We start from the raw sequence: 72,089 nt of genomic DNA on the forward strand, positions 1-72,089 counted from the left end.
AGCTGTCCGGTTTACCAAGTCCCCTCCTCCACTTCAGTCACCGTCAATGATCCTTTTCACCCAGTGTCTGAAACCCGGATATGTACTTGACAAGTAAATGGCATTTGCAAACCACTGGCTTGCAACTGAAAGCCCAAGGTTGCTTGTCCTCCTGTCAAAGGGCATCTGTTTTCCTAGTGGAATTCAAGGAGCTTTTTCTAGCAGTTGGCTCCAATTACTTGTTTGTGAGGAAAAGAAAATATTCTCTCATGCAACAGAAATGCATTTATGGTAGAAGATGGCAAAGGACCCAAACCTGTTATTAGATGACATATTTTCTCTTCACTGTTACAGATTATTAAAGGATATTAGAAAGGTATGATCACAAAGTGATTCAGCTAGTTATTACATAAACATTAGGAAAGCCTTGTTAGAGATCCGAAAATAAACTATTGTGCTCTTTACGCAATCCAATGTAGGTCACAGGGAGTATAAATGACTTTCTGAAATGCAGTGTTTTGTATTTGGGCCTCCCTGTAGCTGTGAAAGCAAATTCACTGTTCAGGCAATTATAAAAGGCAAGGCCATACTGATAGCAAGCAATTCAGAATAGAAAACTATTTTTACACTGTGATACATTCACTGAGACATGTGGAAGGGGGAAGGATTTGAATTTGATTGACAATGGATATGAGGTAAAAATTCTTGATTCTCCAGTCAAGATTGCTTTCTCAAAACTTCATCTTTAAGAAAATGGTGATGTGAGAAATTGCCTTTCAGAGGCCTTTCTAACTCTGCTAAAAACACCCCTGTTTTTCCATTTCCAAAAGAAGGAGCTGCAGATTGCTTTTTATTTCCAAGGTGTTTCCCTCTGCATCTGTGAGCAGTACTACCTGTGCCAGTCCACCTTTTCATATCTCTCTTCATCTACAATAGGCCTGTGAGCAAGCAATGGGTCTAAAATTCAGTCAAAAAATGCACTGCATTAAAGAAGAGCTACTGTTATATTGTTTAAGGGATGCATGTTTAAATGGGAAATGTATGAAATGGAGGCTGAATGCTGCTGAGAGGTACATTGGAATGAAGAGTGATATGATGGGGAAACACCTAACAAGATTAAATGAAAAGAGGAGGAAGAGATAAAAGCACAGACTCTTCTTAAGTCACCAAATAAATGTACCTTTGTTGACCTGGTAGACTGGTAATACTTCCATGTCACATCTACCTTGCGATACCTACTACTCACTTTGTCAAAGCTCTTCAACTTTTCCTTCACAATGAGAGCAGCACACTTTTTCCATTGCTCAGGAAAACAATTCTATTTCTTCCGGAGGCAATTCTGGCTGCTGAGTTAGTTCAATGCACACCGTCTATTATGAAGACCTACAATTTACATGTAGACTTTGCCTTTAAGTACAGCTGTGTCACATGAGAGCACATTGTGTTCCTTCACAACCTGAAGATGTGAAAACAGATGGAAAACTAGAAATTTTAAAAAACTGCTGATGATGGAAAACTGAATCAAAACATAAAATGCTGGGAAAACTCAGGAGATCAGGCAACATCTGTGGAAGAAGAAACAGTCGTCATTTCAGAGATGAACACCATCAAGGAAATTCAGTTGGTTTAATTCAGTTTCAACTGCAGATTTTGATCTACTCAATTGACTTCCAGAAACTTGTTACTCAGTTCCTTACCCCAATATATTTAAAACCCCATATTGCATCAGCACCATCATCTCACTATATGAAATCTGGCTGCTGATTATTATTTGGAACAAAATTATTTTCAAGTATTAGTATGGAAATTGTAAACCCAAGATATTTTAATTATTACAGAAATGTTTTTTTTTTAAATCTGATTTTACTGTACATATTACATCTAAACAATTACAATATTAAAAATAACTTACTCTGATAATTACAGCTTTTACATCATGTTTATTTGGCTGTTGTCATTAAGAAAATCAGGTTTGAGACAATTAAAAGAAATCATGAAACTCAGCCACACAATTCTGCCTTCTAATTTATTGTGGCCAACACAATCTATTCATTATCAGTATTTCCAGATCATGTAATTAGTAATGGCACAGTTCTGTGAATGGAAATTTGAGAAATGTTGTATTGTTGGTTTTTAAATATGTGATGAAATAACTTAAAACTACTATTGTGTCAATTATCTCAAACATTATTGTGATAAAAATAACAACTGGCTACTCTCCTTTCCAAAGAAAATAAATTTGCCATGTAGCTTCATCAAGACAATGGGAATAATTTTAATCCGGCTCTCAAGGCAGGGTACTGATGACACTGAGTACAATGCTGGCACTTCACTCCTCTCTGTTTTGGGGTGTATGGGGTGTCAGGGAGGGGTAGCAACTCTGGTGGGGGAACATGTCGCATCCTTTTCAAGGCGGTTAGTCCACCTTTGGTCCCCACCTGGCACTCAGCTCTCACCTGTGGCACCCCGTAGCTGTTTGCACGTGACGGTGGCCACATCCCGGGCAACGGCTTCAACAAGCCGGCTAAACCAGGTGAGGGTAGCCGACGAGTCTCAAACCCTCGGTGAGATAGGGAGTTGTCTATCCCAGCATGTGAAGACAGACTCCGGTGGATTGAGCGGACGAGACCAATGGAAGGTCCAAAGGTCAAGAAGGCGATCTCTGCAAGTGACGTGCAACGTGTAGAGCAGGACAAGACATAGAAGACGTCCTGGTCATCCACTGCGCCTAGTCCCATCTCCAGCCGTCTCGACTCTGTCTTGCCACTGGATCCAGATGGGAATTGGGAAGGGAGAGTGAGGCTGACGCTGCGCAACTCTTCCTCACTTAAATCTAAATCACGCGCTAGTCTCGACACCATCATAACAGTGTTGAGGTCCTCATCGACGTTGACGACGGACGAACACCACATCTCTCTGTTTCACTTCTTAGAATCAGAATCAGGTGTATTATCACTGATGTCTGTCATGAAATTTGTTGTTTTGCTTTTATTTACAGTGCAATGCATAAAAACTATGTGACGGTAAGAAATTTAAAAATAATTAAGTAGTGCAAACAGAGAGCAGAATAGTGAGGTAGTATTCAGGGGTTCATAGACGATTCAGAAATCTCATAGCAGAAGTGAAGAAGCTTTTTCTAAGATATTGAGTGTATGTCTTCAGGCTTATGCCTTCCTGAGGCACTACCTTTCAGAGATGTTCTCAATGCTGGGGCGGCTAGTGCCCATGGTGGAGCTGGCAGAGTCTACAACTCTCAGTAGCTTTTCTCACTTCTGTGCTTTGGAGTCTCCACACCAGATAGTGATGCAACCAATCAGAATGTTCTCCACGGTACATTTGCAGAAATTTACCGGAGTCTTTTGTAACATACCAAATTTCCTCAAACTCCTAATGATATATTGCCTTCTTCATAATTGCATCAATATGGTAGGCCCAGGATAGATCCTCTGAGATATTGATACCCAGGAACTTGAAGCTGCTCACCTTTCCCACTGCTGACCTCTCGCTAAGGTCTAATGTGTGTTCTCTTGACTCCCCCTTACTGAAATCCACAATCAATTCACTCAACCAGCTCATCCACCTCACTATTGCATGCCTCCTCATCACCATCTGAGAATCTGGCAACAACAGTCACTGGAGAATAAAGCCAGGAGGATTTGATCTTGATCCATGCTAAGTTTCTCCATGTTTTCTTTACTGGCCACCCTTGACTGTTGAGGGAAAGAGCTGCTTGGGTATTCTTGATGCTCACCAGTGACTCCATTTGCAGTACATACAATTGGGCATAGGAATGAGTTTGCACAATAGTCTAAGGTGAATCCATACATAGGGTACCGAGGGTTGTTTGCTGCCCTTGGAATCACATTTTGACATGAGTCAATAACTCCAGGAATGGAAGATGAATACTGGGGAACCAAATTAAAGTAAACCAACTAACTTATGAGCGGTAATGTTACTGACAATGCAAAGGGGGATATTGACACTCAATATGTTTTGCCTGCATTATACAGTTCCATAAAATTTATTGTATCAGGATTATATTCAAATATTTACAGTATAACTTAACTGAACACTAAGAATATTGAGGGTAACTGAGGATGGAATGTGGTTAATAGCCTTGCAAGCGATTTTTCTGATCCCAGTGAAGACAAATTCTCTGGGATCCATGCCAGCAGTGCAGGCACTGACTAGTAAAACATCTGACTAGTGAGCTCCGCAACGCCCTGCTTCTGACCTTTTGACTACATGTTTATGGTTATTCTTTTTCAACCATCCCAGCTGATTAATGAGGTCGCATGAGGAGTGGAAGGAAGCCTCGTGGTGCTGTTTATACAAAACTGTTCCGAGAGACTTTGCAGTAATTGACGGAGGGAAAGGAAAAAACAAAAAAAAAGCATTTATAAACACACTCAAACACTTCATAAGCTTCTTAATTTGCAAAGTAAAGGCAGTATTGGACAGGTTTTCATCATCTTATGTGTTTTTCACTTTTTCAGTGAAGATCCTAAAATAAAGTGAGGCCAAAGACATTAACCTAGAAATTCAGCAAAACATCTGTAATGTCTGTGGGTTTCTTTAGTGTTGTTGTATGTACTATCATACAGATTAGACTGAACTAACAACAAAACATCCTTTATTGAAGTAATTCTCAAAATCGTACAACAGTGCTCAGAACAATAGAGTATATCAAGGTCATACCACTCGACATATTAAGTTCTTAAAGGCACATTCACACACATTCCATTTGCACATACTACAGCATTGTGCAAATGGAAACATAGTTTATGAGCTTATCTTGACATAATGATGGAAAAGGAGACTATTCTGTCCATCAGGTAATTTACAATTGCTGTTCTTAATAACAACAATTTGGGATGTTGCTTCAGAAAAAGTGGGTGCCACAATAGTGTCATAGTTAGTAAGACATCGGAATTTCGAATTCAATTCTGGCACCATCTGTAAGGAGTTTGTACGTTCTCCTTGTATGATATGGGTTTTCTCCAGGTGCTCCAGTTTCCTCCCACTGTGCCGGTGAGAAGGTTAATTGGTCATTGGAAATGGTCCTGTGATTAGGCTAGAGTTAAATGGATGCATTGCTGGGCTGCGTAGATTGCTTGGCCGAAAGGATTTGTTTCACGCCGTATCTCTAAATAAATAGACAGAGGTGCATAATGGATCATCTTTTTTATTTACTCTTTAGATGAGACCTTTCTTAATTGGTGGAAGAACCCAAGACCTCCAACCATCTCTGTGAGTAGCCACCTCGAACATCCTGATCTCCAAGCCATCAATGGGAAAATGCAATCCTGAATCTTAGCACTAAGTAACGCAGTAAGTTACAAAAATGTAACACTATGTTAAGGGGTCAGGGTACAATGACAAACTAAGCAGGTTCCTTCACACTCATGCATGTGACCCTTGGAAATATCGTGTAACTGTGCACACTCTTGGGAAAATTCCTTTGTCACACTGCTTTCACTTCAGAGACCTTGTAGAATGAAAATCTAGTAGTATTGGAACACTTGGCAAGGCTTTCCAAGTCCAGTGACCTTCTATCAGATAGCTTCAAGCCAAAAATAACTTACAGGTCATCACCTTTGCTGCAAAGATTATACTAAAGCCTCAACAAAATTCTCTGCCTTTTTAAGATTCACATCCTCCTCTCATTGAAGCAGATTGGACTTTGATTGCTCACAAGTTGATTTTCTGACTCTATTATCACTCCATCACCACTAAACATCAAGTTAACTTCTATAACATTGTCTGATTCCAAGGATACAGCAGTACAGCTAACTGAACTTCTGTGACCTGGATTCAATCCTGACCTTTTTTTTTGTTTGTGTGGAGTTTGCACATTCTCTCTGTGACTGGGCAGATTCTTCTGCATGCTCAAGGTTCCTTACACATCTCAAAGACCTCTGACTTGGTATGTTAATAGACCAATGTAATTTACCACTATGTTTATGATAGAATCCAGGAACGACGATGGGAACATTGATGTGGCACAGTAATGCAGTGTTTAACACAATGCCTTACAGTACAGGTGACCCAGGTTCATTTCCTGCCGCTGTCTGTAAGAAGTTTGTACCTTCTCCCTGTGACTACCTGGGTTTCTGCTGGGTGCTCTGGTTTCCTCCCACAGTCCAAAGATGTACTGGTTGGTAAGTTAATTCGCCATTGTAAATGGTCCTGAGATTAGGCTAGGATAAATTGGAGGCTTGCTGGGCAGTTTGGCTCAAAGGGCCAGAAGGCCCAATTCTGCACTAGATCTCAATAAATGAATGAATGAATGAATATGGGGAGAACAAAATAAGAATAGTGTAAGTGGATGCTTAATGGTTGTCATAAACTTGGGTGGCCAAAGGGCCTTTTTAGCTGTTTGCGATTCTATAATTTCTATGAGAATAGAGGATTGTGGGCCTGGAGAAGAGTACTGATTTTGTATGAGTCAGGCGACAGGATTTGAAAACAGTGCAGAATACTTTTAAATCAAAACATTATCAAGACAGGAGTTAATGTGGGTCAACACAAGAAAATCTGCAGATGCTGGAATAAAAGTTACTGGTGAACACAGCAGGCCAGGCAACATCTCTAGGAAGAGGTACATTTGACTCTTCAGGCCGAGATGCTTCGTCAGGACGTGAGTCAACAGCAGAATGATGCAAGTCAATACATAAGGATATCGGCGGGAGGATTTTTCTGGATGACCATGGACACTCTGGTGTATTGGATACATCTGTGGTTCTACAATTGTTCATTGGAGGACATTTAATATAATATAGGGATGGGTTATAGATGGGTTATGGAATATCAACACACTTCTTCACACCTATCCTGAAAGAAGATGGCCAGGGATGCTGTTATCCATTGTTGTTCCTTTTGCCGCATCAGGCAACACTTTTGTCGTATCTGTAGCATTTTGACTTTACAAGGCCGAGTTTCTAGCTTGACACTCAACCCAGCACAGACGGAAAACATGCAAGGAGCTGGCTGGATTTGAACTCGGGACCATTCGCCTTGAAGTCTGATTCCACTACACCACCAGCCAGCACAATTATTTATCCCTGTCCACTCACATAGTTTATGCATTACTCCCCAACACATCATCTCCCCACTGCCCCAACTTGTTAACAATCATAGTTTAGCAATCTGACAAAGAGAAATATAGTATCTTGCTCTGATTTTGGAAGGGTTTTGTGAGAGCCAAAATGGATATTGTCAACCATGATGCAATTAAACTGGAAAGTTTACTTATTTGATGGCTTTCCAGCTGAAGCCAGTGAAGAACCAGGGAAAAAACAGAATGTTATATTCTACTCCTTCCTAACCTGGTGAAGCTAAATTAGTATAACTTGGTGTAGAATGAAAAATAAATCTGACGTCAGTAGCTTCTGCTAGTGCCTTTATTTGTTATATTATTGGGAATTCACCCTGATGAAGGAATTCCATGAAATAAGACTAAAGTCACATCTCAGCAACACACTTTAATAAACTGGATACATATCACCATAGCTTAGTTGTCACTTTGTCACTTTCCTGGAATTCATTATTCATTGTTGTATGGATAAACCTTCATCAGAAGAAATTCAATAGTTAAGGAAAGAGGCTCATCATGACCTTAAAGTTGGTTAGAGGTTGATCTTGCCATTGACGTCTACATTGCTTAAGTCTTAGATAATCTAGTCAATTTGCTCTGGAATAACTGCCAGCCATTGAGTTAGCAGTCAAAGGTCTTGGATTTACTCTGAGCCCAATACGATGAAATCTATACCCGTACATCGTAGGCAGCAGGGTTATTGGGTAGTACTCAAGAGCTGATTTAACCCACACCCTAGCCTAAAGGTGCTACGGTGCTAGGTGTCATCCCAATTGTCATTGGTAGTAGTCATTTAGTTTGGGGCAGTTAGGGAACATCTGCTTTGCAACTTTGCTAATGTAATGATAATGAAGGTTTATCCCGCAAATAATCATAAATCACCTCCTCTATGCTAAAACTTAGAAATGACATGGCAAAAATAAGGTCACCATTTTTTAATTTGTTATCAAGGGTTCACCTTTGATCCAGAAATGGGAAGAAGTGTTTTCTAAAACTCCTTGACATTTAATCAATCATGTTAGATACCAATAGTTTTATAAAGGATCTGATCAAAACTATTGAAAGTCTCAGATGGGTTTTGAAGTTCGCTTTTGTTGAGTGGCTACACCTGCACTTGAATCAAAATGTGTCATTTTTAACCTGACCCCACGTCTGTTTTGTTTACTATCATGTCAGAGATTGCTTCACTGATATGAAAGAATGCGCTTAATGTAGCGTTAACATGCAGGTCAGCAGGGCAACTCACCATATACTTTCCCACAATCTTTGCTCATTAACATTGAGCTTTCCATTGTGCAAATGTTGGAACCTTTCCATAAATGTGGGTAAAGGAACGATTACAAAATACAGACGGCAGACAACAGTTTTGAAATGATAGTCTTTTGAACAGAGGAAATTGAATCAAAGGTTAATATTTGCTCCCAGTTCAGAAACACCTGTCCCGATCAGCATACTTTCTTGCATAAATTTGGACTTCAGTAAAGTTTTTACAGATAGTAAGAAATGCATTGGATTGCAATCATCTGTAGTTGGGATATGGGGTGAGGGAGAAGGACGGTAATACAGCAACTATTTAGACAGCTCAGTCAAATATCCATAAGTTTGGTTAAGCACTGACAAGCTGTCGAAATGTAGAACTGGATGTAAAAGACCTCAGAACTTTATTCACAATAGCCAGTGCTATTGCTCAACAAACATACTGTACATCAAGAGGGACAGATGGCCCTATCATTTATTTGGTTCCTGATCATGGGAGCCTGCTAATGTCATTCTCAATGTACTACATTGATTGCAAATAAATCTGGGTTTACTTAGCCTCCTAACATATAAATCTATGAATTCCTTGATTCTCCAAGAAGTCAGAGCACTTTAGTGCCTCTCAGCCTCATGTATATACCTCAGAACTGAGGATGACAAATGAGTGTCAAGTAGAAGGGAAGTGGCCATTAGAAAGGGGACAGGGAAGTGCATTGATCAGGTGTTCAAAAGAAGTATCATTGGGGTGGGGATACTTTAACAAAATCATGGCTGATTATTTACTTTGGTTGTACTTTCCTGCTCAAACTCTGTTGACCTTGATTCCATTAGCAGCTAAACTCAGTCAACTTTCATCTTGAATTAAAACTGAAAATCCCGGGAACACTCAGCAGGTCATGCAGCATCTGTGAAAAGAAAAACACTTCAACATTTCAGGTTGAACAGCCTTCATCTTGAATATAAACAGTGACAAAGCCTCTACAGTTCTGTTGGGTGGAGAATTCCAAAAATTCACTAACACTTGGGCGATATGATCTCTTCTTTGGCTAACCTCTTGTTTTGAGAGTGTGGTTCTAGACACCCCAGCCAGGGGAAACATCAATTCCACATCCACTCTTTCAATCCCAGTTAAGACATTTTTAACTTCAATCATTTCTTCTAAACATAAGAAAGTTTTGGCTCACTCTGCTTGAAATAAACCAACTATCCCAGGAATCGTCTGATGACTGTGCATTACCTTTCATCTATCACACATTTACCCTTCCTTGTGTGAGGATATAAGATTTTTGCAATAAAACCTGGTTTATTGCTTTAGCTTTCCAAATTGCTGCAACTGCATATTAACTTCTAGTCATTCATGTACAAGGATACCCACCTCCCTCTGAACTCCAAATCTTTCAATCCCTCACCATTAAAAAAAAACACCTTTTTACATTTTCTGACAATGTGAATGAACTCAGATATTTTTCTAGACCGCTCTACTTATCATGTCTTTACCCCTTCACTTAAAGTCTAGCTATGTATGGCATCCTGAAACCACTCTACATGCCTTCATAACCCACCCTGCCACCCAGTTTAGTACCATCAGCACACTTGGGTATATTGATCTCCTGATCCAAAATACTGATATGGATTGTTAGCTTCTGGGGCTCCAGCACCCATCTTTTAGGCAACACAAGCGTACTCTCTCTTTTTGTCATTAGCCAATCGTTAACTGACGCCAAGATAGTATCACTAATAACATGCACTTTATTCTGCTTAATTTTGAGGTACTTTATTAAAGGCTTTCTGAAAGTCCAAATGGTTCACCCCTGTTAACGTTTGCTAGTTATATTTTCAAAATAAGCTAACAGATTTGTCAAACATGATTTTCCTTTCATAAATCCTGTTGACTTTGTCCAGTTGTATTATTGTTTACTAACAGCTCTGTTACCACTTCCTTAAAGCTAGCAATACTTAGGGAATGAAAATTTTGCCAGAAGCTAAACTCCCCCAAACTGTGGGTGGCTAGTGCAAATGTCAGTTCCTATTGGCTGGCTGTCCATTACATTCCAAAAATAGCCTGAGTTTGAAATGTTACACCACAAACACTCATCCATCCTATGTGCCAAAACATCTCACATTCGATATTCTAGGTCTTCTATTTAGGGATGTAAAAGGAAAGAGGAGGCATTCGTTTAGCAACAATCAAGGTAATGCCAAAAAATTTCAAAGGAATGAGTTACTTTCGATGTATGAAGTGACCAGCGGTGTTGTTGATTACAGAATGTTCACCACTACACACATCTTTGAAAAGTGTCAATAGTCTATCAAATGGTGAAAGGCCTTGAAAGAGTGGATGTGGAGAAGATCTTTCCTATGGTGGGGGAGTCTAAGACCAGAGGACAGAGCCTCAAATTAAAGGGGCATTCTTTTAGAATGGAGATGAGGAAGAATTTATTTAGTGGTAAATCTGTGGAACTCGCTGCCACAGGCAACTGTGGAGGCCAAGTCTTTATGTATATTTAAGGTAGAGATTGATAGATTCTTCATTGGTCAGGGCATGAAGGGTTACAGGGGGGAGGCAGGAGACTGGGGCTGAGAGGAAAATAGGATCGGCCATGATGAAATGGCAGAGCAGACTCAATGGGCCAAATGGCCTATTTCTGCTCCTATATCTTAAGGTCTTATGGGATGGTAGGGTGGATGTCTTTAACAAGCAATTTAAGGGATACAAATAGGCAGTCTCCAGCTGCTGAACATTTGAACTGAGTAGCAACTAACTTCATGAACTACAAGAGTGGCAGCAGGAAGATTGCTGAGTCATTCACTGAGATACATAACTCTAAGCAATTCAAGAACAAGGCCACACTCACCAATTTTCACCTCAGCATTACTAACAGACTCTGGTCTGACTGAAGGCAAGATGGCTGCAAAGATTTGCAATGAAACTTACTTCAAGGATCTTCTGCAGACTCTTTTAACAAAGCTTTGAGCCCTGCTGAAAATGTCTGATGCTGTTGTGGGAAGTGAACACAGAACTATGATGCTTAGCTTCTGCATGTAGATCAGGCCTGTGTCAAAGAAAATGTAGCATTTGTAACTTATGACCTTTGACAAAGTAGGCAATCTGAAGGGTAAAAACAAGGGGGGGGGTAATTTTTATGCATTTATTTGCAGATAAGATTTTATAGTTTTTCATATGAAGAAAGGTGACCCTTATGATCACTGTTCTGAAGATATTTTATTTGGTTTGCAGGAGAGATTGGTATCAGTAATGAATGTGTTGTGTACTTGTGGTGGTGAACTCCCTCACCTCTCTGCTCCTAAATTGCTCCAATCATAAGCCCAAGGACAAGAGCAAGAGCCAAGTGCCATAAACACTAAGTACACACATTCTGCTTTGCTGATAGCAGTTCCCGACTTTTCACAATAAATGATGTGAGAAATGTACTTTCCCAAGTAAGATTATCTCAGCCCCTATCCACTTCTAATCAGTAGCCCTTTCATATTTCTAATGGTATATAGATACATTCCATTGAAAAACCAATACTATTTGATTGGTAGGGTACAATTCTACAAGAACTCACAAGCTGCACATTCAGTAGTAAATCTATTCAGTTTTGATGTATGTAGTTTTGTTACTGGTCAGCCAAACAGAGATGAAATACAAAACGAGAGAGAGAAAAAAAAACAAGCTGCTGGAAGAACTCTGTGGAGGCAAAAGGAGTCGATTTTTTTTGGGTCGAGATCCAACACAGTTCACTGTGAAATGTCAGCGTTCTTGGTGCAGTCATGGTCCAACAGTGCACATAAGTTCCTGATATGCCAAGCAAGCATAGCTATGGCTCCCAGAAAAATAAAGTGAGAGGGTGGTAATCTTAAAGCAGGAGGGATGCTGTGCTGCTGTCTCTCTGCTTGTGAGAGCTAACACCCGCATTCTGAGATCCATCAGATGTTTGTAGTGCATGTGATTACGTTCAGGAGCCTAAGGCTCAATCCACACCCAATGTTCTTGAAGCTTTTTAGAGTGCTTGTGAAACATTAAGCTTTTTCAGTGCCTGTTCAAAAATGGTTTGCCTTATTGGCTGCAAACTTGCTTCATTGATCTTCATAAAGTCACTGGTGTGTCTGAGAACTAGGATAGGCACTCAACATTTAACAAAAAAAGAGCAATTTGTATCTATATAGTGTCTTTAATGTTGCAAAACCACCCAAATAGCTTTAAAATAGTGATTTATTTCCAAAATACATTCCAGTGAAGGACTTTGTGAAAACGTTTCATCAGGGAGTCACTCTCCATCCAGAAATACCTTCCAACTTTCAAAGTTGTTGGGATTTCTGGTACATTCTAGGTCCACGTAGCTTTGTGAATAATGTCTCTGTTTTTATTTTACGTGAATGTCTTCTTGGGTGTAAAATTTGTTGTTTAAACTGAGTTGACCTCACATAGACATAGTTACCTTGTTTTTTGAGCCTCTTGTGTCAGACACTAAGATCATGGCTGATCTGTAACCTAACAATATACCATATAACCTTTTCCCCATATTACTGAATTTTTTTATTTAGTAGATATCAACCATTTTTACTTTTAACACTTCATCCAGCAACAACTCCTATTTGCAGGAGTGAATTCCAAACCTTACAATTCATATTCTCTTTGACCACATTTTAAGTTTTGTTCTGGATATGCTGAACAGCTGCAAATAGTCTCTCCCCATCTATCCTACAAAGGACAACTCCATATCTTGAATATGTAGATCACATTGGCTCTTAATCTTTTAAATTTTAAACCATAGTTTGTGTACTCCTTCATTTTAATTTAACCATTGTTATTTTGGTATGTTTGTGCTACTTCAGCACATGTATATTTTCCGAAGAGAGGAGTGCAGATTAAACACAATATTCCAGTTGTGGATGAACAATTCACTTTTTGACATATGGAACATGACTTCTAACTGAGGTTAAGCTCATCAATATTGTTTGTCGTTTTTATTTAATTAGCCTTTGGAAATTTTATTCTAATCCCATCCAAAGAGTCCAAAACTCTTTGAAGACCTGTTGCTTCTAACTCTTTCATTATTTGGAAAATACTTCTTAACATCAAGGTATCAAGGTGGATGATCTCATAGTTGGCTTTATTGAAATCCATTTGCTTTAGTTTTGTCCATTCTTTTAATAGCATAGTGATTTTTGTGTTTTCAGCTATACTGCTTTTAGGGACATCTATTTGTGTCAGTGACAAATCTGAGTATGTGGTTCTCGATCCATCGTTGGATTTATTAGTATATGCATTGCAAACCTCATAATCAGGTCAATAATCTGCCCTCATTTCCATTCTTTTCAACAGATTTTGCTTGGGATTTCATTGTCACTTTAAGCCCACTATATAACTGGAACAATGCTCCAGATTTACCAGCACTGCTTTCAATTTTACAGATATTTCCAACAATAATTGCTTCAAGTATCTCAACATTCATAAGGCTGATTGTCAATTGTTTGTCAGTGATTATGCAACAGCATGGTAATTGCAAATAACACCTGATATTTTAGAAGAAATGGGTTATTGCTTATCGTGACAAAACCTGCAATTACCAATCCTTCAGGCAAGTCACATATGACTTCCTATTATTGCACCCTCTACATGCTTTGTTCCTCACTATCACAGTAGTTATTCTGAAAATGCCAGAGGACAACTATGGATAAACAATATGTGCCAGAAATTTTCTACCTGCACTGTACTTTCTCTCCAACAGTAGCACTATGTGCTCTATAACAACAGGAATTCTGCAGATGCAGGAAATTCAAGCAACACACATAAAAGTTGCTGGTGAACACAGCAGGCCAGACAGCATCTCTAGGAAGAGGTACAGTCGACGTTTCAGGCCGAGACCCTTCATCAGGACTAACTGAAGGAAGAGTGAGTAAGGGATTTGAAAGTAGGAGGGGGAGGGGGAGATCCAAAATGGTAGGAGAAGACAGGAGGGGGAGGGATGGAGCCAAGAGCTGGACAGGTGATAGGCAAAAGGGATATGAGAGGATCATGGGACAGGAGGTCTAGGAAGAAAGACGGGGGGGGGGGAAGACCCAGAGGATGGGCAAGGGGTATAGTCATAGGGACAGAGGGAGAAAAAGGAGAGTGAGAGAAAGAATGTGTGTATAAAAATAAGTAACAGATGGGGTACGAGGGGGAGGTGGGGCATTAGCGGAATTTAGAGAAGTCGATGTTCATGCCATCAGGTTGGCAGCTCCCCAGACGGAATATAAGGTGTTGTTCCTCCAACCTGAGTGTGGCTTCATCTTTACAGTAGAGGAGGCCGTGGATAGACATGTCAGAATGGGAATGGGATGTGGAATTAAAATGTGTGGCCACTGGGAGATCCCGATGTGGCCTTTTATATATTGGCGAGACCCGACGCAGACTGGGAGACCGCTTTGCTGAACACCTACGCTCTGTCCGCCAGAGAAAGCAGGATCTCCCAGTGGCCACACGTTTCCCCCTGCCCCCATCTTTCTTCCCGGACCTCCTGTCCCATGATCCTCTGGTATCCCTTTTGCCTATCACCTGTCCAGCTCTTGGCTCCATCCCTCCCCCTCCTGTCTTCTCCTATCATTTTAGATCTCCCCCTCCCCCTCCCACTTTCAAATCCCTTACTCACTCTTCCTTCAGTTAGTCCTGACGAAGGGTCTCGGCCTGAAACGTCGACTGTACCTCTTCCTAGAGATGCTGCCTGGCCTGCTGCCTTCACCAGCAACTTTTATGTGTGTTACTATGTGCTATTATGTTTTCTTTTGAGTTCCTCAATGTAACTGTGTATGACATGATCTGTCTGGATGGCAAGCTAAACAAAAACTTTCCACTGTATCTTGTTACATATGACAATAAAAAAAACATACAAATATTCATTGAAATAGCACTTAAATAATGCTGCATTGGCTTCTGCATCTGCTTGCCCAGGTGTTACATGTGAATATTTTGTTTTAATATATACTTTTCTTGTGGATTTGATGATACTTTGTGAATTACATACTGTTGTGAATCGCATTCATTTCCCCACGTTCAACACGTAGCACACATCAACTGAAACTACTGGCACTAACTAATTTCATGCTTCCACTTCTAAAGAAGTCAACATGTTGTTTGTCAGCCATTGCTCAGAGGAATGGCAGCTAGTCAACAGAAATGTTCCCCATGATTCTTCAATAATGCCTGGCTGAAGAGGAGAATAATTCAATGAGTGAATTGTCATCTTATTAATTTGACACAGAAAATGCAGAATGGGAATTTGAGAGGTCAGCAACAAAGGAAAGATATAAAGGGTTTGAGTCAGTGTAGGGAATTTTACTTCCTTATATTCCTTTGCCCTGCAGAGCTTTGGCATGTCATGTGGATGTGAATGCAATTTTGCCATTTACCAGATTCAAAGATTCAAAAATACATTTATTATCAAAGTATGTATGCAGTATACAACCCTGAGATTTTTCTTCCCCACAGACAGCCACAAAGCAAAGAAAACCATGGAATTCCTCAAAGGAAAACACCAACCACCATCCCACGCACAAACAAAAAACAAATTGTGAATCTGTAGCTTTACTTGTGCTGTTGAACATTGCATATTGATGTGAAATGGCAACTTCCAACAAAAGAAATAAGCAAACAAACAGGAAGTAACTATGTTTTCCTAAGTGTGGAATTTGTAGACTTGGAGTCCTCAATGTTAGCGCACAAGAACACAATCTTATCTTTTGCACAGGCTGTTGGGATTGCAGATGACTGGCTTCCATTCCAGTTCTTTGCATTCTGAGGTGGCAGGTGAAGCCATTGTGGGACTGACAGTCATAATCACAGAGATTTCAGAGAAAACCTTTATTAAGATAGATTTTTTTTCTTTCATGACTTTTATCCAGATGCTCTCCACTGATTAAAAACTGGAGCTAGGCCAAGAGGCACAAAGGAGTACAATTCAACATTGACCACTAGGGCTGAAATATTGACTGAGTTGAATTGAATTGAATTGACTGTATTACTTACATCCTTCATATACCTGAGGAGTAAAAATCTTTACATTATGTCTCTGTCTAAATGTGCAATGCGCAATTTATAGTAATTTATAATAAATAGCTTGTACTACAATATAACATAGAAATACAGTTGTGTTAGCATGAATTAGTCAGTCTGATGGCCTGGTGGCAGAAGCTGTCCTGGAGCCTGTTGGTCCTGGCTCTTATGCTGCAGTACCGCTTCCCAGATGGGAAGCAGCTGGAACAGTTTATGGTTGGGGTGGCTTGGGTCCCCAATGATCCTTTGGGCCTTTTTTTACTTGTCTTTGTAAATGTCTTGAATAATGGGAAGTTCATATCTACAGATGCGCTGGGCTGTCCACACCACTCTCTGCAGAGTCCTGCAATTAAGGGAGGTACACTTCGCATACTAGGCAGTGATGCAGCCAGTCAGAATGCTCTCAATTGTGCCCCAGTAGAAAGTTCTTTGAATTTGGGAGCCCATACCAAACTTCTTCAAATGTCTGAGGTGAAAGAGGCGCTGTTGTGCTTTTTTCACCGCAGAGCCAGTATGTACAAACCACATGAGATCCTTGGTGATGTGTATGCCAAGGAACTTAAAGCTGTTCACCCTCTCAACCCCAGATCCATTGATGTCAATAGAGGTTAGCCTGTCTCCACCAGCTCCCTTGTTTTTGTGACATTGAGAGAGAGGATATTTTTTTACACCACTGTGTCCGGGTGATGACTTCTTCTCTGTAGGCTGTCTTGTTATTGTTTGAGATTAGGCCAATCAGTGTAGTGTCATCAGCAAATTTAATTAACAAATTGGAGCTGTGGGTGCAATGGTGAGTACACAGAGAGTAAAAGAGGGGGCTTAGGACACAGCCCTGAAGGGCACCTGTGTTGAGGGTCAGAGGGACGAAGGTGGGAGAGCCCATACTTACCACCTGCTGGCGATCTGACAGGAAGTCCAGGATCCAGCTACTCAAGGCAAGGTGAAGGCAGAGGTCTCTGAGCTTCTTGTTGAGCCTGGAGGGAATTATGTTGAACGCTGAACTGTAGTCTAAGAACAGCATTCTCACATAAGCATCCCTCTTCTCCAGATGTGCAAGGACGGTGTGAAGAGCTGTGGCTATTGCATTATCCGTTGATCGGTTGTGTCAGTAGCTGAATTGAAGGGGGTTCAGTGTGGGTAGTAGCATGCTGCAGAACATTTCTTGCAGAACCGGTATGACTGAGTAACTGTATAACCTATAATAGTTAACAAGATATTACAGGTTGAGTACCCCTTATCTGAAGTGCTTCGGGCCGCCAGCGTTTAGGAATTTTTTTTGGATTTTGGAACATATAATGCGAGGCCATGGAAGAAAGAAAAGGGGGAAGAGCAACAGAGGGAGGCAATGGGCAGGCAAAGGGATAAGGTGAGAGAGGAAGAAGGGTATGGGGACTAGTGGAGAAGAGGGTGGGGGGACCATTGCTGGAAGTTTGAGAAATCAATGATCATGTCATCAGATTGGAGGTGACCCAGATGGAATACAAAGTATTGTTCCTCCAATCTGAGCATGGCCTCTTTGTGACAGTAGACAAGGCCATGGATAGACGTAATCGGAATTGGAATGGGACGTGGAATTAAAATGGGTGGTTACTGGGAGATCCTGCTTTTCTGGCAGACAGAGCGTAGGTGCTTAGCAAAGTGGTCTCCCAATCTACATCGGATCTCACCGTTTTACATGAGGCCACAGCAAGAGCACCAGACATTGTATATGACCCCAACAGATTCAAAGGCGAAGTGTCATCTCACCTGGAAGGATTGTTTGGGGCCCTGAATGGTAGTGAGGGAGGAGGTGTCGGGGTAGATGCAGCACTTGTTCCACTTCCTGCACTCATGCGGAGCTTGTTAACTTTTTCCACTCTGCCTCCATCTTCCATCTTGCCCTCAAATTTACCTGGTCTATTTCCAACCCCTCCCTCCTCTTTCTTGATCTCAGTATCTGTCTCTGGAGACAGCTTATCTAATGATGTCTATTATAAACCCACAGACCCTCGCAGCTCTCTGGACTACCTTGGCATTTCTTCCCACTCTGTTACTTGTAAAAACAACATCTCCTTCTCTCAACTCCTCCATCTCTGCTGCATCTGCTCTCAGGCTGAGGCTTTTCATTCCAGAATAAAGGAGGTGTCCCCCTTCTTCAAAGAAAGCGGCTTCCACCATCAACACTGCCCTCAATTGCATCTCTTCCATTTCACATGCATCTGCTCTCACCCCATCCTCCTGCCACCCTACCAGGGATAGAGTTCCTCTTGTCCTCACCTACCACCCCACCAGCCTCTGCGTCCAGTACATAATTCTCCCCCACTTCTGCCACCTCCAATGGGATCCCATCACCAAGCACATCATCCCCCCACTGACTTTGTTTTCTGCAGGGATCGCTCCCAAAATGACTCCATTGTCCATTCATCACTCCCCACTGCCTCCTAGCACTTATCCTTGCAAGTGGAAGATGTGCTACACTGTGAACTTCTGGCAATGCTCCACCCACCCCTCTCTTTCACCAGTCCCCATACCCTTTTCCCTCTCTCACCTTACCTCCTTGACTGACCATTGCCTCATTTGGTGTTCTTCCCCCTTTTCTTTCTTCCATGACCTTCTGTTCTCTCCTATTGGATTCCCTCTTCTCCAGCCCTGTATCTCCTTCACCAATCAACTTCTCAGCTCTTTACTTCACCCCCTTCCCCTCCCAGTTTCCCCAATCACCTTGTGTTTCTCCATCTTCTCTCCTCATCCTTCAACTCTACTCCTAGTCTTTTCTTCAGTTCTACTGAAGGGTTACGGCCTAAAATATTGATGTACTCTTTTACCTAGATTCTGCCTGGCCTGCTGAGTCCCTCCAGAATTCTGTGTGTGTTGCTTGGATTTCTGGCACCTGCAGATTTTCTCTTGCTCGTGCCTTTCTACAAAATGATTTTGGTTTTTGCTTAAAAAGTAAAAAGCGTTTGAATGATGAGAAAGAGTAAACTTCAATAACAGGCAAGCTGCTGCAATCATGATCGAGCCATTTGAGTGACTGCAGTAACCATATTAGTGTACATACAATCATTTCATAATTGCTAAAGTCTCAGTTATGTCAATTCCTTCCTTTGCAATGTATTAAACAGAATCATGGTCTATCAAGTCAGACACAGAAGGCCTAAAGCACTGAGGTATATATCAACAATCACAGACATTACTGGGAAAAATCTATCTAAATTAGTAGGTCTGCAGATAGGCTGATTTGTTAAGATACATGTGAGGCGCAGCGTTGGTCAGTCTTACTAACTGCCAATCTTCACGATAACTTTGACCTCAACCATTTGAATTAAGCAGCCGGTCCATCTAGCTGCATGAAAAGTTCTACTTTGCAAAACTCCTCCACTTTGACACAAACTGCTGGTAATGCAGGATCAAAATAAGGAGACAATATTCCGATCACAACTGTCTATAAAATCAATTTAATAGATGTGAAGTCAAGAATATGCCCAAAAGAGGAAAAACAGATATATTCTCTCCAGGAATAAAAGTTACATTGATGAGTAACCTCTTGCTGACAATCACTTTTCCTTTCATTTGTTAACAATCAACAGATTTCATTTCCACCAACGATGCACAAACAGATTGTAACAGACATCCTTTTATCTTTTTGATGGCATTGACTTCATAAAGAAACACTTATTTGGAAACTAGAACTTTTTCTTCTTCAAACAGTGTCCTGAGATTGCTGAAATTCAGGAAGCTGACAGCTTAATTTCTCATCTCAAGAATAGCAACAGTGACCCGTACAGCACTTTTTCCAGTACTGTAATAACCTGTGAACCAAGAATGTCTCTCAAGTCTGGAGCAGAACCTGAATGCCCAGCATCTTAGAACAAACTGGCACCAAACCTTTTCGCTATTCATTGTAATTCACACCACTGTGATTTTTTTCAAGGTATATAGACATACCAATGGTCCTGTCAAGCAAGCAAATAAATAAAATAGTTTTGAAGTAAAATAAATTTAAGATATAAAATAATTAAATAATTAAACAGATTTGCAAAGGCACTCCGATCCTCTCTACTCCAACTTCTCATCGCCTGAATAACATTACTACAACCTTCTGATGAGTTTTTACTTATTAATTGGTGAATGACTTGTTGCATGCCATGTCATATTATTAACACTCCAATGTACCTCATTCTACTCCCACAAATATAAGACTCATTTCTGTTTCACATCCTTTTTTTAAGATTGACCCCTCAGTAGGTCACCCGTCCCGCTGAGAGGCCAGCAAGTTCACATTGGTCGAAACCATTTATCTACTCCATGTGTGGAAGGGAAATTGCTTGGTCATGCACCCTCAGAGGCACCAGCCATACCCTTCAACAACCTATGGCCCTCAAAGAAATCTGTTCTCCTCCAATTCTACCCTTCTTCAGATTTACTCACTCTGTCATTGACAACTGTGTCATATTGTTCTGGAGTTCCTCCCCAAACACTCTCACCTATCCTTCCAACTTGCTCTTTTAAATTGTATTATTTCCCCAAGCTCAAGATAAAACCTGTATCTGTGAGTCAGTGTTTTTTTATTATTTGTTGCCACTGCCATGAGGTATCTTAAAAAGATTTTTGCCACATTAAAAGAGCTACAATAATGGAGTTTGTTATTGCTGTGTTTTGGTTTTAGGCCATATGCTTGGCCTGATGCTATGGTCTGAGTCTGCTTGGGAAATAGACAGTTGTATTACTCATTATTGGTAGAAAATGAATGGTGCAACTGTGAAAGATTCTGCAGAATGCAAATCTTTGGGTACATCAGTGCCATTGTTAGAGACAACCTTAGTCCTGCTAATATTGAGGAAGAGATTATTTGCTTGTTGCCAGGCCTCGAGCTCTTCCAGCTCCTCACTGTAGGCTGCCTCATCATTCTTGGTGATGAGCCCCACCACTTTCTTGACATCGGCAAACTTGACAATGTGATTGCTTGGGTGTTTGGCTATGCATTCATGGCTGAGCAGTGTGCGCAGCAACGGGATCAGCACACATCCCCTGGGGAGCACCCGTGTTGAGAATGATGGGGTGTGAGGGGCAGTTGTGCATCCTGACTATCTGAGGTCTAATATTTAGGAAGTCCAACACCCAGTTGTACAGTGGAGCACTTAGGCCCCAAGCAAAAGGTTGCTCAATGCCTTCACCCACTAAGCCAGCTCTCCACACCCCCATTACTTTATCATTTCCTGTCAGAGCCACCTTATGTACAGACACACCTGTATCTCCTGTCACTTTATGTACAAAAAAATCAAATCTATGTCTATAAGCTGTCTTATGTATTTATATTTATTGTGTTTTTATTACTGTGTTCTTTATTTTATTGTGTTTTGTTTTGGGCTACATCTGATCCAGAGTAAAAATTATTTAGTTCTCCTTTACACTTGTGTACTGGAAATGACATTAAACAATCTTGATCTTTTTAGAAATTAGCAACGTAACCATAGATTAATGATTGAATTTGGAATTTTCTTGGACACTAGGATACAAATTATGAACAAGCTTTTATACTTCCAGTCAAGATAGTGCCAGGGAACAACGATGCATTGGGCGACATCTTCTATTATTGAAATTATTTCACTTTTTCTGTGTATTTTACTTATTTTTATCATAATTGTGTTTCAGAAACTGTTGATGACCGGCTTACAGTTTGGAGTTCAATTGAGTGATTTAGTGCTCTGTTATCTCTGAGAAAATTCCAGGAGAGGACCACGAGCATGAGCTGCCTTGAGCAGAAGTCTGGAGACAGGGCACAGTGCCATGATCGATTCCAAATTTCTCACTGATCGAAGTGCCAAGTAAGATTGAAACATTGAGGCAAATATGGAGGAGGCCGGGTCGGTGGTAGCTTTCAGCGAAGGCCACCTTAAGCCAGTGGTTGCTCCCCACAGAAGGACTGAGCTCGTGCATTCACTCTCCTCAAAGCTGACAGAGGATGTTTGAGATTTTGATATATGATTATTGGTGTGGACTGTAGTTTAACATGGTCTCCTTCAGTGTCTGTATTTTCTTTTCTTTCTTGTTGCCATTTTCCAAGTGGGCGATACGTTAGTTTTTGTGTGAGGGAAGGGTTGGGGATTTGGGATCTGATGTTCTTGTCACTGTTTTCCATGTGGACGATCTGTTAATTTTTTGTGTAACAGAGTGGGGGTTCTGGGGGTTTGATGTTATTGTCGCTGTTACTTTTGAGGTGGGAGGAGCTGGTGGGTTAGGGGTTTGATGTTCTAGCTACTGTTTTCCGGGTGGGCTATCTGTTTTTGTGCGAAGGAGGGGTTGGAATGGGAAGGTTGGGACATATGAGTTTCTGTTTCTTTTTTTATGTGGGGTGGTGGTGTTGATGTCTTTTTCTCTCAAAAACTTTCATGGTTGTCTGGAGAAGATGACTCTCAGCTGTATTCTGTGTACGTACTTTGGTAATAAAATGAACCTTTGAACAGTTCAGTTGGTGGAAACTTGCTGAGATTTTGGCCAAGCAAAATAGTCCTTTACTCTGTTCCCCTAGGGAACACTACTCCTGCCAGATCTGATGCCTTCCTATCACCCTCTGGGGACATTACATCACCAAGTTACTTGTCAGAGCTGTTTGATCCATTTCTCCACCCAAGGATTGCCAAATAACAACCCTAGTCACACTTACTCATGACACTCTAACTCGCCCAGCTCCAAGACCGAGTTGAAATTAAGACTATAACGTTATTACTAACATTTCATGGAAATTGAGTGACTGTTACAGGCCAGAAAATTATGAAGGGGCTGGAAAGATAAAAGAACAGAGAGACCATCACCAGTTGTTGCAAATTTATGGGTTTGTGTTGCTGACATAGAACCCAAAATGCAGGAGGAAAATACAACTTAGGAAGTGACTGCAGATCAAAGCAAGTTTCGTCATGCTTCAATCAAATGGATCTTTATACTTACATGAGGGGAAATGAAAGAAAAGTGCACCTGTTTACTTTGCATGTGGAGTAAGAACATAGGCCATAGTATCCTGGAGCGTACACCACCTGCTCTGTGAATGTAGTCAATCATTTTATTACTTAAAGATGCACATTACAATTTACTTCAGATGGAGTTCATTTGCACAGCTTATCGAGTTCACATACAGCCATCGTTTTGCAGAATATGGTTTTGCATCTTAATTACTGAGTCATTTAAAAGAATCAAATCATTGTTATTTGAAAATAATTTAAGTGCATTTTCACCATCTATGTTAGTCTTTTCTTCACTTTTAGTTCCACACAAAGCCTCTTGAAATTGCCATGTTACCCTGGCATGGTCTTATCCCACAAGCACAGAATTCATGGTATCAAATCTGAGAAACCTCATTGGGAAAAAACGATTTCCATCATCAAGAAGCACAAGCCTACTTTGTGCATGCAAATGTCAACCCACATACATTTCCAGCACTAGATTTCCCATCAATCACAATATTTAAACTTCTTCATAGCAGGAGTACCTTAACCACCAAACAAGTTCAGTCATCTTCTCAAAAACATATTGGCTGAGGTTAAAAATTTAATAACAGCTCATTTTGGTAGCATGATCCAGAGAGAAGTTCTTAAAGAAACAAAAAAATTGTGGTTTGTCCTTTCTCTTCCCATATCATGCCTCTATTCTGTACTTTATCTAGTGTGAAAGATGTGTCTATGTTCTCTATGTGTCCAGCTCATTTTCAGAAGGCAACTCCTTGGCAATAATTTTGAAGGATCTCTGTGAAAATGTTATCATTTCTAAATTTTTGGTGAGTATATATTTCTCTTCATGGCATGCTTCAGATATGTCTGTTAACTTACAAAGTTTCTTCAGCTACTTCTCCTTTGCTGCCTGCTTGACATTAGAATATTTAAATATGAAATGTTTAAATTAATATTCAATTAAGAATTTTTTCTGTCAGCCCACTCAGTTTAATAAGTGCAGATGTATGCTAGTAAAGCTGTATAATATCTGCCCATTTCTACTCTGGAGCCATTCAACCCCATACATGGATGGTAATATGTCATAACAGTTTCATCTTTAAAATTTCAGTTCTCTATTTTACACCACCTATAGCACCATTGATCTAAAAATGCCTTTTCCAAATAGAATTAAAAAGACTATTGTCTCAATAAGCATCTCCTTCAGAAGGCAACAATCTGTTGACTCTCTTCTACATGAAGTTATATCAAAAGTCTTTTTTTTTTTAAATATTACATGGAGTGACCATTTGTAAAATTCCTCTGTTTGCTTGTCTGAGGAAGAAATGCTCTGGTGTCATTTCAGATATCAAGGTGATAGACAATTGTTGTCATATGCTAAAACAAGTTTATTGCCACATGTAAAAACATCGGGGGTCCTGGCCTAGCAACAAATAAAATCCTCCGGTTGGATATTTGTGGCATAGATTGATACATCTTCTGTTTTATTACACTAGAGTACATTTTCCCTTCTAAAATAATTTAGTCATATTCTCTGTTGCTACTGAATATTTTATGGGTAGTCAAACTAAGGAACTCCTGAACATGTGACATCCATATTTCACGTCAACACTGTCCTTGCGGAATATAGTGAAAAGTCTTGTCAGAATATGAAACTATTAGGAACTGAGGGAAAATATAATTCTTAGCAGACTACTTGATACTTGTTCAAATGATTTCATTTCAATATGCTGCATATGAAGAAAGAGTAATTTATGGTGCCTTCTTACCATATACTGGGAGGAAGAAAAAAAATAGAAATTTTATGCATTTTCCAGCACACAATTTATTGGAATTGAATTAACACACAAAAGGGGTGCTTATTATTCTTTTCAGATTGACAGGTGGGAGATATTATCAGACAACCTAGTCCATCAGACAGAATGTAAATGTTTAATACGGCTTTCTTATATTCACAACCTTTCTCTGTTACTATAATCATTTACTAATCCAGCTGCCATTATTATTATTTGATTTTCTGTTCAAGCCAATAATTCCATGATTCCACCTACTCTCCAATACCAAGGAAGCTATTCCCTTTCCTCTTTTGTGGCCCTTTCTACAACTTATGACTTTGCCCAGGCTTTTGAACAACATCCTGTAGGTCTTCCTATGTCTGTCATTTCTTACAATTCTAAGGAACAATATGGGACAATATTCTACACGTGCTTTGACATTATTTATATGTCAAATAAATTATTATATTTATATTAAATTATATTTGACATTATTAATATGGGACAATATTCTACACGTGCTTTGACAACAGTGAATTTTGGTAATACGCTTGATAGAGGAAGGTGGCATGCTTAAGTATGATAATATCTACTCAACGATGTACAGGACTACTATGTATTGAAAAGTTAAGAATTCTAGCTCTTATCCCCTGCTAACCAGTCTGTACTGCTCCGGCCATTGAGTCTACCGACTTAACTCAGCACAGAACACAGATCAAGTTGGGAACTTGCTGCCTTTTATAACACAGATCCACTCAGTGTATCAGTCATATTGGTAGTGATTTAAAGACAATGTCCACATTTCTGTAGTGGATTTATGATAGAGTTTGTATTTTGAGACTTTTCTTAAGAGAATAGTAATGATAGATTTTCCCCCCAAAAATTACAGCAAATTAATTAGTAAGGATATAGTGCACGCTACCTTGTCAAAAATGCCTTGTCCTTTCATCACTTTGATTCCAAACAGGGATTTAGAGAGATTGCCAGTCTGAAGTGGTCTTTGTATTTGGACTGATGTCCACAGGGAACAAAGAATGCCAGCAAATCATTTCACATGTACTGAAAGAATCATTTCTGTTTGTACTGGAAACAAAAATAGATGTTTCATGGGATGGTGCCAACCCTCTGGAAGTTATTATGCATAGCCTGTAACAGCAACTTAGTCGCACTGGAAGAGCAGGCACATGTAATTACTTAAATTACTCCTTGATAATGTTTACATGGGCATTTCTGCTTCAGTCATTGCCCATGTAAACACGCCTTCTTGACCCCCATCCAAAATGCAATACTTCCATTTAAATATTAAGCACTTGTACATTTTACTCAAACTATATTTCTTAGCAAAAGAAAGCAAACACTGTCAGTGTGCTGCTTACCTTTGAACTTCACTTACTGATGTGGTTAGGAACGTGCTATTCCAGAGTCAGACACACTGTGGCTTGATGTTGCATTGTTATTTATAAGGGTGTTTAGTCAGTACCAACTGTGCAATGAAGTTTTGGTGGCTTTGGTAATCAATAGAAGGGCAAAGTATGACATTTTGGCTTTTCAGGTCCTTACATCCTTCTGGGTGCTGTTCTCCAGAGGCTGGAGAGATGTGGCTGGCCAGGACTAAACAGACTTGCTAGTTATTTCCACTCATTTATGTTTTGATTTCAGATGTTCAACAGCTGCTTTTCAATTGGTTTGAGGAAGACTGTGTTTGTTTTTAAAATGTTGAACATTTTTAACTGCCGACAACTGATCATTTTTATTCTTCAATCCAAATCCTTCCATTTTGAGCACATTAAAATCTCAACCAAAGAGACTTAATCATAAGATAGTTCTATTCTCCAGGGCCATTCATAATCATAAAATGTTAACTCTATTTTTAAGAAGTAATCAGACCTTCTGCAAATACTTCAGTTCATGAGAAGAGGGCACGCAAATAGAATGACAGTTGCCTTCCAGAGCAATTCCATTAATCCCATTTCTCCACGAATTTCTCTGTAACTTGTTCTCTCTCATCTTCCCACTAACTCCTCCATGATTCTCCTACCACTGACTCCCGCCAAGAATATCTTACAGCAGCCAAATAAATGACCAACTGCATTCCTTTGGGTGTGGGGAAGAATCAGAACACCTAGTGGAAACCCAAAAATTCACAGGGAGAACATGCAGACTCTATACAGACAGGAGTGGTTAGCATTGAATTTGAGTTGCACAAGCTAGGGAAGATGGACCTGGTATGATTACAGGAACAACATCTGAAATCTAATGGGCAGTAAGGAGCTGATTTAGTTTATCTCACCCAGGTAGTGGTGTTTATCCAACAATTAGCTTCCATATTCTGCCCCTAGGTGAAGAAGGGATGGATGCCTAGTCCAAATCACTGCTCCTGAATGGTTGAAAGAAAGTGTACAGATGCAGCGAGGGGATTTTATTTCCCCATCTTAGTAATCCATTTTATCTCCTTTTTATTTTCAGGATGCATGCAGAAGTAAAGAAAGCTATTGGATCTTTCTTGGTTTGTCTTAGGATAAGATGGCCTGCCTTATAAGGATATTGGAACTTGTGAAATGGTGTTTCACCTCCGTAAAGCAGAAGTCTTGAATGCAAGGATAGTCATGTAAGAGTCAGTAACTCAACCAAATATTCAAAATGGAATGAGAAGTATATATGCACTAGTGGGGTAGAGTACGTAAGCCATTCAAATGTGTACGTGTGCCCAAAATTAGACCAAGTAGAAATCACACAACAATGTGCTAATAATCACGTTGAGACTGCAGGGAAATAATGGAATAGCTTAACAGATTTTAGTGAAGTGGAGGTTACATAATATGTCAGAAATTGAAAAATGGGAGTCTGTTCTTGCTTTCATTTTCAAATCCTTCCATTAGCTACGTTCTCTTATGCTTGTGATCACTCACAATCCTCAGCTTCTCCGATACTGATTTCCAGTACATCTCAGAGGGTCAGGCAGCTGTGCCTTTAACGCCAGGGCACTCAACTCTGGCTCTCCCTTGACAAGCTTGTCTACTTCCTCCAAGAAGATATTTCTTTAAGTCGAACTTTTAAGCAAAGTTTTCTTTAATGATACTTTTCAATATCTTTCCATTTGAGTGTAGAAACTTTGAATGCGAATTATCCTATAATAGGTGGGAAAGATTGTTAAAAATTCAGTTCAAACAGGTATAAGTCAAGATCAACAATCACACAAGCAATAATCCAAATTTGCTGCCCTGTTCTCATATTCCTTCACATTCATTCATTTAAAGTTTATTCTTAAATGGTTGTGCAGTGTTCCATCTTCACTCCCAGAATTCACCATTTGGGACTATGCTGAAGTGATCTGGGTGAAGGAGAGGTTTCTGTTCAGCACCTATTCTTGCTCTGGTTGTTTCAATTGATTGGTTAGATCTGTTAGATAAACTACTGCTAAAGCCTATAATAAAATCGCAGTCCTGCTGAGATGATATCATTTGAGCCCATCTTGCAAATTTGGAAAACTTACTAGTTTAGGACAAGCATCTTTGCTGTCTGCAAATTTAAAATGTCATTAAGAAGATCATGGTCAATAGAAATGGATACATTGCCCAACGTATTAAGATTTTCATTACGTACAGAAAGTTAAAATTAACCTTGTTTTCTCTGGTAGTGTTTCCTCAGCCTTACTACCCTCCATATAAAGATGTTTTCCAGTATCTTGTATAAAGTGTAAATTTTCCTTTTAATTCTCATTTACAGTTGCAATCACAAGGAAAAGGCACCAGTGTCTTTACTTTCTTTGGAGGTTAGGAGTGTTAGGCTTGTCACTACACAACTCTTCTACAGATGTACTGTTGAAAGTATAGTGACTGATTGTATCAAGGTCTGAAAAGATGATCAAAATGTGCAGGAATGTGAGAAGATACAGAGAATAATGGACTCTTTCCAATCTATCCTGGACACATTCATCTCCACTATTGGTAGTACCTATAGGACCTACTCCCTCAAGAAGGTACCAACCATTAAAGTTTTCCATCATTCAACTCATGCCCTCTTTTCACAGCTACTATTCAGCAGGAGATACAGAAGTCTAATGTCCCACGCCACCGGGTTCAAGAACAGCTACCTCCCTCCAATCATCTAGTTCTTGAACCCACTGACAAAACTCTAACGCCAACTCAGATTACTTTGTACTAAAATGGAATTTGTGGGTTTTTGTACTCTAATTATGTATTGTTTCTTGTAAAAATTGTGTACAAGTTTTTTGTTGTGATTGTACATGCCTGTGATGCAGCAGCAAATAAGTTTCATTGCAGCTGTGCATCCATACACCATATTCATGTAAGTTAATCAATAGTTATATTGAAATATACTAATTTATCATAAAAAAACAAATCTAACCCCTACCAAGACTGAAGCTGTTTATTAAGGAGAAAAAAGGTAAAATGCTCATATATTAAAAAAATAATAATAGCCAACATCTGAATTTAAACAACGAATTGAAGGTTTTCAAAATAATTCAGAAAACATCCCCACAATGTTTGAAAGCCTTGACGAGATTTAGAAATTGAACAGCGAATCTTCTCTAAATCTAAGCATGACATAATGTCGTATAACCATTGAGCATGAGTAGGAGGAAAAACATCTTTCCATTTAAACAAAAGTGCCCTCCTAGCTATGAGAGAGCTAAAGGCAAAAAAATATGTAAATCAGATGTCTTCAGCTTGATATCTTGTCCAGCAACAATACCAAATAGGGCCGACAGAGGATTAGGCTTAAAATTGACTTTGAAAAGTAAAGAAAAAGTTTGAAAAACTTCCTTCCAATATTTTTCAAGACTTGGACAAGTCCGAAACATATGAATTAAGCTTCTCCATTATTACATCTGTCACAGTAGGGAGATATATCCGAATAAAAACAAGATAACTTATCCTTAGTCGTATGAGCTTTATGCACCACCTTAAATTGTATGTTTGAATGGTGAGCACATAACAATGAAGTATTAACCAGTTTAAAAATTTCATTTCAAGTTTCCTCAGATAGAACATAAATTCTACCTAAATTTATATATCTTTTTCAGGTTTTACCCATTTTTATTTCTAAATCTTTTTTTAAACTCTTGATTCTATTTTGTCCTCTTGTATATGAAAAAATAAATGTCCTCAATTAAGTAAAGTTCATCTTCAAAATTCTAAAAAAATCTGGAGGTTTAACCTTACTAATTTTAGGTTTTATTACCGGGAAGTTAATATACGATCTTATGTTTTGGTTATATTATATTAATCATGTAGACTGTCCAGCATGGGTTTCTTTAGAAGCTAACTCTTAATAAATTTTCTATTATTTCTCTTCATGGATCCTCACTTGCTTTATCTGTAAGTAAACTAATCGATATTCTTATAGTTAAACGTACTCTGAGGATCTGGATACACTTTAGAAAACACTGGTTCATTGAGATTTTCCCTTACAAGTCCCACTTATTCTAACTTTCTTTTTAAACCCTCCATGACTGATTTCGTTTTTAAAAGAATGGGACAGGTTGAGTATTAAATGTTTTTGGGATCTGTTTGTTGGAGGAAATCTTTTTTCATTTGAGCAATTGTCAGCTAAATATAGCTTACCCAAAACTCACTTTAAAAAAAAACTTACAAATCAGAGACTTTCTAAGATCTCAATTATGCACATTTCCTATAAGCTCAGGTAAGAACTTACTTGATGTAATTTTCAATTTGACACCTTTTCATAATGGTTCAACATCTAATATTTATGGTATGTTACTGGAGATGAGGAATGCTCCTTTAGACAAAATTAAGAATCTCCAGGAACAAGATTTACAGACCTCAATATCAGAGGTGACAATAACTCAAATAACTATGTATTACGATAGTGGTGTGCAGAACATCTCTAAATGCACAACACTTCAAACCTTAAAATGGATGGAGCACAGCAGCAGAAAACCATGAACATGCACTTAATGCTCACTTTATGTATAGGAGGTACCTAATAAAGTGGCCACAGAGTGCAATGCCATTTAAATGGAACATGGAGGAATTTATTCAAAGTTATGGTCAATCATGTAATTGCATAGCTTAATGTCATTGCATCCATTTCTTTGGAGAGGAAACCCTACAGAAGCACTGGTCACCTAAAAAATGTTGGCTTTTCTTTGTCTGTTGATATGATGAGGCAACCTTCATTTCATTATTCATTCATATAATGTTAGCACTTATTGCTCAATCTTAATCACCATGGGAACAAGGTGGTGAGTCACCTCCTGCAGCTAATGGTAAAGATATGCATCTGTGATACACAACCATGCCAAAATGCCACGTCACTTGATAGATGGTAACTTTCCTATGCACTACTTCCCTTGTCCTTCATAGTACTAGAGGTAACAAGCTTATTTAAGTTTATTTATTTAGTGATACAGTGTAGTGTGGTTTCTTGATTAGCCAGGGCATCAAAGGATATGGGGGAGAAGGCAAGGGAATGGGGATAACTGGAAGAATTGGATCAGCCCATGATTGAATGGCAGAACAGACTCGATGGGCTGAATGGCCTACTTCTACTCCTATATCCTACTGTCTTAATCTTTCCTCATAAAACAAACTTCCATCCTTGGAGTCAATCACTGAATCTTTGCTGTATTACTCCTTTTCCGGCATGTATAACTTTTCTAATTCATCAGAATCAGGTTCATTATCACCAGCAAGTGATGTGAAATTCGTTAACTTAGCAGCAGCAGTTCAATGTAATACATAATATAGAAAAAATATTAATAAATCAATTAGAGTGCTAAAACAGAAATAATATGTTAAAAAAGTGAGGTAGTGTTCAAGGGTTCCATGTCCATTTATGGCAGATGGCAGAGGGGAAGAAACTGTTCCTAAATCGCTGAGTGTGTGCCTTCTGGCTTCTGTACCTCCTACCTATTGGTAACAGTAGAAAAGGGCATGTCCTGGGTGCTGGAGATCCTTAATAACGGAAGCTGCCTTCCTGCACACAGGTTACTGTCCTGGCTACTTTGTGGGATTGTGCCCAAAATGGAGCCGGCTAAATTTACAACCCTCGGCAGCTTCTTCTGGTCCTGTGCAGTGGCCCCTACACCCCCCCCCCATACCAGACAGTGATGCAGCCTATAAAAATTTGAGTATATTTGTTTGCATGCCAAATCTCTTCAAACTCTTAATGAAGTCCTAATGAACACCTAAAGACTGGAACTTGAAACAATTGAATAGAAGCTGTTAACAGGTTTAAAAAAAAGATGTCTGGCAAGGGAGAGGCTTTTACTCTTTTTTCTATTCTATTGGCACATATCCAAAGAACCCTAGCAGAGATGTCAAGTTAGATAGGTCTCTCATAAATCTATGGGTGATTCTGTTGAGTCCTATTGTTCTTCTCAAGGTGTTCTGTTATTGCATCATTATTTCTCCAGATATCCCACCACAGACAGGTCAATTTTTGTCTGTTAGTTCTCTCCCTCCTTTAAATAGCAGGGCCACATTAGCTACCTCCATCGACAAGAACAGCTCTAGAATCTATGGCACACCAGGAAGTGATAACTAGGGCTTGAAGGCCATCACTTTCAAAACTCTGAGGGGTACAATAGATCAAGGTGCTTGGGATGTATCAGCTTCTAATTTCATCAACTGTTCAGGTACTATTTTTGACTAAAACCAAATTTCTTGAATAACACAAGAAATTCTGCAGCTACAGGAAATCCCAATGAAGTTTGTCAGTCCAAAATGTCTACTGCTCTTTCCTCTCCATAGAAGTTGCCTGACCAGCTGAGTTCCTCGAGCATTTTGTGTGTGTTGTCTGTATTTCTTCAATTCCTTGTTCTCATTAGATTCTGGATACTAATCTATCAGGTAAGGTTTTGTGTGTCTTCTTTCATTCAGACAAAAGCGAACTTCCTCCCACTGAGTTCTTGCAACAGCTTGTTTTTTGTGCCAAAGCAAAGTAATTGTTAAATTCATCTGCTCTTTCCTTACTCCGCACTGAAAATTCCCATGTCTATCACTTGCTAAGGAATTGTGAATGCAATTGAACATTGTGCAATCATCTGTAAACTTCCCAGCTTCTGACTTTACAAAAGAATAAAGAGCTACCGCATCTGAGGTAATGCAAATGACACTGAATGAAGCAATCATCAATGGAAATTCCACTTTCTGAATTTACAGTTGATGGAAGATGTGCCAGCTACTGAACTGTGGATTAAATCAGGACTTCTGCAGAAAAGAATGGAAGGTTCAGAAGCTTTCCATTTCTGAAATTTCAATTATAGTGCTCAGAAAAAGTTGTTGTTCTGACATTATTTCTTCTCCTATCTGACTATTTCCAATCTGATTCTTCTTCAGCTGAATTTGGTATCAGTCAACAGTCTCACAAAGCAAATACATTCAGACTTGGAGACTCAAAGGAATGCATTGAATACAACTCAGACTTCAGTTGTCTCCCACATCACTCTTTTAAAAGGTAGAAACTTTCCAAATTGTTTGAGACATACGTAAATTATAACATAGAATATAGAAAAATACAGCACAGGAATAAGCCATTTGTTGTGCCAAACCAGCTAAAAAGCAAATCAAAAGCTAATCCCTCCTACCTATACTTACCCATGTCCTTATCCACTATCTTCCTTATATCCCTGTGCCTATCCAAACGTTTCTTAAAAGCCTGTAATGTATTTGCCTCTACCAACATGCCAGGCAGCACATTCCAGTCATCCACAACAGATTAAAAAACTTACCCCTCACATCCACCTTGAATCTACCCCCTTTCACCTTCAATGCATGCTCGCCGATATTAGACATTTCAAACTTAGGAAATAGATACTCTGTCCACTATTTATGCATCTCAATATTGCCTGCCTCTTTCAGACATCTCTCAGGCGCCAACACTCCGGAGAAAGCAATCCAAGTTTATCCAGCCCCTCGTGATAGCACACGCCCTCTAAACCCGGCAGCACCCTGGCAAACCTCTTCTGCACCTTCTCCAAACCATCAACATCATTCCAATAGTGGGGTGACCAGAACTGTATACAATACTCCAGATGTGGCCTAACCAGAGTTTTATAAAGTTGCAACATAATCCCCTGACTTTTGAACTCAGTGCCTCAACTGATAAAATCAAGCATTCCATAAGCCTTCTTAACCAGCTTATCAACCCATGTAGCTACTCTCAAGGAGGAATGAACTTGGATTCCAAGATCTCATTGCTCATCAACACTGTTAAGGATCTTTCCCATCTCCTTGTATTTGCCCTACCAAGGTGCAACACCTCACATTTACTTGGGTTAAACTTGATCTGCTATTTCTCAGCCCATATCTGCAACTGATCTATATTGTGCAGTATTCTTTGCCAGCCTCCTACACTATCCACAGCTCCACCAATCTTAGTATCATTCGCAAATTTATCAACCCACCCATCTACATTTTCAACCAGATCATTTATACATGTTACATACAGCGGAGGACCCTGCACAGATCCCTGCAGCACTAATTACAGACTTCCAGCTCAAATAATTCTATTCAACCACTGCCCTCCATCTTCTATGCCCAAGCCAGTTCAAAATCCATAGAGCCAATTCGCCACAGATCCCATGTATCTTAAATTTCTGGATTAGTCTCACATGATGAACTTTGTCAGATGCCTTACTAAAATCCATGTAGACAGCATCCACTGCCTTAACCTCATCAATCTCCCTGGTCGCTTTGTCAAAAAAATCAATCAAGTTAGTAAGGCCTGACCTGCCGTGCACAAAGCTATGCTGGTTCACCTTAATTAGGCCATGGGTTTCCAAGTGCTCATATATACTCACACCAAGAATTAAGTGTGTTCCTTGGTTATTTGTTGCCATGCCTACCTTGTATAGTGAGGATAATCTGCAACAGCATATTTTTTGCACTAGGTAAGAAATGAATTGGATTAGTGTTTAGTTTTGTATCAGACTCCAGCACTCACAATGAAGTTGAGTTCAGTCATATCGCGATTAATAACACTCAAACTACAGAGATCTTCATTTCAGGCAATTAACAAATCTAAGTATCTGAGCAAATTATATTGAAATCACTTTGGAATTATCAGTTCCATTACAGGGCTAGGAAACACAGCAGAATACCTCTGCAATAATTTTAATCTAATCAATTTCTCAGCCGATTCAGCCCTTCTGTACCAATGACCTATGATCGGTCCACAATTGCAGAGGCTAAGTACCATGTACAGTGAAGTTAAACTCTGTCACCTCAGGCAGACTCAGAGGAGGTAGAGCCCTGATTTGTGTAAGCAAGCTGGACAAGCAGACAGGGGCTCTGAAATACTGAGGTTTATTTAAGATATCAATGAGAGATTTAGAGAGTTAAGACACCATTGCATATAATTGAAACAATACAAGTTTTGCAATGATACAGTTCATGATATTGTCATTACTCATGAACACACGGGGCACATTCTCAGTTCCCTTGTCTGGAACGTTCCCATTGCCCACTTTTGTAAATATCATCTGATTTTTAGTCCATTAATTAATTTATTTATTGAGATAGAGTGCAGAATAGACCCTCCTGCCCTTTCAAGCCATGCTGCCCAACAATCCCCAATTTTTAATCCTATAGCCTAATCGTGGGACAATTTACAATGACCCATTAACCTCCCAACTGGCATGTCTTTTGACTGTGGGAGGAAACCAGAGAACCCAAAGGAAATTCACGTGGTCACAGGGAGAACTAGCAGACTCCTCACAGGCAGCAGTGGGAATTGAAACCAGCTTTGTGCTAACCATGTCACCCAAGTAAGACCCTTGCAATGAAGACTTTGTGTTATACAGAAGGTAGGAGATCCCTTTTTCCCCCAAGTTAATGTGTAGAATCAGTGTTGAGAAAGATCAAATACACATTCAAGATCCATATAACTGAGGGAAATTGCTCTAAAGTGGAGAGAGCGGTCAACACAACAACATAATTAAGCAGGTTTCCAGCTCACAGCTTCTTATTCATTTTTATTTCTGACATATAAAGCTTGAGAAAATACTGTGGCCACAAGAGCTAGTCAAAGATTTTGTCTCTTGCACTGAATAACTAACCTGCAAGCTCCCCAATGCCCTTTCCAACACTTCAAGGCACAAGTCAGCAGCTTGATGGAGTGCTATCATTTTTCTTGGATGAGTGAAGTGCAAAACAATTCAGGACAAAGCAAACTACTTCACTGGTACAGAGCCCTTTAATATGAACATTTATTCTTGTTATCAGCAGAACACTGGAACTACAATGAAACCCCTTTACAAAATGCACTGCAGTAGCTCATCAAATCTTCAACAGCAGCTCTTAACCTCTGCAGGAAAAGAGCAACAGGTGAATATTGGGGATACCTTCGGGTCCCTCCATTAATACAGTCTCCTGCCTTGGAAGTTAAATCTGATGCAGCATTAGTGACTCTACATACGGAAGTTAGTATTTATAACATTCATTCCGCGCACTTTTGCTGCAGCGCCATTGACTCTTTCAAAATATATTTATTTTCCAAGAATGTATAAATTATAGAACCTTTAGATTTGTCTGCTTACAGGCAGACAGAAAGGAAGGAACCTGACCAATGAATAAAAAAAAACACCCAACATGCAGAGAAAGAGGAAGAAACACAAACCATGCAAACAATAAAAGCAAGCAATAGCATTCAGAAACAAATTGAGTCTATAGACCAGGAGCCCAGAGCAGCCTCAGTAGGCCCATAGCCTCAGCTCAATAATCACCGCAAAGCTCAGTCATGAAGATCATAGCAACCGGACCAGTCTCACAGACTCAGTGCCCCAGAGAAGAGTGAACATGGCAGAAGAGCGAGTAGAATCGGTCCACTGCCACCTTCAGTCTCAACACCCTCCTCTTTCCGTCTGGGCCAGCGTTTAAATCGTCCAAATATCAGATCATGCCACACACTAGGACCTGAGACCCACCCACAGCGATACACTGATCCTTGACCTCAGTGCCCAGCTCAAGACCATTCTCGACCTTTCCAAACCGGCTCAGCACTTCGATCGCACCAAGTTCACTCCTGGTTCAGGTGGACAGGCTCTGAACCTCTTCCCCACTGACCCCTCTCTAGTTAGCTCACTCCTACTCCAACACTGTCTCAACAGTGCCGCAACCTCACTTCTCCTCGAATATGCCATGCTCCGACTTTGCAACACACCCGCACGGCTTGACCCTCAAGTCAGCTTCACCTTTGCTGGCCTCTTCATTGTTTGCAGTGACAGTTTCCCCACAATTTACCACAGAAAAGGAGTTACTAATAAAATAATCAATCATATTTCTTGCCTTTTGAACTATCAGTAAGCTGTCATCTGACTTCATTAGCACCATCTTAAATGGGGTTTGAGGTATGCGTCTTCAATTTAAGTAATTTCGTCAAAACAAGCAACTCATCTCTCCACCCAAAAGAATGTGTTGGACCAAAGTGCCCACTTAGCGTAACCTGAAGAGGAATGCTTTTATTGGATCTCTCTCCCCAAAAAATGTTGTGGGAATACTGTTAATGCACAGACTCACCACCACTTTCAGTACAGTTGGTCTATATGAAGCTAACATAACCACAGTCTTCTAACAAGTAAAAATGCAACATCACAATCTGCGTTACAATTTCAGTCATCTTTAGACAGTATTCTATAAAAGCAGAAACATTACTGCTTTATTTCACAGCTTTTTTTAAAAATATAAAGTCTTCAGAAAAACTCCTTATCAAAGAGCTGTTTGACCGCACTGAAAAAATACCGTTGAGATCTTTTCATCCAGGAAGAGGGTTGAGGTTGCCATGGTAAAGAGATAAAGTCTACTTATCCAATCAGCCTGGTTAGGATTCAGACTTAGGTCCCATGGAAAAAAAATACACAATGTATAATAAAAACCTCCATGAAGATGATATTGAAGCTACAACTTTAGCTTTTGAAATAAGACACTACAGAATCTCCTCTAGTGCTCTTTTAACTTCCTTTCTCTAGCTATCATTGGAACACCCTCACAAGTACAAAAGGAAAACTACATAGATGGATCAACCAGGCACCTTTAATATTTTTTATCGCAAGTTTAAAGCCCAGATTGGAACTCAATATGCTGCAAAATTTAAAGTTTGCCTTGCGCTTCAGCCTTTTTCCCCCTCTTTATTTGAAAACCCTCCCATCGATGGCATTAGCTGCTTTTACTAACAGCGGGGCAATGACTGCCGCTTGTTTGCCCAAAGGAAACCCACCCACTCTGCACGGAGCAAATATTTTGTTTGGCTTTTTCCCCCCACCCCCGCAGAGCAATAGCTTCCTGTATTGGAAATCCACATTAGAAATTCTGGTGCAAGCTGCTCCTGGTTTTTGATCCAGTTATTTTAATGGGCAAAAATATGCCATCAACTATGCCTAATTCTCTAAAATGCACCTTAAATTTAACAAAGACTTACACAGGAAGTACCAAAGGTGAAAATTTACCGTGTGGTATTTGGCCATCACTGGATTTGTCCTGGCTTGCCACAGAGGACACAGACTGGAAGTTGGTCCTAAAATCTCTTAAAATCCAGTTACATAAATCTGAAACATACTGTATAAAGGAGCCATACATTTTTATTTCAATGGGGTAAAAGATACATTTAAAAAATATCAATTTCTTAGTCTATAAATTTTATTTACAAATATTCTCTGGTCATTATATCTCTACTGCTAACTGCCCCTACCCTTAATGTAGCAGATGCCTGTCTATTCATGTTTATTCACACTTTTAGGAACATGTTGCACAGGCTGCCATAAACACACTCAAGGCTTCAAAGAACAGAGGCATTTACATTAATTCGGTAGCCAATTATGGATGACAGGGCCATCATCTGAAGGTAGCAGCATGTTCCATTTATTCTTCCACGGTGATGGGTCTCTCAAGTGCCTGAAGCCAGAGGTCACATGAAACCACATCTGCAGGGAATAAAACAAGCAGGCAATTTGGAATACAAAACACCATCTGATTCATCTGCTAACTTCTAGGGTATGGATCTTGTGATTCAGGTTTACGAATTTCACATCTTCATTTTACAGTATTTAACAGAGGGCAAGGTTTTTACTAATGGTTTCAAGTCCCACTCTAGGGATTTGCACATGTAATCCAACTGCCTGCTTCAGGGCGGCACAATTACTGTGGTATGTTTCAATGAGACATTAATTGATAAAAACCTTAACATATTTTTTCCTTTTCTGTTTTGCTTTCTCTCAACATGATTTCAGTTCAATTCTTTCAAAGTGATAGGATAATCAGGGAGAATATCCAGGAGAATATCCCCATAAAGTGTTGCCATTGAGAAAGTGACATGAAGAATAGTCATGATGAAAGTGCGTTTAGATTCTTCAATGATGGAACAATGAAAGTTCACGAAGGAAGGAATTTGTTTGTACTTAATCTATAACCTGAAAATATACAACAGTTAATCAGTTTTGAAATATGCTTATGATTAGTACTTTGGAGGCCTTTTGCACTTGGTAAAGCCTGCAAACAACAAAGCTATGTGAAATCTGTTAACAATAACCTCGTAACCGAGTGTTCTGTCTATGTCACCCTCTCCTTACCAACATGCCTTGCTTTTCCTCTTCCCAGCCCCCAAAATACAAACAATTACAATTTCAAAATGTCTACTGTCTAGACTTTAACCTTCCATTTGTCACACTTCCTGAATTTACTGTTCTGGTCAGCTGCACCTTTCAACCAAATGATTTGAATTGGTTTATTATTGCCTCATGTATTGAGACACAGTGAAAAGCTGGTCTTGCAAACTGTTCATACAGATCAAGTCATTACACAACACATTGAGGTAGAACAAGGTGTAACAACAGCAATGTAGAATAAAGAGCAACAGCAACAGAGATAATACAGTGCAGGCAAGGACAAGATCATAATGAGGTAAATTGTGAGGACAACAATCCATTACAATCATACAAGGGAATGTTTTAACAGTCTTATAATTTCAGGGTAGCAGCTGTCCTGGAACCTGGTGCATTCAGGCTTTTGTATCTTCTGCCCAATGGATGAGTGAAGAGGAAATGAGATTTAAAACTAATACTTTTCTTGTCCTGACCATTCCCTCCCTTCCTCATCTTCATTTCCTCAAGTCTAAGCAGCACAAACTTGAATAGGAAAGGCTAACACATGGCTTAGCTATTGACCAGAATATTTGGGCATGGTACATAAAATAATACAATGCCTCATCGTGTCTCAAAGTACTGCACACCACCTAATAGTAGCTGTGGCCATGAAAGATTCTTTGTTGTACTGTATTTCATTATAACCTTCAAATAATAAAAGCAAAAGTATGTATTTTTGAATTTCATTCCAAATATTTATTATATGCATATCACAAAAAGTGCACAGTTTTCAGGCACATAAATTTCCTGCTCAGAGAAATGGTTGGTCCACACAGCTGTAAAAAAAAAGATTAGAGGGAACATTGCACGCTTCTACCTTTCCTGTAATACCATGGGCTTATATTTTGTTTACCAGCCTCATGCGGCACCCTGTCAAAGGACTTCTGAAAATTTAAGTAAACTACATCCACTGACTCTTCTTTGTCTGTCCTGCCAGTTATTTCCTTAAAGAGTTTAAACAGATGTGTCAGGTAAGATTTCCCCTTAAAGAAGCCATGCTGACTTTGGCCTATTTTATCATGTGCCTCCAAGTACCCCGAAACCTCATCCTTAATAATGGACTCCAATGCCTTCCCAACTATTGAAGTCAGGCTAACAGGCCTATAAACTCTTCCCACTGCTTTCCTCCCTTCTTAAAGATTGGAGTGAAATTTGCAATTTTCATGTCCTTCACAACCATTCCAGAATCTAGTGATTCTTGAAAGATTATTACTAATGTCTCCACAATCACATGTGTTACCTCTTTCAGAACTCTAGAGTGTAGTCCATCTGCTCCAGGTGACATCTGCCTTCAGACCTTTCAACTAACATTATCTACACTCACTTATGCCCCTCCTGAAACTCCTGAATTTCTGACACTGCTAGCATCCTCCACAATTAAGAATGATGCAAAATACTTAAGTTCATCCACCATTTCTTACTACCTCTCCAGCATTATTTTCCAGCAGTACAATATGCACTCTTGCCTCTTATTCTTTATATATCTGAAAACACTTTTGGTATCCTCTTTGATATTATTGGCTTTCTTACCTTCATATTTCATCGTTTTTCTCCTTTTTTTAAAAAAAAAATTGTCACAAACCTGAAATGTTGACTGTCACCAACCTGATTTTCTCAATTTACCTGCATATTGAAATTCTCCATTACTATCATAACACTGTCCTTTTTACATATCTTTCCTATCTCCCATTGTAGTTTGTACCCCACATCACTACTGTTCAGAGGTCTGTATATAATTCCCTTCTTGGACTTTTTACCCTTACAATTTCTTAACTCTACCCACAAGAATTCTACACCTTCCAACCCTATGTCACTTCTTTCTAAAGGTGTTAACCGGCAGAGCCACCCCTCCCCCTCTGCTTACCCAGCTGACCTTTCAATACAATGTGTATCCTTGGATGTTAAGTTTACAGCTGTGACCTCCTTTCACTCATGGCTCAGTGATGACCACAACGACATACCTGCCAATTTCTAACTGTACTGCAAGGACATCTACCTTATTCCATATAATATGTGCTTTTAAATATAACCTTTGGTCTTGCATTCATCAACCATTTTGATTTTGCTCCATGTTACACTTCAACTCATCCCACTGACAGGAATTTTGCCCAATCATCTACCTGTCCTTTCTCAGTTTCCCTACTCAATACATCTACTTATATACCGACTGCCCCGTCCTCAGTCCTATCACTCCCTATACTAGTCCTCTGCCAAATTAGTTTAACCACCTCCCTCCCCCAATAGCTCCAGCTAACCTGCCCAAAAATATATTGGTTCCCCTTGGGTTGAGATGTAACCTAATCTTTTTGTACAGGTCACATCTTCCCCAGAAGAGATCCCAATGATCCAGAAATCTGAAACATTGGCCCCTGCACCAATTCCTGATTCATTCATTCACCTGCCAAATCATCCTATTCCTAGCCTCAATGGCTAGTAGAATAGGCAGAAACCTAGAGATTACTAGGTTGGAAGTCCTACATTTCAGCTTTCTACTCTGTTAGGACCTCCTCCCTTTTCCTATATATGCCATTGATACCAATATGTATCACAACATCCAGCTGCTTATCTTCCCCCATTAGAAAGCTGTAGACCTAATCTGAGACATCCCTGAACCTAGCCCTGAGAGGCAATATGCATCTCTTTCACATCCACAGGATCTCCTGTCAGAACCTCTAACTATGGAATCCCCTGTCACTACTGGACTCCCCTTCTCTCCCCTCTCCATCTGAGCCACAGAACCAGACAGTGGCAAAGACCTAACCTTTGTGGCTCTCCTCTGCTAGTTTATTCCCCCAACAGTATCCAAAGTGGTCTGCTTGTTGTTGAGGTGTTCAACTTCCCTCTCCTGAAAGTCACCCAGTTACTTGAGTCCTGTACTTCAGGTATAACTATCACCCTGTATGTCCTGTTGATCAATCCCTCAGCCTCCCAAATTATCTAAATGATCCAAAGTTCATCCAGTTCTAGCTCCAGTTCCTTAACACAATCTGAAAGAAGCTGCAGCTGGATGCACATTGTGCAAGCATAGTCATCAGGGACACTAGAGGTCTCACTGCATTCCCACATCTTACAAGAGGAGTATTCAACTATTCTGCCTGGTATCTCTACTGCTCTAACTATGTCATAACAAGGAAAGAAAAATTAAATGAGAAAATCTACTTACAACATTTGCCTCTTCTCACCAAAGGCTCTCAGAGTCAAAGCCCAAGCTTCCCTCTATAAGACTGACCCATTCACATAAGAGCCACTGCATTTAAACCTAACATCGTTTTATTGGCCCTTGCCAAGTACCCAATTATGCACATCACTCCTGTGCTCATTGACCTACATTAGTTCCTATTTAAAAAGGATTCCATCAGCTTGGGATTTCCAACAGCCTTATAACCCTTACAGATGTTTGTATTCTTCCATAATAAAGACAGAAAATGTTAGGAATACTCAACAGGCCAGGCCACCTCTGTGGGAAGAGAAACAGAGTAAACATTTCTGGTCTTAGATCCTTGAAGCTGATAAAGAGACAAAAGAAGCTCATGAACTGCAGGAAGGATAGGGGACGGGGAGTAAAAATTAGGGTGACCATTGGGTTCAAAGATTCAAAGGAGATTTATTATCAAAGCAGAAAATAAATTATACAACTTTGAGATTTGTCTGCTTACAGGCAGCCACAAAGCAAGAAACCCAAAAGAACCCAATTTAAAAAAAAAGAACAACACCCAACACACAGAGAAAGAGAAAAGCTACAAATCATGCAAACAATAGAAGCGAGCATTCTGAACCTTATATCTGAATCCCTGGAGCAGCCAAAAGTAGGCTCAAAGCTTCGTCTCAGTTTATCATATTATTGGGACAAATGGCCACAAAGCTCAGCAGATGGGGCAGTCTCACAGTCTCAGCGCCGCAGAGAGAGGAGTGAACATCACGGGAGAGAGGGAAATCGGCCTGACCTTTGCCTCCAGCCCCTTCACCCTGCCTTTCCAGTCTACCTGGGCCAGAGTTTAAATTGTCTAAGCCTCACATTAGACACAGGCCCCACCACAGTGATATGCCCTGGGCCTGGACCTCGCTGCCCAGCCCAAAGCCATTCTTGACATCTCCAAATCGGCTCGGCGCTGACTTCATACCAAAACTCCTTCGCTCCGACTCCTCCTCTCTGTATCGCTCACTCCATCTCCATCTGCGACCCTGTCTCAAAAACTTAAAGCTTTGACTTTGTAATGCACCAGCACGACTCATCCCTCCAATCAGCTTCATCTTCACTTAGCTCTTCATTGTTGGGGGTAATAGTTTACCACAATTTACTTCAGAAAGATGCTATTAGTAATGTTTTTAGTCAAATTCCTTGCCTTTCAAATGACCAGTAAGCTGTTGCTTGCCTTCAGTAGCACCACCTTAAACCAAAAGTTTTAACTTCAAGCTGTCAGGTATTATGATCAATAAATGAATGGGAGCATTTAGAGAGTGAAGGTATAGACAAAAGACCATCAACAGAAAGATGTAGGAGTTGTGTAATTCAGAGCAGGAAGACAAGCCTGGCAGGCCAAACTGGGCAAGTCCTCCACTTCCAGAGAGAAAATTAAAAGCAAAAATCATGAAAAGTGGGGGTGGGGGGTGGGGGGTGGGTGGGGGGGAACAATAGCTAACCAACTGAGCCAATATCATGGATGGATGATTGAGAAATTGTTACCTGAAGCTACAGAATTGAATATTAAGTGCAAAAGGCTGCAACATGTTCAGATGGAAGATGAGGGGCTGTTCCTTTGGCTTCCATTGCATCTCATTGTAACTGTACAGGAGGTCACAGACCAATGGGCCATAGGAAGAGTGGGATGGAGGTAAAAAGTGATAGGCAATGGGAAGCTCAGGATTGCCTCTGAGAACTGAACACGGGTTCTTTGCAAAGTGATCACCCAATCTGGAGGCCACATTGTAAACGTCGAATGCAGTACACCAGATTGGATGAAATGTAAGTGAAATCGCTGCTTCACCTGGAAAGACAATTTGCGTCCCTCAAATCTCAGAAGGGAAGAGGTGAAAGGACAAGTGTTGCATTGCCTGTGGCGGCAAGGTTTAAGAGCCATAAGCAGAGAGGTTGATAGTGGAATTGGAAGAGTGTACCAGGTATCCAAGAAATTAATGATCCCTTTAAAACACCCAAAGTGCAGGAGAGGGAAGACAAGCCTGATGGAGGAAGCTTTCCGAAGGTGGTGGAAATTGCAGAGAATGAATTGCTGAGAAGAAATTGATAGAATGGAAGATGAGGACCAAAGGAACTTCATCCTTGGTCCATCCCAGAGAGGAAAGGTGCTGACAGCAAGTGTTCAGGAAATGGACGAGACACAGTCAAGGGCTTTGTTAACAATGGTAGAGTGGAAGCCAAAGTTCAGGAAGAAGGAAGGCATTTCAAATACTGATAAAGAAAGTCTCATCATAGGAGCAAATATGACAGAGACAGAGGGACATAGTATGGAATAGAATTAGTAAATAACCTAGCTCCTTAGATGGTGACAGGGAAATGCCAAAAAGGAAGGGAAGAGTCAGAAATTGTCCATGTGAATGGTGGTATTTGGCAGTAAAAGTAATAGAATTGTCAAGTTCTGCTTGAGTGCAGGAAGCAGGACCAATACATTCAGTGGGGTATTAGAAAAGGAGTTGAGGGAATGGGCCCTTGGGTTGGACTGTAATATGCTAGGCAATAAGAGGCATAGATCAAGTGAATAGCCAGATAATTTTTTTTCTAAGGTGGCAATAGCTAATACAAGGGAGCATCATTTTAAGGTAATTGGAGGAAAGTACAGAGGTGATTGTCAAATGTAAGTTTTTTAATACAGAGTGGTGCGTGCGTAGAACACCAGAAGTGATGCTACAGGCAGGTACATTAGGGACATATAGTAAAATTTTAGATGGGTACGTGGATGATAGAAAATTGGAGGACTTTGTAGAGAGGAGGGGTTAGATTGGCCAATTTGGCCTCTTAATCAGTAGACAACTGTTAGTCACAACTTTAGCTTCTGAGGTCTCAAAATTCCCTCCCTAAACCTGTTTGCTTCATTCCTCAACTCTATTTTATTTTTCAAATTGATGTTTAAAATCTATTTATTTAGTTAGGCTTTGGTTAATATTTCCTTGTTTCTATGTCAATGGTTATTTGATACTGATCCACAAGGGTGGCTTGTGATATTTTTCTACTTTAAAAGCACATTGTCTGGTTGACATTACTTAAGTAATAAATATTGGCTTTGTGCCTAAAATAAACTCGCATAATCTCCACAACTTGTCCATGTGATCATTGAAATCCATTAGAGAACACAAATGGGTCCTTGGTTCAACAACTCCTTTAAAGAACTGCATCATTGGACTCCAGTGCTTGGGGTTATAGAATCATATAACACAGAAGTAGGCTGTACAGTCAACTGGTCCATGTTGACCAGTATTTCCTTCTAAAGAAATCCCATTTACCCACATTTGCCCATTTGTTTAGGAACACTTGGATGTGCCAAAGAAATGCCTTGGTCTACCTTACTTTAGTCATCCAGAGAGACCCTGGAGTTCCCTACCAGACCTCCAACGTGCCCACTGAGTTTGCTGACAAGGCAATTCCTGTTGCCAACGTGTTACCTATAGAAGCAAAATATAGGTACATGGGTGCATGTGATGGATCTGTAGGAAAAACTAAAGCTGAAAGCAGGCAGACAAGTGGATATTGAGCTCAACTAACTTTAGACTAGAGCGTAAATATATGTTGCTACCTGCTGGCATTGCCTGTTGCTTGCTCTATTGCTGGTTACTCTGATAGGTGCAAAGGAGAACCCTGGGGATTGACAATAGAGCCCAAAACAGTGAAAATTATTAAAGTTCAAAATTCAAATATACATTTAATATTCAAAGATAATGATTGCATTGAAGATTCTGGCTAATATTCATTTTACCATGGAATATAGTGTCAAATAAATACCATTTTTAAAAAATTTCCCTCAAGACAAATCTTCTTTTTCTTTCTTAAGGAACTGAGAACACTTTTTCCAGTATTTCTTTTCTCTTAATAACTGTCTTTTGTGACCAAAGGCAAAGGGTGCAGATTAAATCTAGCCCACCTTTTTCTCTGCAGCTGCTATATACACAGACTCTGTGTGAGCGGGATGCACCTTTGTAACTCAATCCCCCTCTCCTGCCTGCAGTGCTGAAAAAGTGTGATTCAAAGCTCAGTTTCAGGAGACAACTGAGCTGGCTCAAATGATAGCCTGTACTAGAGAATGGGCTCATTGTGGTTATCTGTGCTTCATCAGGTCCAATATTTTTACAGCCCTGATATTCAGGTCAGCTGAATAATTACTGCCTCAGAGGATAAAAATATGATTAGGTGAAACAAAAGCTGCTTCGTGCTTAACCCCTTGAAGAACTGGCTGTGTTTATTCACAGAGGAACACACCTTCCATAATGGGATGCAGAGAATATGATCTAGAGGGAGCAGGGGGTGGGGATGGCAGGAGGTTTGTTGTTGAATTATTTTTGCCATTGATTTGAACAGCTTGGTGTAAGGTTTCCTTGACAGGACACAGGAGGTTAAGTATCACTTGCTTCAGTTTGTTTAAAAACATAAAACAAATGTTAGTGTTCTGGGATGTGGCCTACTTCAATCCATACTCTGCTGTGCAAAGACAAAGCAGGTTATATATTAGACTTGCCAGCATCACCTCAACGTTCTCTTTGCACAAGCCCTATGCCCTCCTTTCAAATTTGTACACATCAGGTTCCTTGCTTTAAGAGTTCAGTGCTACCAATTCCAGCAAACTCAGTCATTGAGTTAAAAGAGCAAAGTGTATGAAGAATAAACTTAGAATATGTATAAACTTAATTGAAGATTTTTTCTTCTTAGTAATACAGGATGTGTCGCAGATTCTCAATTTTAAAATTTTCTTGAAGAATTTATCTGTTCTACTTTAAGGAATAGGACATGTTTTGGTACCTCTAAATATCCTCTTCACCATTCTGGATTGGCTGCGAGGGATGATTTGGGTACTTGCTACTTGTTGCTTATTTACTGAACCAAACCATAAGAAAAAGAAACTAAGAACAGAAAATGGAAGGGTATTCACCATGTGTAGCTGTCATACTAAGACTAAGCATCTAACCTGCACTCAGTGCCATCTGCATTCATACAGCTGAGATTAGAAACTCAGCAGATTGTGAACTCACACAAATAGCACAATTCAGCAAGATGAGTGACTTAGCCATACACAAATGTCCATTTTTAATTTTATCATATGGACTGTATTATCATCAGTTTAGACCTTTAGCACTTTGCATTCAGGACATTTTGAAGCCCTTTAGAGTCAATAAAATAATTCAGAAGTGGCAGTGCTACTGTAATAGAAAAGCTCAACAAACAATGCCTACACAATCTTTTCTACAAATACTCATGTGATAGTGTTCAAACAACCATTTTTAGTGTTATTAGTCGAGTGAGAACTATTGGGCAAGACACCAGAGTCATCTGCTCTTTGCAAAAACACTCAACAGGCTCAAGTTAACATTTTATTTTGAAAATATCACCTCCAAGAGTTCAACATTCTCTCAGTACTGCCTGTGCAGGTTTTGTGCTCAAGTCTCTAGATAGATAGATACTTCATTGATCCCAACAGAAATTACAGTGGAACAGTAGTATTACAAGTGCACAGATATACGAATATTAGAAGGGAAGTAAGCAAGAATAAAAAGTAAGTTACCTCAAACAGTCTAACAGGAGGGGTCATCACCTCCCTGGCTATAGGTTAGCTCATTATAGAGCTTTTTGGCCGAGGGTAAGAATGACATCATATAGTGCTCTTTGGAGCAGTGCAGTTGTCTTAGTCTATTACTAAAAGTGCTCCTCTGTTTAGCCATGGTGGCATGCAGAGGGTGAGAAACATTGTCCAGAATTGCCAGGAGTTTCCATAGGGTCCTTTATAGTACCACAGCCTCCAATGTGTTCAGTTTGACTCCTATAACAGAGCCAGCCTTTCTAATCAGTTTTTTGAACCTGTTGGCATCACCTGTGTTGATGCCATTGCTCCAGCACACCACCTCATAGAAGATTGTACTGGCAACAACAGAATGGTAGAACATGTAAAGGAGAGGCCTGCACATTCCAAAGGACCCCATATATATAGGCATCCGTTAGTCTTGTGAGACCATGGATTTGCTCCTTGGAAGGTTTCCAGGGTGCAGGCCTGGGCAAGGTTGTATGGAAGACCAGCAGTTGCCCATGCTACAAGTCTTCCCTCTCCACGCCACCGATGTTGTCCAAGGGAAGGGCACTAGGACCCATACAGCTTGGTACCAGTGTCGGCGCAGAGCAATGTGTGGTTAAGTGCCTTGCTCAAGGACACAATACACTGCTTCAGCCAAGGCTCGAACTAGCAACCTTCAGATCACTAGACGAACACCTTAACCACTTGGCCATGTGCAATGGACCCCAATCACCTCAGGAAATAGAGGCAATTCTGGCCCTTCTTGTTTACAGCCTCTGTGTTGGTGCTCCATTCACGTCTGTCATCCAGGTGCACCCTCAGGTACTTGTAGGTCCTCACCACATCCACATCTTCACTATCAATAGTAACAGGGAGCAGTGCAGTCTAAGACTTCCTAAAGTCCATCACCATCTCCTTTGTTTGACTGATGTTGAGGTGCAGATGTTTCAGCTTGCACCATTTGGCAAAGTCTACCACCAGGGCCCTGTATTCATCCTCCTTTCCTCCCTTTATACAGCAAACTATTGCTGAGTCATCGGAGAATATCTGGTATTGAACGCACTTGAGAAATCAAAAAGCATGATCTTCACAATGCTGTCCTGCTTGTCCAAATTGGAGTAGGCTTTGTTCAGCAGGCAGATGACAGCATTAATGTGCAACTGCAGTAGGCAAACTGCAGGAGATTGAGGGCTGATCTGACCAGTGGTCAGAAGTGAGCCAAGACCAGTCTCCCTCGGTCTTCATGATGTGTGAGGTCAGGGCCACTGGACAGGGGTCATTCAAAACTTGTGATTCGTAATTCTTGGGTACTGGGACCACACATGATGTTCCCACATAGTCAGGACCCTTTCCAGGCTGAGACTTGGACAAAAAATGCGCAGGAGAACTCCACACAGCTGCTCAGCACACTCCTTCAGGATATTAATATCTATAAGCTGCTCTGTTTAAAAAGGGGTCTTGCCACATACTCAGTGCTCTATTCCATCAGCAGCCTCCTCAAACACAAAGGATGGGCAATAGAGGGGAAATCTTTCATAAATCCCGAGGACCAGTCAAAAATTCCCAGTGGTGCAACAGAAGAGCTTTCATGCTGTACCTTATATTATTTCCTCATTGGCTTTCATTCTTGTTCATGACCAGCTCCCCATTCTTTCAGAAAACATTCCGGCATCATAGGAAGACAGAAAAAGCAAAACAGCAGTGATATTACTCAACATAGCCAGAGAAAATGGTATTCAGTCAAAATAAAAATCTGAATTATTCATGATTTAAACGACCAGTATGAATATATGGAATCAAATAGGCTAATCTTATCTTCGAGTTAAAATGAATAATTCATAGTCATTATTTGAATTCTGAAATTAGATTACACTCTGAAAATCATTTCCCTCTATCTATTACAATAATTTGCAACAGATGCTGGTCACATTTGATGTTAGTTTGTTTTACCATTTTTGGTCAAACTCCTGCATGAGATGGGAGCAAGAGACAAGTCTAAGTTTTTTCTAGTATGTTGTAATTCTGTTGCTGATGGCTCTGACTTCAACCATAGCAGAGTGTGATAAAATGAGAGATACAAGCAACGCTCAATATTTTTTTTGTAAGTAGTCAAATACTGTCTAAGGTCATACCTTATTTTGGAGCATGAGAACACAGGATGGTCACAAATGGGTAGAGACATGTTCATTGAGAGGGAGAGATGCTGGCTGACAGAATTTGTACGCTTATTGTCTTTGGTAAGGAAAATAGAAAGAAGAATTATTTTAATCAGCAATGAAGGTAAAATAATGTTCAAGGAGAAATAGAATCAGAATGTGTTTAGGTCAAGCAGCATCAGTGGAGAGGGAAGCAGATTCAATGTTTCAGTCCATCCCTTGATTCAGTTTCACTGACTTGGAACATTGTATTTTTTCTCTCTACACTACTGCCTGACTTTCTGAATATTCCCAGTACTTTCTGGTCCTTATTTCAGATTTAGGGCATTTGTAGGTTTTGGTTTTCATTTAGGTGTTCACAGTTTCCCAAAATAGTCAAGTGTCACAGAAACAGGGCCTTCGGACCAGCGTTGTCAAACTATCTATGCTAATACAACTCTGCCAGGTTTGCTCATAGCCCACTATGCTTTGGCGATTCGAGTATTTATTCAGATGCTTCTTAAAAGTTGCGAGGGGGCCCGTCTTCACCACCCGCTCAGGTAATGTGTTCCAGACTTTAACCAGCCTCTGGGTGGAAGAAAATAACTCAGGTCCACTTTTAACCTTTTACTTTTCATCTTAAACCTAGACCTTGGACCTTAAGTGGTGTAATGGCATCAGCACCGGACTTTGAGGTGAGTGGTTCTGGGTTTTGCACACTTTCCAGCCATGCTGGGTTGAGCATTGAGCTAGCAACTTGGCCTTGTAAAAAAAACAGGCAAAATGCTAAAGAAACTGAAAGGCGTAGAGAGGAATAACTAATTAAACCAGGATCTGTTCATTTTATACAACTTACTATCTACTCTATTTATACCTCAAATAATTGAATATACCTCAGTCTGGTGCCCCTCAAATTCTCGGCTCCGGGGGGAAAGAAACAGCTGATTCAGTTTCTCTTCATTACTAAAGCATTCCTTCTTAGATAACACCCTGGTGAATCTCCTCTCCACCCTTCCAAAGCAACCACATCTTTCCAATAATGTGGGAACCAGAACTGCACACAATATTCTAGCTGTGACCATATCCTAGCCTAAGACTATCACCAGAATGCAGAAAATATGTACACAAATTCAGGATAGCAATTAGGAAGGCAAATGGAATGCAGGCATTTTGGAGTCTGTGGAAAGGAATTCTTGTTGCAATTACAGGGAAGAATGTCTCAGCCTATCCAGCCTCTTATAAATCAAAACCTCCCGGCTCAGTAACATCCTCATGACCATTGCTTCACATTTTCTAGCTTAGCCACAACTTTCCTATAACATAGTGACCAAAACTGCACACATATCTTTCATTGACAGAAAGAAGAAAATTTTAAAAATAGAGTAAGTGCCAGAATACTAATATGATGCCCATTACAGATTGATATCATGGTTCTTCTCATGTCCCAGGATTAGTGGAAAATAAATTCCTCCCTCAGGAGGCTTGTAATTCTATCAGTGGTCCATCTTCAATGAGTCCGTTGTAAAGAATTGTTAGCTGATCTTTTTCTCTGTAGCGATAGCTTCCAGCTCCAGCATTTTGAAGGACTAATGAGATGAGAAGGAGGTTTAGATGAGATATATAAGGTATATTTGCATCATTCAAAATGTATACCGCCTCATTACTGACAAAAGGGTGACAACATTACCCCAGACTTACAGGCTAAATCTCACTGCTATGTCCTCTGAAACCCATTTTTTGTGCCTGTACACAGAATGACGACATGTTTGCAGAAGTTACCTGTATTAAAGGATAATTCAAGTTGCCTGAAATGGTCATGATTGAGAAGCTACTGTGTGAGAAGCACAGCAGGGACTAAAACTGCTGACAAATACAAACTGCTCATAATTTAAAAAGTTCCAAGTTCAAAGTAAAATTTATTATCAGAGTACATACATGAAATCATATACAACCCTGAGGTTCTTTTTCTCGCAAGCATACTTAGCAAATCTATAGAACAGTAACTGTAAACAGGATAAACGAACAAAAAAACTGTGCAAATGCAAATATAAATAAATAGCAATAGTAATGAGTATGAAATAACCCGATAAAGAGTCCTTAAAGTGAGATCATTGGTTGTAGGAACACCAGAAGTAGAATAAGTGTATTTACCCACTTTTGTTCAAGAGCTTGATGGTTGAGGGGTAGTAATTGTACTTGAACCTGATGGTGTGAACCCTGAGGTCCCTGTACTTTCTACCTGATGGCAAGGGCAAAAAACGGGCATAGCCTGGGAGGTCAGGATCTTTGAAGATGGATGTTGCTTTTCTACGGTAACATTTCAGGCAGATGTGCTCAGTGGTAGGGAGGGCTTTATCTGTGTTGTGCTGGGCAAAATATCTTTTGTGGGATTTCCTGCTTAAAGCCATTGGTGTACCCATACTAGGCCGTAATGCAGCCAGTCAGCACACTTTCTAACACACACCTATAGAAGTCTGCCAAGGTTTTTGATGACATGCTGAATCTCCACAGACTCCTGAGGAAGTAGAGGTGCTGTTATGCTTTCTTTACAGCTATATTTGTATGATGAGTCTGAGATCTGAGATGGTGACACCCAGGAATTTAAAGTTCCTGATGCTCCCCAACTCTGATCCTCCAATGATATTGACTCATGGACCTTTGCTTTCCCTTTCCTGAAGTTTGTAATCAGTTTCTTGTGCTTATTGACATTAACTGAGAGGTTGTTGTTATCACACCACTCAGCCAAATTTTCAACCAGTCAAGATGGGGATGTATTGACGCCCATAACTAGTATATTGTAATATAATTGCTTTGGCAGGCCCTTGTTTGTGTGTCCTATTTATCTCTTAAGATTCAGTTCAGTGGATGAATAGGAATGTATCATTTGTGAATGTTTACTTCTGTGTAGCACAGTGGAAATGCTATCCATTAAATGAATGAATGAAATCAGTGATGCCCTAATCTTATTGCCTCAGTACATCAGAAGCCTGTTTTAATTTGCTGTATTTAGAGATAATAGAATGGAAAATTCTACAAAAAGTGGTATATACTGCCCTGTCCATTACAGTCAGAACCCTCCCTTCCGTTGAGCACATTTACATGGAGGGCCGTCACAAAAAGGTAGCTTCCATCATCAAAGACTCCCGCCATCTAGGCCATGTTCTCTTTTCACTATCCCAGCTTTAGATCCCACACCGCCAGGTTCAGGAACAGTTTTTACCCTTCAATCTTCAGATTTCTGAACCAGTGTGGATAACCTTGCTCACCCCAACTCTGAACGGACTCCAGAACTTTCAGTCCCACCTTCAAGGACTTTACATCTCATATTCTCAGTATTATTTATTTCGTTTTGAACAGTTTGTCTTACTTTGCACATTAATTGTTTGCTACTCTTCGCTTATGGTATATTTTCCATAAATTCTATTGTATTTTTTATTTAACTCTAAATGTCTGCAAGAAAATGAATCTCAACATATTACAGTGGATTCAGGTTAACTGGGACACATCGGGACCAGTACATTTTGGGTCACATAGGCAGCTGCCCCAATTAGCTGAAGTTTCATGGAAATAGTTTAAAAGGAATAAAAAAAACTACCATTTAACCAAGTAACAAATTATGCATTTAAATGAGATACGGAACAAATTAGAACACTACCAAAACTACTACAGTACTATAAAACTGTGTGTTAGTTCCTAATAGTTATTGACAGAGGAATTAGTCCAGTATACACTCAACACACATCAAAGTTGCTGGTGAACGCAGCAGACCAGGCAGCATCTCTAGGAAGAGGTACAGTCGACGTTTCGGGCCGAGACCCTTCATCAGGACTAACTGAAGGAAGAGCTAGTAAGAGATTTGAAAGTGGGAGGGGGAGGGGAAGATCCAAAATGATAGGAGAAGACAGGAGGGGGAGGGATGGAGCCAAGAGCTGGACAGGTGATTGGCAAAAGAGATATGAGAGGATCATGGGATAGGAGGCCCAGGGAGAAAGAAAAGGGGAAGGAGGGGAAAACCTAGAGGATGGGCAAGGGGTATATTCAGAGGGACAGAGGGAGAAAAAGGAGAGAGAGAGAAAGAATGTGCGTATATAAATAAATAACAGATGGGGCACGAGGGGGAGGTGGGGCATTAGCAGAAGTTTGAGAAGTTAATGTTCATGCCATCAGGTTGGAGGCTACCCAGATGGAATATAAGGCGTTGTTCCTCCAACCTGAGTGTGGCTTCATCTTTACAGTAGAGGAGGCCATGGATAGACATATCAGAATGGGAATGGGATGTGGAATTAAAATGTGTGGCCACTGGGAGATCCTGCTTTCTCTGGCGGGCAGAGCGTAGGTGTTCAGCGAAACGATCTCCCAGTCTACATCGGGTCTCGCCAATATATAGAAGGCCACATCAGGAGCACCGGATGCAGTATATCACCCCAGCCGACTCACAGCTGGGTTCTTTTGATTGAACAATTTCAGTGCAGACACCTAATGCAGGAAATAGACTGCCTTCATACAATGCTTTCAATGATTGCATCCTCCAATCTTAACATACATAACATCCTCTAATTGTAACATACAGGAAGATTGTCAATACCTTCAAGTTTTTCATAGTTTCTAACTTGCTGACGAAGTGAAATACTTTCATTTTCACTCCCGGCCATTTCTGGCATCTCCAAGCCGGAATGCTTGAAACCGCAGTGAGCAAAACAGTTCTGAATTAGACCATTAGACCATAAGACATAGGAGCAGAATTAGGCCATTCAGCCCATCGAGTCTGCTCCGCCAACCCATCCGGCTGATTCCGGATCCTACTCAACCCCATACACCTGCCTTCTCACCATATCCTTTGATGCCCTGACTGATCATGAAACAATCAACTTCCATCTTAAATGTATGCACGGACTTGGCCTCCACCGCAGTCTGTGGTCGAGCATTCCACAGATTCACTACTCTCTAGCTAAAAAAAATCCTTCTTACCTCTGTTCTAAAGGTTCACCCCTCAATTTTCAGACTGTGTCCATAGGAAAAATTCTCTCGACATCCACCCTATTTAGTAGTTTCAACATTTGGTAGGTTTCAATGAAATCTCCCTGTGCTCTTCTAAATTCCTGAATACAAAGCTGCCAAACTCTCCTCATATATTAACCCCTTCATTCCTGGAATCATCCTCGTGAACCTCCTCTGGCCTCAGTCCAATGACAACACATCCTTTCTGAGATATGGGGTCCAAAACTGTTTACAATACTCTTAAGTGCAGCCCAACCAGTGTCTTATAAATATCTCCTTGCTTTTATATTCTATTCCCCAGGAAATAAATACCAACACTGCCTTTACCTTCTTTAACATAGACTTAACCTGTAAATTAAACTTTTGGGAGTCTAAGTCCCTCTGCACCTCTGATGTTTAAACCTTTTACCCATTTAGTTAATAGTCTGCACTATTGTTCCTTTTACCAAAATGGGTTATCATACATTTCCAACAGTGTATTCCATTTTCTTACTGTTGTCTTACTGCTTATTACTTGCCAAGTGGGCACGTGGCCAAGTTGTTAAGGCATTGGACTAGCGACCTGAAGGTCATGAGTTTGAGCCCCAGCCGAGGGAACGTGTTATGTCCTTAAGCAAGGCACTTAATCACACATTGCCCTGCAATGACACTGGTGCCAGGCTGTATGGGTCCTAATGCCCTTCCCTTGGACAACATTGGTGTCGTGGAGAGAGGAGACTTGCAGCATGGGCAAGTCTGGTCTTCCATATAACCTTGCCCAGGCCTGCACCCTGGAGGGTGAAGACTTTCCAGGCGCAGATGCGTGGTCTCGCAAGATTAACGGATGCCTTTACTTACTATTACTTGCCAGCTATCAGTGACAAAAATCTCTGCTTTTTTAACACAAACATGCAAGATTTGTCCCGAGTAAGTGGCTGCCCTGGTAAAACAATGGACCAATTAACCGGGATTTGCTGTATATGGTAACATACAGGTGCTTTGATAATAAATTTACTTTGACTTTGACTTTTGAGAGGAGTCTCAAGTGCCAAGGATTTCAGAAAGTTGCTTAGATATGATTGTAAAAGTGCACCAACCAGCATGAAACCCACTTTCAGGGAGTTCTGCAGCAATGTGCTAATGTCAAGATTGCTCTTACAGCATCCTGTATCTGGTTACCTACTGTAAGCTTTCCAAAGCATGAGTCTAAGTAGCCATTTGAATTAAGTATATTGTGCACATGAAAAACCACATCACTGCAACTCAAAAGCAAGCTTGCTGCATTTCAGGCTTTTTCAACTTTGCCCTAGTAAATAAAGTTATTTGAGATGCTGGGCACAGGCTCTTTCAGCACAACCAAACCTCACTGTGCAATGTTTCTCAGAAAATAAAGGATGTTAACACGCTCATATCTTTCCTGCATTCTCTGCTCAAGGCTGTTGCTAGGACGCTGTCTTCATCCCATGATTTATTATAGAGTCATAGTGTTGTTCAGCACAGAAATAGACCCCTTTGCCCATCACATCCTTACTAACTGTCTTATCCCCTCACAACACCAATCGCATTTGCCCATGTTAGTTCCATGTCCTTCTCTGCCTTGCCTGTTCCAAGTGCCTGTCTAAATGATGGTGGTGTAAGATCCAAAGTAGTTCTAAACCTTAGGGAAAAACCTCTCTGGTGAAAATCGATCATCAATCATTTTCGTTCCTTCAAATCTTGCAAATGTTTGTTTTTCAATATTCATTGTGGCTCTACAATATGATATAAATGCTGATTCAATCATTCTGAGACCTAGACTCATTATCTGGAGAAAAAGTTTCAATAACTTCAAAGGCCTTTGGAATTAAAATTCAATCAATTGTGACGTAGCGCGCCAAGGTTTAAAAAGAGGAATTTTCAACGGTTCTTGTTTCAGTCGAAGGAAGCAGCTGAGAAGAAGGGTGTGAAGAAATCGGGTAGAAAAAGTCTTTTTTTTTAAACACTGCTCAGGGAGAAGGGTCTGCAGGCACGTGACGTAGTGCGCCAAGGTTTAAAAACAGTCCACCATATACAGCGGTCATCGTTGTCGCAGCCATTGTCGGAGTGGATTGAGTCAGAGTGGGACGGCTTTGGCTCAGCAGGCTTTGGCGAGAACAGGCAGAGGCCAGGGTAGGTTCTGGTAAGTTTTTTTGTCCAGATTGTTTAGAGTAGAGAGAATGCCAGGCAGGATGTTGGGATGCTCCTCTTGCAGGATGTGGGAAGTCAGGGAGCCCTCCTGTGTCCCTGCAAGAAGTGCATCCAGCTGCAGCTCCTAGCAAACCGCAATAGGGAACTGGAACAGGAGCTGGATGACCTCTGGATCATTCGGGAGAATGAGGAGATCATAGATAGTAGCTACAGAGAGGTAGTTACGCCAAAGGAGCAGAGCACAGGAAATTGGGTCACTGTCAGGTAAGGGAAGAGGAAAGGGCAGGCAGAGCAGGGTTCCCCTGTGGCCATTCCCCTCAACAACAAGTATACCGCATTGGATACTGTTGGGGGGGAATGACCTACCAGGGACAAGCTGCAGCAGAAGGGAGGGTGGAAAAAGAGGAGAGCAGTAGTGATAGGGGACTTGATAGTTAGAGGTACAGATAGGAGGTTCTGTGGTCATGACAGAGAATCCAGGATGGTTTGTTGCCTCCCAGGTGCCAGGGTCAAGGATGTTTCTGATCACTTGCATGACATTCCGAAGTGGGAGGGTAATCAGCCAGATGTCGTGGTGCACATCGGTACCAATGACATAGCAAGGAAGAGTGAGGAGGTCCTGGAAAGTGAGGATAGAGAGCTTGGTAGGAAGTTGAAAAGCAGGACCTCGAGGGTGGTAATCTCAGGATTGCTACCTGTGCTACCTGCTAGTGAGGGTAAGAATAGGATGCTCTGGAGGATGAACAAGTGGCTGAGGAACTGGCGTAGGGGGCAGGGTTTCAGATTTCAGGATCATTGGGACCTCTTCTGGGGCAGGTGGGACCTGTACAAGAGAGACGGGTTACACTTGAACTGCAAGGGGACCAATATCCTTTCAGGGAGGTTTGTCAGTGCTATTGGGGAGGCTTTAAACTAGATTTGCAGAGGGATGGGAACAAGGGTGCCACAGCTGACGGTGTGGCTGGGGTGAAAGTAAATGATATTAAAAGTTCAAGCAAAGCCGCAAATAGAAAGATTGTGAGTGGTGGTAAAAATCTACTGAGGTGTATATATTTCAATGTTAGGAGTATTGCGGGGAAGGCGGATGAGATGAGGGCGTGGATTGACACCTGGAATTATGACATTATAGCAATTAGTGAAACTTGGCTACAGGAGGGGCAGGACTGGCAGCTTAATATTCCAGGGTTCCAATGTTTCAGATGCGATAGAGGCAGAGGAGTGAAAGGTGGGGTGGGGGGGGGGGGGTGCGTAGCATTGTTTGTTAGGGAAAATATTACAGCAGTGCTCAGGCCGGACAGATTAGAGGGCTTGTCTACTGAGTCCTTATGGGTGGAGCTGAGAAACAAGAAAGGTATGGCCACACTAGTGGGGTTGTATTATAGACTACCCAATAGTCAGCGAGAATTGGAGGAGCAAATCTGCAGAGAGATAGCAGGCAACTGCAGGAAACATAAATTTGAGGTGGTAGGGGATTTTAATTTTCCATATATTGATTGGGACTCCCATACTGTTAGGGGTCTAGATGGTTTAGACTTTGTAGAATGTGTTCAGGAAAGTTTTCTAAATCAATATATAGAGGTACCAACTAGAGGGGATGCAATATTGGATCTCCTGTTAGGAAACGAGTTAGGACAAGTGACGAAAGTGTGTGTAGGGGAGCACTTTGGTTCCAGTGATCATTAACACCATTAGTTTCAACTTGATCATGGACAAGGATAGATCTGGTCCTAGGGTTGAGGTTCTGAACTGGAAGAAGACCAAATTTGAAGAAATGAGAAAGGATCTAAAAAGCGTGGATTGGGACAGGTTGTTCTCGGCAAGGATGTGATCGGTAAGTGGGAAGACTTCAAAGGAGAAATTTTGAGAGTGCAGAGCTTGTATGTTCCTGTCAGGATTAAAAGCAAAGTGAATAGGAATAAAGAACCTTGGTTCTCAAGGGATATTGCAACTCTGATAAAGAAGAAGAGGGAGTTGTATGACATGTATAGGAAACAGGGAGTAAATAAGGTGCTTGAGGAGTATAAGAAGTGCAAGAAAATACTTAAGAAAGTAATCAGAAGGGCTAAAAGAAGACATGAGGTTGCCTTGGCAGTCAAAGTGAAGGATAATCCAAAGAGCCTTTACAGGTATATTAAGAGTAAAAGGATTGTAAGGGATAAAATTGGTCCTCTTGAAGATCAGAGTGGTCGGCTATGTGCGGAACCAAAAGAAATGGGGGAGACCTTAAATGGGTTTTTTTGCTTCTGTATTTACTAAGGAAACAGGCATGAAGTCTATGGAATTAAGGGAAACAAGTAGTGAGATCATGGAAACTGTACAGATTGAAAAGGAGGAGGTGCTTGCTATCTTGAGGCAAATTAAAGTGGATAAATCCCCAGGACCTGACTGGGTGTTCCCTTGGACCTTGAAGGAGACTAGTGTTGAAATTGCAGGGGCCCTGGCAGATCTATTTAAAATGTTGCTGTCTACGAGTGAGGTGCCAGAGGATTGGAGAGTGGCTCATGTTGTTCCGTTGTTTAAAAAAGGATCGAAAAGTAATCCGGGAAATTATAGGCTGGTAAATTTGACGTCGGTAGTGGGTAAGTTATTGGAGGGAGTACGAAGAGACAGAATCTACAAGCATTTGGATAGACAGGGACTTATTAGGGAGAGTCAACATGGCTTTGTGCGTGGTAGGTCATGTTTGACCAATCTATTGGAGTTTTTCGAGGAGGTTACCAGGAAAGTGGATGAAGGGAAGGCAGTGGATGTTGTCTACATGGACTTCAGTAAGGCCTTTGACAAGGTCCCGCATGGGAGGTTAGTTAGGAAAAATCAGTTGCTAGGTATACATGGAAAGGTAGTAAATTGGATTAGACATTGGCTCAGTGGAAGAAGCCAAAGAGTGGTAGTAGAGAATTCCTTCTCCGAGTGGAGGCCTGTGACTAGTGGTGTGGCACAGGGATCAGTGCTGGGTCCATTGTTATTTGTCATCTATATCAATAATCTGGATGATAATGTAGTAAATTGGATCAGCAAATTTGCTGATGATACAAAGATTGGAGGTGTAGTGGACAGTGAGGAAGGTTTTCAGAGCCCGCAGAGGGACTTGGACCAGCTGGAAAAATGGGCTGAAAAATGGCAGATAGGGATTAATACAGACAAGTGTGAGGTATTGCACGTTGGAAGGACAAACCAAGGTAGAACATACAGGGTAAATGGTAAGGCACTGAGGAGTGCAGTACAACAGAGGGATCTGGGAATACAGATACAAAATTCCCTAGAAGTGGCGTCACAGGTAGATAGGGTCGTAAAGAGAGCTTTTGGTACATTGGCCTCTATTAATCAAAGTATTGAGTATAAGAGCTGGAATGTTATGATGAGGTTGTATAAGGCATCGGTGAGGCTGAATCTGGAGTATTGTGTTCAGTTTTGGTCACCAACTTACAGGAAGGAAACTGTATTAATAAGGTTGAAAGAGTGCAGAAAAGGTTTACAAGGATGTTGCTGGGACTTGAGAAACTCAGTTACAGAGAAAAGTTGAATAGGTTAGGACTTTATTCCCTGGAACGTAGAAGAATGAGGGGAGATTTGATAGAAGTGTATAAGATTATGATGGGTATAGATAGAGTGAATGCAAGGGGGCTTTTTTCACTGAGGCAAGGGGAGAAAAAAACCAGAGGACATGGGTTAAGGGTGAGGGGGGAAAAGTTTAAAGGGAACATCAGGGGGCTTCTTCACACAGAGAGTGGTGGGAGTATGGAATGAGCTGCCAGACGAGGTGGTAAATGCGGGGTTTTTTTTAACATTTAAGAATAAATTGGACAGATACGTGGATGGGAGGCATATGGAGGGATATGGTCCGTATGCAGGTCAGTGGGACTAGGCAGAAAATAGTTTGGCACAGCCAAGAAGAGCCAAAAGGCCTGTTTCTGTGCTGTAGTTTTTCTATGGTTTCTATTGTTTCTAATTCCTCAAAGTTTCATTTTATAAATATTCAAACAGTAATGGTGTCCATAAAAGTACTGGATATATTTTTTTTAAATCCTCTGGTTCTATAATATCTTTTAAAGAGAGAAATCTGCTGTCCTTATGCAGTTTAGGGTTTATAGGACTCGAGCCTGACTGCGATATGCTTCACTTTAAGATGCCCTTTGATTACACACTCAGTTCAGGGATGCACAGTAAATGTTGACCTCGCCAGTCATGCTCAAATTGTGATTGCAAATAATAATTTAAAGCTCCTTAGTCAAGATGACCTTCCTTTTCTTGAAAACATTTCAAATTCAGACAGAAGGTTACTGTCAGGGAGCTTTCCCCTTTTATGGTTGAGAGATGGAAGGCCCCTTAACAGTGCTGTGTGCAATTCGTTTAATGTTGCTGCGAATTATTTATAACAGTCATTTCGAAAGTATGAAATCAAAACTAACATTGGAATTGATGACTTTATGGATTACGACTAATACCGTGTGCCATTATATTGATCATGCTAAAACACATTAGATTAAATGTGGAAGAAATTTCCCATCAATAATATGGAAAAATGAGATTAATATTACTTTAGTGTGGCTGGCATAGTGACAAAGCTGGTGAAGCAATTGCCTCACAGTGTCCGAGATCTCGGCTGCCGTCTGTATGGAATTCTGCGCATTTCCCCCAGGTGCTCTGATTCCCTCTCGCACCTGAAGATGTGCAGATTGGAAGGTTAACGTGACATTTCAAATTGCCTCTGGAGTGTAGGCATGTGGAAGAATCTGAGGGGAGTTGCTGAGAATGTGGGAGAATATTAATGGATTTAGTGTGAAATAAATGGTTGACGGTTGATGTGGACTTGGTGGACCAAGTTCCTGAGCTATATTTCTGTATGACTACATGACTGTATGACTCCATGAAAAGCTAGGCTCACATAAAATGAAGGAGAAATTGTGAGCATATTGTTCCATGGAATAACTTTCTGCAACAGGATAACCTAAAGTAAAATAAAATTCTAAAATTCATATTTGGAATCAAGGTAAAATAACAAAATATTTTTCCTCAAGGAGTAATCCAAAAAAAGCAAGCAAAGGACAAACTGGTGTGTGTTTGCAGCATTTTCTACTTTATGTCAGACATTCCCATACCTCGACTAATTTGGTTTTGTATTTTATATGAAGGATGAGCTGAAAATTTGTCAAAGCAGGGCTGCTGGAATCTCGTCTACTGGTACCTATACCCAGTAGAAAGTTGATTTTCAAATTGTAGACCATTTGTACAAATTTCACACAAATGTTCTCTCCTACTATACTTCCTACATGGATGTACATACCTATGCATCTACACACAAAGGTATTCTCATGTAACCAGAAAGACACAAAAATCACACAAAATACGTAAGCACAAATATACACACATAGTGTATCTGATCTTACAGAGGAAAGACAGAACATTAACAGAAATATGCTGAAAGCTTTTGCTTACACTTTAAACTGTTTTGAATATTATGAGTTAGAACACCATTTAGAACTTGAATGGAAAAGTTTTATTTTATTCAAGTATACACTATAAGATTTGAATTAAACTGAGCGGCTCACTGTTTGAAATACAGTATTTTGCTTACATTGGAGTGCATTAATGTAAATGAGGTGTTACCATTGTCCAATGTAGCGTAGAATATCATTTCAATGGATCTTTTGTTCCCACACGACAGGGGCCACAAATATAAGCAGCTGCATAAACATTAGAAATAATTGCATATAAAAGAGCAAGGCAGTTTTCACATTGATGGAATGTAGGATCTTGTCCACACATAGTACCCATCCAGAATCATAATAATGAGAGTCACAAACTTCGCTTTCATAAAGCAGGGCATGAGAAGTCATTAGTTGCTCTCCAACCTTCCATCTCTCCCCTTCTTCTCTGAAGGAAATTATAGAATGTGTTGAACAAAGTGCAGGAATAGACCAAGGACTGGTCAATATAATTTAACACAGTTAAATGAAGAATGCTGCTTTTACTTTGGAAAATGGGGGACTTAACAAAATCCATGAATAATGTTGAAATAACTGAGGATAAGATTGAAAGAGTGCCAGAAAGACATGAGGGACATTAAATAAAGTTCTTTTTTTTAAGCAAATTAATTTCTCCTCACGTTTTGCTCATACGTTAGGGATTTTTTTTGTGTGTGCCCTACTCTGCCAGAGCCTCGGCGACCACATTTTCAAGTGGTTGACTTGGAAGAAAGATTCTGTGAGGGGTCCCCCACGTCCTTCTCACAGCGCAGTTTTTTTTACGAGGTCGAGTTGCGAGCTCGACACTCAACCCGGCATGGATGGACAGCATGCCCGGGAGCGGCCCGACTGGATTCCAACTCGGGAACCTTTGCTCCAAGGTCCGGTGCTGATGAAGCTGCGCCACCAGCCAGCTAAATGAACTTCCCCTATTTATTGGGAAATCTCAAGCACTGAGAAATAGCATCTTAATATAGGTGTTCATGTATTTTTAAAATCTGTCATTTATAATAACAAATAAATTATTATAGTCTTGACAGAAAGCAGCTTTAACTCAAAACTTGCACAGATTCTAAACCTACCAATGTAGTTCTTTCGCTATTTTTCTGCTGTGGATTGCCTTGATCTCTAGTAATCTTGATTATACCAAGACACGAGGAATTCTGCAGATGCTGGAAATTCAAGCAACACACATTGAAGTTGCTGGTGAATGCAGCAGGCCAGGCAGCATCTCTAGGAAGAGGTACAGTCGACGTTTCAGGCCGAGACCCTTCGTCAGGACTAACTGAAGGAAGAGCTAGTAAGAGATTTGAAAGTGGGAGGGGGAGGGGGAGATCCAAAATGATAGGAGAAGACAGGAGGGGGAGGGATGGAGCCAAGAGCTGGACAGGTGATTGGCAAAAGGGATATGAGAGGATCATGGAACAGGAGGCCTAGGGAGAAAGAAAACGGGGAGGGGGGGAGAAACCCCAGAGGATGGGCAAGGGGTATAGTCAGAGGGACAGAGGGACAAAAAGGAGAGAGAGAGAAGGAATGTGTGTATATAAATAAATAACGGATTGGATACGAGGGGAAGGTGGGGCATTAGCGGAAGTTAGAGAAGTCAATGTTCATGCCATCAGGTTGGAGGCTACCCAGACGGAATATAAGGTGTTGTTCCTCCAACTTGAGTGTGGCTTCATCTTTACAGTAGAGGAGGCTGTGGATAGACATATCAGAATGGGAATGGGATGTGGAATTAAAATGTGTGGCCAATCCCATTCCCATTCTGATATATCTATCCACCAATCTTCAAAAGTCCAGTGAGTACAGATCCATAGACATCAAGCACTCATCATGCTTTAACCCTTTCATTCCTGGAATCATTCTTATGAACCTCCTCTGGACTATCTCTAATGCCAGCAGATCTTTTCTTCAATAAAGAGCCCACAACTGCTTACAATACTCCAAATGTGCTCTGACCAGTGCCTTATAAAACCTCAGAATTACATCATTGTGTTTATGTTCTAGTCCTCTCAAAATTAATGCTAACATTGCATTTGTCTTCCTTTCCATGGACTCAACCTACAAGTTATGTGATGGATATTCATTTCCTGAAACAGTGGTCTCATGTTTTGCCAAACTCACTTTCTAGATAAAGCAGCCACCACTTGTAAAGATCACAAAAAGTTGTAAGTAATCTTCCAATGAACAGTTTAGCTTTAGGTCGTAAAATGGCAGTCAGTCTTCAGTTCTTAAAATGTAAATGGAAAGCAGTAAACAGCTGGAAGTTAAAATAAGTACTGTCTATAGAGCAGCTATATGGAGTGGCACTTGCAATTTTCTAGTCCACTGGAACCATTCCAGAATCTAGTGATTCTTGAAAGATCATTACCAATGCCTCCATAATCTCTTCAGCCATCTCTTTCGTTCATCTGCTTCACTTCTATGTCTTTTTAGTTTATAGGAATTGCAGCTGTGTTTTAGAAATCCTTTCTGTTTTGGAAATAGTTGTGTTTTAGAAATGGTTTGGAATTTAGAAATTTCTAGCATAGAAATCTGTGAATTTTAAATGTGCTTTAAGAATGTTCTTTGGATTTAAAAATGTGTATCACTGAAAATAAATGAACTGTGTTTTAAACTACTTTGTTAGCTGGAAGTATCTTCTCCTTGATAGGAAGAGGGGACCAACCATTCAAATAGTGGCTAATGTAAAAAGAAGCAGTCTCAACTTAGAATCCTGCGGAACACCACTTTTAATCAGCAGCCAAAAAGAAAAGGCTCTTTATTCCAACTTGTTGCCTCCTGCCAATTCGCCAATGGTATATCCATGCTAGTATTTTTCCTGTAAAACCATGGGTTCTTAACTTGTTAAGCAGCCTTATGTGTGATACCTTTCAAAGGCCTTCTGAAAATCCAAGTACAAAACATTCACTGATTCTCCTTTGTCTACCTTGCTTGTAATTTCCTCAAAGAACTCCAACAGATTTGTCAGGCAAGATTTTCCCATGAGGAAATCATGTTGCCTATGGCCTATTTTATCATGTGCCTCCAAGTACCCAGAGACCTCATCCTTAATATTCGACTTCAACACCTTCCCAACCACTGAGGTCAGACGAACTGGCCTATAGTTTCCTTTCTTCTGCCTCTCTCCCTTCTTGAAGAATGGAGTGACATTTGCAATCTTCTAGTCTACTGGAACCATTTCAGAATCTAGAGATTCTTGAAAGATCATTACTAATGCCCCCACAATCTCTTCAGCCACCTCTTTCAGAACTTGGGAGTGTACACTATTTGGTCCAGGTGACCTATCTACCTTCAGATCTTTCAGTTTCCCAAGAACCTTCTCTCTATTTATGGTAACTTCATATACTTCATGACCCCTGACACCCAGAGCTTTCAGCATACTGCTGGTGTCTTCCACAGTGAAGACTGATGCAAAATACTTATTCAATTCATCCATCATTTCGTTGTCCCCCATTACTATCTCTCCAGCATTGTTTTCCAATGGTCCAATTACCACCCTCACCTTTCTTTTACTCTTTATGTATCTGAAGAAACTTTTGACATCCTCTTTAATATTATTGGCTAATTTACTTTCGTATCCATCTTTGCCTTATTAATGACTTTTTACTTGCCTTCTGTTGGTTTTTAAAAGCTCCTCAATCCTCTAACTTCCCACTAATTTTTGCTTTATTTTATGCCATCTCTTTGGATTTATGTTGGCTTTGACTTCTCTTGATACCCAGAGTTGTGTCATCTTTCCTTTAGAATACTTCTTCCTCTTAGTTATGTATCTACTTGTATATTCTAGACTCCCCGAAATTCTGGTCATTGCTGTCTCCCATCATCCGTTCTTGTGTCTCCTTCCAATCCACTTTGGCCAGCTCCTCTCTCATGCCTCTGTAATTCCCTTTACTCTACTGTAAAGGGAGTAGTGATACATCTGAATTTAGCTTCACCCTCTCAAACTGCAGGGTGAATTCTAACTTTTTATGATCACTGTCTCCTAAGGTTTCCTTTACCTTAAGCTTCCTAGCTGGTCATCATAGGTTTTCCAGATCATGACTGCTGCTGTTATGATTGGTCTCTATTCAACCCAGTGAGAAAACGCAATTGTCCTTCCAGCCAGTGAGTGATGGTGCTATGACTAATTTCAATCTAATTCAGCATTGAAACTATCTTATATTATGGACAAACTAAGTCCCTCAGAACATGGAAAAAATTGAGCTTTCAAATTTATCTGTCCTTATTAAGAGCCACAACCTAATGACTGGCCCTTTTGACCCAACAAGCCTGTGCCACCCAATTACATCCATGTAACCAATTAACCTTATGTCTTTTGAGCATGGGATAAAACCGTAGAAAGCACACATGGTCACAGGGAAAATGTACGAACTCCTTACCTACAGCAGTGGAATTGAAACCAGGTTGCTGGTGCTTTAGTAGCATTAATCTAACCACTGATCTACTGCGCCTCCACAAGTTATGAATTTATATATGAATCTTCAGCAGATCCTTGATAAATATCATTACCTGTAGCCCAGGTGGGTTCGAGAGAGATCAGTGCCATGGCAGCCGAACTTTGTTTTAGATTATTTTACCCCTGAATCAATTTTAGGTGTTAAACAGCCCTTGAAAGGGTTAATTCCATTGTTTCTTGCTTCCCCAACACCCGCCTCCTCCCTCTCAATCACACTCAGCTCACAGTTAATTACAAATATTTAGATTTGACGATTACTTATGCTTATAGGATTTAAGGGCGCCAGAAACACATTCCAGTCCACTGATAAAAAATGTCTCTTATCTTTACAGAGATTTAATCATTGTCAATAAGAAGTTATTAAGGGTAAAAATAAAACTGCTGAATTACTGCCTGGCACTGTTTCTTGTTGCTTGATGTCCACTGGCAGGAGAATGAGCTTCCATTCATGACATTTACAAGCTGCTTTTCAATATTGGCTCTTTCAGTTCATTTCTGGAGCACATATGAATTCAACTAAAGCCAAAAAATATCACTTGCCCCATTTAGTTCAATTCTAGCACCTCGTATTATTTTAGTAGCAACACACCAAGCAAATGAAAGCATTAACAAGTAGGTACATATAAATGGAAATTTGAAATATTCACATATAAAAGGATAAAATACCCTGCACAAACCACTTCTAAAAAAATTTTCAGCCAACAAGCTGAAGATTTTATGAACAGTACAAACTTTGGGAATATGTTTTACTCTCTAATTTTTTTTAACTCTGCTACACTGAGGATGGACTGACTACAGACGAACCTCGTTTAGAGATTATTAGTCATCTGACTATTGACTGCCCAAGCAGTCATATTTTGAGTGTAAAGTGATGCAACTATTCAACTTGGCGAAAGATCTAGTCATTAGGTATTGATGTTAACCGATCGGCCAGTTGTGGTTCCTGGGTAATATCCATTTTATCTGTTCCACTCAAAAATGACAATTTGAAAACCAATTGTAGAAAATGATCATTCAAGATTTTATCAAAAAACAGTATATGTTAGAATGAGGTAATCCTGCACTCATGCTCTGAAGGGCGAGTAGACATTTATGCTTAAGACTGTGAAATAAGACTTCATGCATCAAACAATCTGCTAGGGTAACACAGTGAGTCGGGTAGCATCTGTGGGGATAAAAGAAATAGTTGACTGGATTGTGTTCTGATGAAGGGACTCAGCCCAAAATGTCGGCGCTTTATTCCTCTCCACAGGCGCTGCCTGACCTGCTGAGTTTCTCAAGCATTTTGTGTGCATTAATATTATTGACCTGTACAGTGACAATTCCTTCCCCCCCCCCAAAATATTGTTGCTGTAGAGTTCAGTACCTGTAGTCAGTTGTGTCTCGCAAACTTAGTGGATGACCTGACCCAAAAGCAAGAGTGCTAGCTTGGAGAAGAAATAAATTACTGCATTCACCTCAGAATTAAGCTCAGGGGATTTTTTTTTCTTTCTCGTTGTTCAGAAAGTTTATAAAGTCATTGCTGAGCTGAATGGTTTCACCATCAGAAAATATAAATGTTTTGGGGATTTACAGAAGTGATCCAAAGTTTTCTCAATCCTCACTTGTTACTTGAGATTGGGACTTAGAAAATGTATTATAATTTTTGAGTTTCTCTCATGTAAAATTATAGATTTGAGCAATCTACATTTACACAGTAGCATTTAAAACAAGGAAAAAACTTATTGGTTGGCATTTGAGGAGAGTAGTTGAATTGTTCATCTGGCACTTGGTGCACTCTGTCAGCTTTTATAGCAGAGTCTGGTGAATAAGTGGGAACTGTCACTGGTGATGACGTCCAGAAGTTCAACTCAGATAGCTCCATCAATGGCACACGCCTTTGATCTACAAACACTTTACTCATGACATACGTAGAAAGGGTCTTTATCAAAAAAAAATGGTTCCACAGCAAGTCAGCTCTGCTCCAGAATACTGAAGTGATTTAACACTGGGAGATTTGCTGTGTTGGAAATGTTATCTTTCACTGTATTAGTAGCATGTTGTATCATTTTTTTTTACCCATTTCACTGATACCTCAGACTAAACCTTCAAAGCTGGAATTCCAGCATCTTCCAACTCAGATTTCTATCAAACGCAGAAGTGAATGAATGATTGGTCTTGCAGTCCTGCAATAGTAACATGGACTCGAGTAGTACTTGCTGAATCCCAGTATGAAAAACGATGGTTGAAATAAAAACAGAAAGTGTAGAAACACTCAGCAGATCAGGCAGCATCTTTAGAAAGCGAGATAGAGTTAATGCTTCAGATCAATGACTTTTCAACAGATTCAGGAAATCACACAGGGTGTGATTTACATCAAAGTCACCTTCAGCTGGCTCCCAGAAAGGTGATGAGTGAAGGACCTCTGTTTACCCTTGTCTCCAACTGGTGTAGAAATAGGCAATTCATTTCCAATTTCCTAAACAAAAACTTTGCAAAGGTCTTAAAGTAACCTTGTAGTCTTTTATAATATATAAAATCTCTTGAGAGTGGAGATGCACCCAAACAAGACACAAGGAGCTCAGGAAAATAACTGAACAGAAAGTGAGGCCACAATTCCCTGCCTTCCCATGCCTGAGCATTACTCTTCATGGTAGTTTGACAGTAAAATTTCTGGCAGGGAATGTGTAGTGGGATATTTCCCCACAGCAAAGCAAAACTTAGTTTGTAAGTTTCATACATGTGCAAGGGTAAAATATCAGAGACAACACAGTGGCTGGGAACTGTACACCAACAATTGATAACGCTGACAGGAATAGAGAAAAACAAAAACAAAATGTTTAAGACTTTGATTGTTTAGCTTTTGAATGGTACATTTGTGATTAAATGTTATTGTGCTGTGCTGTTTTGCTGGTTTCCCTAGGTTTCAGCCGTGGTTATTTTTAGGTTATAGAAAGAAGACTGGCTTCCCATCTCTAGTCAGTCAGCCTAGGGTCTACCTTACTGTCATATTAGCAGCTTTGTTGTCGCAGTAGACAACTGGACCCAGAAACCCAATAATAACAAGAGAAATGGGGGGGAATAGGTGAAGAAGACAAAATTGGTAAAAACAGAAGTTACTTTACATGAGGATGCAGGCATTTAGCAAGATTAGCACTGGAACTGAAAGGCATTATTTATATTTTAAATGCCCCCTTTTTACGGGCAGTCTCATAAACTCTGATAGCTTGTTTATGCTAGATCCTAATAGCCTGCTGTTGTGTTAAAGTCCGCAGGAGCTTTATTATTCATTCCAATGTGGCCAAATGCAGCTTGAGTGAAGCCTGTGAAATGTCACTTTGGTTGTGAAAATAAACACAATTCAAGTCTGTTAGCCTAATAAGAGCCTTTGGTGGGAAAAATAATGGAAGTCAGTTTGCCATCCAAGAATGGATATTACCAGTGGGGAATTCTGTAGACAATTCCTTGTTCCTGCTTATAGTCTTCTTTGGATTCTTGGCATTTAGAAAACCAATCAGGAATGCGGGCCAGTTGGATGCAGTACCAGAGTGATGTTAGTGATTCTCTCACAGTGAGCAAAGCAGACTTTGAATAAAATGAATATATACAGTATTTATATATAATGTTCAGATGTGTTTGCACATGCACCAGCTCTCACAGAAAAGGCACCCCAGTTGAGAATCTACGAGCTTGCATGAGTTATCACTGGAGAAAATTACTGAATAAAATAGAATACTCACATGTATTTTTTGAAACAGCATTAATATAGTGGTTCCTTATAATAGGTTAGCATGGACAAGAGGTTACCCTTGAGAGGCAGTAAGGTGAGAGAAAATCCATGATATGGAATGGCATAACTTAAATATGACTTTGCTAAAGTCAACACCTTGTGCAACATTACAGATGCATCTCCAGCTCAAATGTAAACCTCCCTGATGGCTCACTTAATAGACAGACTGTGGTCTCAGTGGAGCTGAGCCCCACAACTTAGGAGGGCTGATATTTATGAGAAGAAATCAGAAACACAATTCTGCAGCAGAATTAAAGGGCTTGCAAGAGTCTGTGATTTTTTGCAAACCGCTTTTGCATAGCTTTTTTAGATCCTGAGTAGTTACTGGATCCACCCAGCATTAAAGCCACAACAACTGACTCACAAAAAGCAATCATTTATGGTATACATTAAAGTTTCCATCATCTTAATAATTGGGACCAGAAAGGTAAGGATAGGGTGCCTCTGTACACTGTTGTCCCCAACTTTTAGAGCTAACGTTTGTCCATTTACCTGAAAGTGTAAATGCTATTTAAAAGTGTCATGCCTTCCCCCTAATTACCCATGAGTTTTGGCAGACTCTAAAATTAAATCTGAAACATCCAGTAGTGGGATGGATGATGGCAAACACACAGAACTAGCCTGAGAGCTGAAACGTGCACCCACATATCTTGTGACTTATAAATTAACAGACAGACAACTGGACCCATGGAAAAAGCAGC

At 40.3% G+C, this 72,089-nt stretch overlaps 1 long non-coding RNA gene across 1 annotated transcript; it reads right to left on the bottom strand.

Moving 5' to 3' along the window:
* Positions 1-4,617: 4,617 nt before the first annotated feature.
* LOC140202174 (uncharacterized) lies at positions 4,618-26,643 on the bottom strand. Its single transcript, XR_011887017.1, has 6 exons — positions 26,442-26,643; positions 25,988-26,148; positions 17,260-17,566; positions 11,268-11,385; positions 9,116-9,237; positions 4,618-5,125 (listed from the first exon to the last, which is right to left on the bottom strand). It is a non-coding gene; the product is annotated as an uncharacterized lncRNA (long non-coding RNA).
* Positions 26,644-72,089: the final 45,446 nt, after the last annotated feature.

The sequence above is a fragment of the Mobula birostris genome, chromosome 8, assembly GCF_030028105.1.
Source record: "Mobula birostris isolate sMobBir1 chromosome 8, sMobBir1.hap1, whole genome shotgun sequence".
NCBI lineage: Eukaryota > Metazoa > Chordata > Chondrichthyes > Myliobatiformes > Myliobatidae > Mobula > Mobula birostris.